At 33.2% G+C, this 72089-nt stretch overlaps 2 protein-coding genes and 1 non-coding gene across 7 annotated transcripts; 2 read left to right on the forward strand and 1 right to left on the reverse strand.

The window, feature by feature from the left end:
• Positions 1-2172: 2172 nt before the first annotated feature.
• LOC131176284 (small nucleolar RNA R71) lies at positions 2173-2279 on the forward strand. The gene has a single exon (XR_009146407.1). It is a non-coding gene; the product is annotated as a small nucleolar RNA R71 (small nucleolar RNA).
• A 21435-nt stretch (positions 2280-23714) lies between these two features.
• LOC110669921 (uncharacterized) lies at positions 23715-37700 on the forward strand. Of its 5 annotated transcripts, none has more exons than XM_058140694.1 (10): positions 23715-24029; positions 24955-25110; positions 25211-25278; positions 25419-25564; positions 25682-25796; positions 25876-25956; positions 26619-26750; positions 29942-30029; positions 36930-37070; positions 37226-37700. In XM_058140694.1, the coding sequence occupies exons 1-10, from the start codon at positions 23765-23767 to the stop codon at positions 37246-37248; spliced, it is 1215 nt and encodes a 404-aa protein (XP_057996677.1). In that variant the 5' UTR covers positions 23715-23764; the 3' UTR covers positions 37249-37700. The 5 variants fall into 5 exon arrangements, with proteins under 5 accessions (XP_057996677.1, XP_021687473.2, XP_057996678.1 ...); XM_021831781.2 differs by having other exon boundaries at positions 36957-37070; XM_058140695.1 differs by having other exon boundaries at positions 24955-25082; positions 25207-25278.
• Positions 37701-40543: 2843 nt separating this feature from the next.
• Positions 40544-44116, reverse strand: LOC131175830 (uncharacterized). Its single transcript, XM_058140503.1, has 3 exons — positions 43679-44116; positions 40670-40723; positions 40544-40561 (listed from the first exon to the last, which is right to left on the reverse strand). The coding sequence occupies exons 1-3, from the start codon at positions 44114-44116 to the stop codon at positions 40544-40546; spliced, it is 510 nt and encodes a 169-aa protein (XP_057996486.1).
• Positions 44117-72089: the final 27973 nt, after the last annotated feature.

The raw sequence follows: 72089 nt of genomic DNA on the forward strand, positions 1-72089 counted from the left end.
TTATGTTTTGGAAAATTGTGATAGAACATGTTTTGAATTGTGATGGGCAATTTGCATGGAAAAATGCAAATTTATGATTTGAATTGTGATGAGCATAAAAATTATTGGATATTGGAATTGACATTGAATCGAATTGTATTGTGATTTATGCTCACTAAAAGGATTGTGATATTGTTTTTTATCTCACTATAGATGCTTGACTAGGTTATTACCCGTCTCTCTCATTTGTTGAGAAGACAATGGAGTTAGTTGTGTTTTGATTACCATGGTACGTGCACAGGCTTAGATTCTCCTCTTATTAGATGTTAGATCTAAGTTTTTTTATGTTATGGCCCTTTCGGAAGATTCATTATTGTAATGTGTACTGTGCACGATGATTCGACCTCCCCAACCATAGGGAGTTAGAATCCGATTCGACCTCCCCGACCAAAGGGAGTTAGAATCACCCCGAAGATGGCCCTTTCGGATTAGTCTTGCATAGTTAGTGAGATACATAATGGTTTTTGAGATACAGAATGGCTTTTGAGATAAAGAATGGTTTTTGAATAGTAAAGAATTATGATTTCAATTATGATTTATGTATAATTGATTTTGTTGGAATTACCTTAAATGGTTAGTTATGATTTGATAAATTGAATTTCGTGATCAAAGTCATTTTATACAAATGATTTACGTTATTGGCAATGAATATTTTGAGTTTAGGAATTTGATGAGTGTTCAGATTTCCAAATTATTTACTGTAAATTTTGTCAATGTATATTGTACTATGTTTTAAATTATAGTTGTGCACCACTGAGTTTACCACTCAGCGATAGTTTTGTATGCTGTCGCAGGTGAAAAGAGCATAGAGCAATTGAGTAAACTTCTTTGAAGAGACATTCAGATCAGCTCCAGGTATAACACTGTACACAGGTTTTGATGTATGCATGTAATAATATGTATGTAAATTATTTGAGCAGTTGTATAAAAACTCTTGTAAAATATTTTGGCATGTAATTAAATGTAAATTATTGTAAATGTAAATTTGAGATTTCATTTACTTGAATAGTCTTGTAATATAAATTTTGAGTCTTGTAATCAATGAAATGTTTCTTTATGATGACATTAATTTGAAAATGAATGGATTGTTTATTGAGATTTGAATTGTGAATTGAAATGAAGTTATTGGAGTTGTATTTGAGAAAACATATTGGGAGCATTTTCTTTTGCAGGATTGAAGAACTATTTTCTCAAAATACAGTCGGCACCTTGCCGAAATTTTGAAAAAATTTTATAACACCAGATTTTAATCGATGATTTAAATTTCACGAAAATTGTTTTAAAATCCCTTGTAGTATATCTAATAGGTTATCGGTAGGAAAAGTACGGTAATTCATTAGGTATACTACGGGATCATGTTACATCTTACAGGGGAGTAGGGTGTGACACCTTACTTGAGGAATTTGCTTGCTGAACGATTTGATTCTCTAGCATTTTGTTATGGGTAGCAAGTTGGTCCATTCTGAAAGTCAGCTGTTTAATCAATTCAGTTTGTTGTTGTTGAGCTGCTAGGAATCCTTCCATCATGGTTTCCATGGTCATTTTTGGTTCAAGTTGTTGAGGTTGGGCAGGTAGTGATGGCTATGCAAAGTTCTAACCCCTATTCTGAAATCCAGGGGGTGCTGGAGGTTTGTACCCTTGTTGCTTGTTTATTGGCTGGTTCTGCTGATTGGACCATGAGAAATTTGGGTGGTTTCTCCATCTAGGGTTGTAAGTATTAGAATACGGATTGTTTGGTTGCCTCTGGTTGAAGTTTCCTCCATTATTCACATAGTTCATCTGTTCTGTAGGTTCATTGAAATTACTGTATTCTTAATTCATGTATCCTTTTCATAGCTGTCATCATGTTGACTATTCGTACTAACTGCGTTGGCTTGCATTCTTTTGAGTTTCTTTGTGAGCTGATCAAACTGGGCATTTATCATGCTTAGGGCATCTACTTCCAGGACCCCTGCATTTCTTCTTGCATTTCCTCTTTCATTTGACCTCTCATAATTATGGTATGCAACCCTTTCTAGAAGTTCAAGTGCTTGTGGCACTGTTTTCTCCATTAGATCACCATCTGCATCAACTGTGCTCCTTGTAGAGGCTAGTAATCCATTATAGAAATTTTACATCAATAGCCAATCTTCTATGCCATGGTGTGGACATTCCCTCTCCAGGTCTTTATATCTTTCCCATGCGTCATAGAGTGATTCTCCTTCCTTTTGTCTAAAGGTATTGACCTCAAGCCTCAGCTTTGCGGTCTTTGCAGGTGGGAAATATCTTGCTAGAAAAGCTTGAGAGAGGTTTTCCCAGGTAGTGAATGTTCCAGCCGATTGAGAAAGTAACCACTTCCTTGCTCTGTCCCGAAAGGAGAATGGAAATGCTCTGAGTCTTATTGCTTGATCAGACACTCCATTCATCTTAAATGTATCACATAGGGCAAGAAAACACTGGAGGTGATAGTGTGGTTCTTTTATTGGTGAACCTGCAAACTGGGTTTGTTGAATCATTTGGAGCCATGCTGGTTTTAATTCAAAGTTGTTGGCTTCCACCGTGGGTTTAGTGACACCGGGCTGAAATCCTTGGACAGATGGAGCTCCGTAATCTCTCAAGAGTCTTGGTCTGTCATTATTATCGGCCGTGGTTAGGATTTCGGGATCTCCTTGACCGTGCTCTTGATGTTTCCTTTCCCTTCTGATGGCTTTTAGAGTTTTATCTATTTCTGGATCACAGTTCAAGATTTCTTCTGGCTTTGTTCTGGTCATATACCAGATCATGCAGCTGAGAGAAAAGAGAAGAGATACAACCAGTAAAATAAAATTAAATAATAAATATAATTGCCTAAATCAACTAAGTCGCCTATCGCTTGATATTACTAAAACCAAAATTCCCCAGCAACGGCGCCCAAAAACTTGTTTTGCTATTTTGCAATTACCGCAAGTGCACGTATTGCTAACAAGTAATAAAGTGATAAGTAGAGTATCGTTCCTACGAGGAATTTTGTTTAGCAAGTACCAATCTACACAGAAATCTTGACTATCTAGGCTATCGAATACTTAGGGAATGAAGTTTGTTAACTTTTAAATACTTTAAATGGTAAACTTAAAACGAAATGATTTATTTGAAGTAATTCTGGAATTAAGATTTCACACTTGAATCATACTAGGGATGTTATCTCGTTTATTTACTGAATTGAGGATCGTTTTCCTTGATGGAAATTAATCCTAAGCTATCCTAGATCCTCTCTCAAGGCATCTAGGGTGTATTCTAATTAACTCGAACCCTACTTTCGTGGTGATCAAATCAATTAAAATCCTTTAAGACCTTTGACTAATTTTTAGGTTCCACAAAAGTATCAGCCTATGTCTAAGTCAGAATTCCTAGGTTTAAAATCTCGATTTTCTAATGTTAATCTTCACCTTTTAGTCCTCCAATTAACATCTATAATCATAACTAAGTGGGTACCAACACATAGTATGCATTAAGATCACAAGAAATTAAATCAAGAAACGAATCTCAAATCCAATAAATAAAACTCAATGTTCATCCATAATAATAATTACAAGAGCTACTCTCCCAAATCCAGAATAAGAAAACTACTCACTCATGGTGAGTTAAGCAAATGTCATGATAAAAAGTAAAAACAATAAAAAGAGAGTTAAACAAAAGAAATAAAGTAATAAAATTTTGTCTAAGGAGATGAAACGAAGGAACCAAAGAGAGTTTCAGCTTTGATCTTATGGAGCTTCAGCTAAAAGACTTCTTTTGGTACTGATGTAGAGCACGACAACAGCAACCTTCAGCAACATTCCCGACGATAGTGGCCGACCTCTTTTGTCACACCTTACCCCTCTGTAAGGCATAACATGATCCCGTAGTATACCTAATGAATTACCAACTCCGTCTACTGATAACCCATTAAATACACTACAAGGGATTTTAAAAACTTTTCTTACTTCTTTTACAGTGGTGAGCACTATTTACAGGTGTTAAAAACCTTTTTGAACTGAAGTGATAGAACTAACACATTTGGATTATTTGGAATTTCTGTAAAAATTTTGGCACAGTGCCATCTGTATTTTGGATAAAACAGTTCTTCAGAAAACCTGTAAAAAGCACTTCAATATATTTCCAAATCTCAACTTCAACATATTTCTCAACACAACATATTTCTCAACTCAAATCCACAGTGATTTTTCAAAGACTGAGATACAAGAAATATAATACAATTTTTTTCAAGCCAAAATAACTCATAATTATTTTACAACTTCAATGTACAATTTAAATTTACAACTGTTAAAATCAAGAACACTATGTACATACAGTGGTCATACATTACAGTACAAAATGCAAAATGTGGTATACTCATTATACCCGATAATCTCTCGCTGGATGTATTAGCAGCCTAGTCTGCTGCCCTGTCCGTCTGTCTACCTGCGACAGCAATAAAAAGCTATCGCTGAGACAATGTCTCAGTGGTGCACAACAATAACCAAATATAACTTTAAATCACAATTCATAAGTTAAATAAATAGTGGATACTTAAAATCATAGTTAAATTCAAGACAATAATGTCATAAGGAATTTAACACAATATCACAATAAATCTCAGTAATCAAAGCATAGTTAAATTCAGAAGACAGTGAATGTCAATAAGAATTTAAACTCCATTTCACAATTTCACAATACATATCAATAAATCATACACAGCTTAAAATCATGTTCCAAAGTTCAATTCATCCCACAAGCCGATGGCTAATGAGGAATAACATAGCTAGCTAGCAAAAATATGAGTACTCATTCAATTCGTCCACAACAGGCACACACCTCAACACTTCAGCCAGAGAGGGAATTCAATTCGTCTCACTAGACAAGCTAGTGAGGAATACAATCAATATACATGATAGCTGTGGTTTCAAACTATTTCCAATGCTTTTCAATCAATAAGTATCCATCAATATCATTCAAACAATTTTTCACAGTTTCAAACCATTTATAATGTTTTTCAATCAATAAGTATCCATTTAAACACATTTCCACAATTTAAAACAATAATATGCAAATAGTCATAATTTATTTCAATTGAAAAATTCAAAAGAAATAGTTGTTGTGCACAAACCTCTGATAACTGTCTCTTGGTCTTGACTCAGTATTTCCTTCCCTTTTCCTGAGTCTTTGCTAACTGAGAAACACAATTTGAAGTGTTTCAGTACTTAATTAAACTGTCTCTAACGATAATGTTTGATAAATAATTCACTGAATACCATTATTTGCTTAATCAACCTAATATATCAACCCTCGATGCGTTTTAGGTAATTTAGGTTTTAATGTTACTAATATGTCATATTCGACAGTCTTTTAGGGTTGGTACATGTTACCAATTTCAGTTCCGTGTATACTGCATTTTCTTGCAATTTGCTGGATTTCGGGATATTAGTTTGATCTAGCCGGACGACCTAGTTCCCTCGGTTTTCGGGTTTCAGTCAAAACTACAAACTTGTAGATCTATGTCTTATTGCACGCGGGGCAAAATTTCAGGTCATTCCGAGTTATGTAGACCAAGTTATGGTCATTTTACTATTGCTGGTCAAATTGCACCAAAATTGGTCATTTTATGTCACTTTAGGTCATTTTAGGTTCGGCCAGTTTTTGGACCCGAACTTCTGCAAGCTGTTTGACTTGCTTATGGTCATTTCTGGGCTTTGGTGTCTTCCTAAGACTTGTAGGTATGGGTCTTAACTATTCATGGTTAAAATTTCAGGTCAATTGGACCTGTTTTGAGTGAGTTATGGCCTAAACACTAACTGCTGCCCAAATGGTCAATTTTCAGGCCTCATTTGCACTTAATTCGGATTTGGTCATTTTTCAAGCTATCTTGCAAGCAGAATTTTGGCAAGCTTTCTTCATGAAAGTTGGCACATTTAGTGCCTAGTTTCACCTCCAATTGGTCTCATACCAATTGGAACCACACACTTAAAGTTATAGGCCTAAAACTCAAACTGCCTTATTGCAATTCTTGCATACACATTAAGGATCACTTTTAACACTCACCAAACTCAACATTCAAACCAATTCTGGTTGTACCACAACCTAAACATAATTTACAACATATTATAGGTCATTTTGGCAGCTTACAATTACATTCAATGTGCACCAACAAGTGCAGAATTTGTCCAACTCAATTTACAACAATTCAATCACCAATTCATGCTCATTTACATGCCCAACTTCACACCATCATACATGCACTCAAACTGTCATAACCCCTATCACAAATCAACATCATTATTCCATAAACCAAGCATGAATTCCAGCATTCTTCAAGAGTTAACAAACTGCCACAATGGTACATTTACATTCCATTAATTTCCAATCTTTAAATTTCATTTCACATTTACATATACTAAGTATAATCACCCAAATGATTTCCCATACACATAAATATTTAATCAACCTTTTAATCCACCATTTACAAGTAAGAGTAAACTATCTTCAAGGTGTTTCCATGGCTGCCAAAAGTACACATTCCCATTCAACATCAAACCTCAAAAATTTCTTCATAAATCAAACACCCATAACACCCTTACAAACTTTAACAAAGCAACAATCAAAAACTCAAACTTATCTATGGATGAGACTTCTTAAATCTTTACTAAACTTCTTGATTTTGGTATCTACTTCTTCCTTGTGAGGTGGGGATCAAAATTAATGAAGAAGCTTTGGTGTTTGGAGGTGAAAATGGAGGAGATGATGAGGTTCCTTCAAGTTTCGGCCATGGAGGTTTTTTGGGAGTTTATTTCGGCATGGATGAAATAAATGAAGAAGATGAAGTTTGCAGATTGTGTAGTGGGTTTACACCTGCCCTTTTTGTGTTTAATTTACTCCATAGTGGTCCACTCACATAAAATCAATTATATTATATGTTCAAAGTTTGATTATTCAAGTTATTTTCCATTTCTTTCAACATTTATATTATGTACCACTAAATTAATTTTTCATGACATTTTCCAAATATAATATCATGTATTTTCAATGGACATTTAGGTCAAAAGACAACTCGGGGTGTCAAATGACCACAATGCCCCTGTTCGGGTTGCATTCCCGATTTTTCGGTAACATCGGGTTTTGTCCATTTTTCGATTTCTCACTTTTCTTTGTACTAATTATTTAATTTTTCTTTGATATTTCTAATAATATTTATACTTCAATAGATGTCTATTTAAGTCCTAAAAATATTTTCTAGGGTTAGCCAACGATCCATGCTGTGACTTCCCGGTGCGGTCACCCATCGCTAGGGTTCTCGGCTCGCTTAACTTGGTTACATTTCTTTGCTATTATTTTTCCTTTTTTTCTTGTATTTTCTTTTCTTGTATTTCATTATTTTATGTCTCCTCACTCATATCGAAGTGTAGTTCTAGGCATCCTAGCTGTCCGGACAACACTGGTCACCGGAACAGTAGAACGCACTACCAAACATAGGGGTGTTACATCTTTCCTGGTGTTTTCTTTTCTATTTATATTGGTTGCCCTAGGGTTAGGTCATTTTGAGTCCAAAAGGCTTTAGGAGTCTCGTTTGAATCAGAAAACAGGAGGGAAATTCGAGTCAGAAAACAGGCTGTAGCATAGTACACGGCCCGTGTGTCACTACACGGGTCCCGCAGAGTAGGGCCGTGTAACTTGCTGGAGGAGAATCGCATGTTCTTGTTTTGGCACAGAAAGTTGCATGGGTTTGTGCCAACTACACGGGCCTGATCACACGAGCCGTGTACTATTGTTCCATTAGGTTCTTCAAGCTTGTGCCCGACAAAGACTTACACAGGTCCCTACAAATTACACGGGTCTACTTACACGACCCGTGTACTTGTGTTTCTCATTGATTCTTTTGACTTTCTTCTGGCGGGGAGTTACACAGGTCTAGGGCTTAGTTTACACGACCCGTGTACTTTGTATCAGCAATAATTCTTTGTCTTTTTACCTCTCCAAGCTTTCCTTTGCACTCCCATCCTTTTGGGCCTTCACCAAACACCTGAAATAATGCAGAAAACATGGAATTAAGGGTTTGGCAATAGAATTTATGAAAACTAATGAAATCAACTACTATGCATGAAAATGCTTATCTAAATGCTATGATTTAGAATATAAATGTGCTTAAAAACATCTATACAATTCAAGTGTATCATTGGACAACAACAAAGGATTCTCTCTCTTTCTTCATTTTCTTCTTTTGATTCATAAGAAAAAACTTATTTTTCTTTGAATAAAAAATCACTAGAAATTATTTCTAGCCATATACATCCATAAGAACATCACCTAAAGCAAAACCCCTATTATTCAAGTGGTTGGCAAGCAAAAGAAAGGGAGATTTGGGGCTGCCTAAGGTGATCTTGGTAGAGCTTGTGGTGGACAAGCTAGAGGAGTCTCAATTGAAGCTTTTGGAGACTACCAAAGGGAATAAGAAGTGTGATTCTGCTCCTTTGAGGTCAGTCTTCTTCAATCCCTCTTTTAGTTAGGGTTTGGAATGTTTAATTATTAAACAACAATCCTTGGTGGCAAATGAATCCCAAATGCATGTTAAAAGAGTGTTTTGACATTCTTTAGGGCATTAGAGATTGGCTAGGTTCATAAATTTTCTTGTATGCTTGTATGCAACCTTAGATAAAATTTTGAATTCCAATCTTCTAAGGCCCTAAACATGCTTCCCAACGCCATCAAATATTAGTAGCATTATCGGTCTTATGGCATGAAATAAAGTGTGCCATTTTAGAAAACCTATCTACTACTACAAATATAACATCACAACCCTTTCTTATTCTAGGCAGCCCTAATACAAAGTCCATACTCAAATCAACCCATGGATGTGTTGGAATAGGATATGGCTGTACTTTTGATTTAGCTTACCTACAAGGAATGCAACGTGCACAAACTCTTTCAACATCTTTTCTCATATTAGGCCAAAAAAAGTGTTCATGCAACATGCTTAAGGTCTTATCTATGCCAAAGTGTCCCATTAATCCCCCATTATAAGTCTCTCAAACCAATAATTCTCTAATAGAACTTGTAACATCTTCATTTTAGGTAGTTCCATACGTTCGACTATTCCGGTGACTAACGTCTGTTTGGACAGCTAAGATATATGGAACTACACTTAAACTAGAGTGAGGAGTCATAAATCTGTTGAACAAAGATCAAGTAAAATTAAAAGAAAATAAAAGAAGCAAAGTGCAAATCAGTTAAATGAGCAGGAGGTTCTAGCGATAGGTAACCTTACTGGGAAGTAACTGAAAGTTCAGTTGCCACCCCAAACTCATGAGGAACCCTATGAGACATTTATTTAGGAATTAATTGAGGGATTAATGGAAATGAAAATGTCAAGGAAATGAAAATGTCAAGGAATTGAAAGGAAAGCAATGCTAATCGGTAAAGATGAAGTATAATCCGATGAAGGGCATTTTGGTCATTTCACTTGAAGAGTTGATTTTTGACCAAAATGTTACATAAACTAAATGGATACTAATTAAAATGGGAAAGAGCATAAATACATATATGTATAAATAAAAAGAAAGTGTGTCACACCTTACCCCTCCGCAAGGCATAACATGATCCCGTAATATACCTAATGAATTACCAAACTTCGTCTACTGATAACCCATTAAATATACTACAAGGGATTTTAAACCTTTTCTTATTTCTTTTTACAGTGGTGAGCACTTTTGACAGGTGTTAAAATTTTTTTTAACTGAAGCGAAATCAAATAACAAATCTGAAGTATCAATAATTTCTGTAAAAATTTCGACAGGGTACCGTCTATATTTTGTGAAAACAGTTCTTCAAAAACCTGTAAAAAAGCACTTCTAATATATTTGTTCAATCCCAAACTCTAATATGGCTCAACTCAAATCAGTGTCGTCAACACAGTTCAAACTCAATTCAATATCATTTTCAGCAATTCCAAAGATAAAGTGCAAAATAAATGAGTATTTTAAAAGCTGAAATAAGAGAATTGTAATACAACATTTTGACAGGCCAAAATAATTTATAATATTATTTTACAACTGCTCAAGACCAAGTATAATATATACATACAGTTCACATACATTACAATAATATTTACAAGGAAGTGGTATACTCAATATACCCGACAAAATCCCAATGCGAAGTCACAAATAGCCTACTCTGCTGCTTTATCTGTCTGTCTACCTGCGACAGTAATGAAAAAGCTATCGCTGAGTAAAATTTACTCAGTGGTGCACAATAACAATTTAAAATGCGGTATATAAAACTTTTATTGACAATTTACAATTCAAATAATTCACAATTTCATGTCACAATTTTTAAAGCTAATATAACACAAATTGATCAAACAATTAAATAACATAGTGTTGCTAATTAATAACACAACTTAGGTCATGACACAAATTTTCCGAACATGCCGTGTTGTACACTACGACAAGGCATACTCACCCCACTAATCAAAATCAATGAGAGAGGTGGCTAGCTAGATAATGAGTACTTATCCATACTCACCTCAGACTGGCAAGTCAAAAAGGGAGGAATATAGTCATACTCACCCCATAAATAGAGGAGGAACATAGTGATATTGCCATGCCAAGTGTGAATCAAAAACAATTTCAAATCACAATATTTAAATATTTCATACAAATCACAAGTCACATTTTATCTCAAAATTTCTATTTATCACATAGGCAACACACAAATTTTCAAATAAAATTCCCAAGGCCAAAAAAATAAAAAATTATTTATAACTCTTATTCAATTAGCTTTTTAATAAAAACAATGAATTTAAAATGTTGAGCACAAACACAATTTAAAACTATAATGTTCAAATGTAATTCAAGCAGCAATCAAACAAACCTCATTTCAAATCTCCATTTCTAAAATGGGCAATAAACTTTTCTCAAATAAATTTTCTAAAATTATAAATTCACAACTCATTTCTCCAAATAAATTTTCTAGTAAAAGCAATGAATATAAAAAGAATTGTACACAGACCTCGGATGAGTAGCCTCTTGGCCTTGACTCAATGTTCCTTATACTTTTCAATATCCTTTTTAACTGAAACACATAATTTAAAGTGTTTCAGTACTCAGTTAAATTATTTCTAACAATAAAATCCAATATCTAAATTTTCTTGGTACTATTCCCTTCAATTCATTTTATTAGTCAACCTATAATGTTGACTATTAATACACATTAGGTGAATTAATTTTAATGTTCCCAATTTATCACATTTTATAGTTTCTAAGTGTTGGTATATGTTACCAATTTCATTTTAAAGCTTATTGCATTTTATTGCCATTTTCCAGATTTTATATGCTAGATTGCTCTAGCTAAATGTCTTGTTTTCCTTGGTTTTTAGGTTCTGGTCAAAAGAGCAAAATTGTAGATTTATGTCTTAGTGACATTTTGGCACTAATTTCATGTCATTTGGAGTTTTCTAGACCAAGTTATGGTCATTTTACTATTGCTGGTCAAATTGCTTTTTTATTGTGAACTTAGGTCATTTCCAATTCTGGCAGGTTTTATACATGAATTTGTGCAAGTATTTTGATTTGCTTATGGTCATTTTGGGTTTGGTAGTCTCTACAAAAGATGTAGCCCTATGTCTAAGCTTTCCAACGGTATAAATTTCAGGTCATTTGGACTTGTTTTGAGTGAATTATGGCCAAAAGACTGACTACTGTTCAAATAGTCAATTTCTGGGTTACCAAGTTTACAATTCCGGATTAGGTCAGTTTTAGTGTCACTTTTCGGATAGAATTTTGGTATGCTTTCAACATGAAAGTTGGAACATTTTATGCCTAGTTTCACCTCCAATTGGTCTCAAACCAATTGGGGTCACACATTTAGGGTTATAGGCTGAAATGCATACTGCCCTCTACACTTTCCTCAAACTCCAATCACACATACATTTAACTCACTAAATTTAAACTTCTCATACCTAATTCTGATTTGGTACCATACCAAATTCATTTATCACTTCACATTATAGTCACTTTGGGCAGAATACAATGACCTTTAATACACTAAATATAATCCTAAATTACAAAGTCTAATTATAACAATGTATACACGTAAAACTCCCAATTATTACATATAACTTCCATCATCAATTATACATACTGCTCCTAAATCATCACCACCAGAATTCATCAATAAGTTTCATGATATCACACATAAATTCATGAGTTTAAAGGCTGCCCAAAAATGGCAGTTTACTAAGGTATTGAATTTCCCTTTCAAACCTTTAATTTTAATTGCTCAATTCACACATACACATAAAATACATTGGCTAAAACATCTTATGACCTTAATCAACATGATTTCCCATTAATTACATGTAAAAGCAAGCTAAACACTTTGAACTTCTATGGCTATCGAAAATGGAACACCTCCCTAACTCATCAATTCTTCCAATTTCTTCCATAAATCAACTCACCACAACACTAACACAAACTTTAACAAGGAAAGGAAGAAAAATAGGACATATACCTCAAATTGAACTTGTCAAACTTCTTCAAATCTCTCCCTTTTTGCTCCCAAAATGCTGCCTAAGATGTGTTCTCCAACTTTAATGAAGGAACTTTAACAAATGGAAGCTTGGATCATGGTGAGAGGGAGCTTGGTTGTGAGGCGGCCATGGGAGAACTTTGGGAAGAATTTGGTTCGGCAATGGTGAAGGTTAATTGGAGAAGATGGATGCCGAAAATTAGTGTAGAATTTTTGTCCACTTAAGCTTTTAGGTGTCCCAAAATTATGAGTTAGCGGAGCACTAACCATAGTTTAATGATATTATAATCAAAGTTTTTCATTATCTCAAATTCTACCCCTTAATTTCTCTTAATTGTTCTACCCGTGTAATTTTATTTTTCATGGCATTTTCAAATTTTAATACTATTTTATTTTCATGGACATTTAGATCAAAAGTCAATTTTAGGTGTCAATTGACCAAAATGCCCCTATTCGGTTTGTATTCCAGATTTTTTGGTAACATCGATTTTTGTCAGTTTCTCAATTTTTCATTTTTCTTTGTGCTAACTAATTAAATTTTCTTTGACATTTTCTAAGTCAATTATACCTCAATAAATATTTATTTAAGTCTTACAAATATTTCTCAGGGTTCCCCGCGGTTCAGGGCTAGTCAACGGTTCTCGTCGTAACTTCCGGTGCAGTCACCCATCGCTATGATTTTTGGCTCGTTTAACTTAATCACATTTCATTGCTTTTATTTTTCTTTGTTTTTCTTGTATTTTTCCTCTATTGTATTTCATTATTTCATGTCTCCTCACTAATATTTAAGTGTAGTTCTAGGCATTCTAGCTGTCCGGACAGACACTGGTCATCGAAACAGTAGAACACACTACCAAATATAGGGGTGTTACAAAGTGGATGGAAAATGGAAAAGTAATTACATATTTTAAATAAAAATTAATTAGCAAATTTACCTAATAAGACAAATACATTATTTAATATTTAAATTTACATAAATATCACATAATTAATGAAAGAAAGCAGATTTTTTCTTCAATCTCATTCCCTTGCCATCCCACTTTCCTATTTCTCTCTCAAAAAAAGAAATTTCCTCCATTGAAGCTTGCTTAAGTTTCCAAATCACCCAAATTTCTTGACCAAAATTCTTCGAAATTGAAAGAAAAACTTGCATCAAGGCTTGAACTCCAAGAATAAGCAAGAAAAACTAAGAAAAAGAAGAAAGAAAAAGAAGAAAGAAATTCAATGGGCGACCTAAGGAAGAAGACCAAAGTGTTTTGAATGAATTGAAGGTTGATTGGGGTAGCTTGGAGTTGATTGAAGCTAGCACACAAAGGTTAGTGCTATAAACTTTGCTTAATTTTGAAATTTGATAAGTTTGGTTAGGGTTTGATACATATGGGAATTTTCTCATCTATTTCTTATTTATTGCAATTAAGTATTAATTATTACTATTGGGATGTATGATTATTGAAATATGTTGAGAAGATACCAAATGAGTTGATGGAGTGTGGTGTTGTGTGTTGAGGCAGAATCTAGACAGCTTGAGTCCAGTAGATTGAATTGCTTATAACTTGAGCTAGGTAAATTCAATTGAGGTGAAACCAATAACAAAATAAACCTAAGGCATAATACTATAATTTTCATGAAGGGAACTTGATCTAGAATTGGCTGGAAGAGGTTAGAATTGGGGCTGGAATCCGGAAGTGAAATTCTGGAATCCAGGAGAATGACCATTTGAACAGTACACTTAGAATAAGCATAACTTGCACTAGAAAACTTCAAATGAAGTGAATTTTGACTTGTTGGAAAGCTGAGATATAATAGAACAACTTTTATGAGGAACAAATTGCCTAGTTCTAATTGCAAATTTGTCAAATTTCTAGAACAATTTTGAATCATTGAATATGGAATTCCCTATAATTCCAGAAATTGTCTTATGACCTCTAGGTACTAATAATAGCATAACTCACATTATATAACTCTAATTGGGATGAATTAAAATGATCTGAAAACCTAAGAAATAGGGCTACAACTTTGATTCAGAGACCTTACCCAAATTATTGGTGTAAGACCCTGAAATGTGATATGCAAAATTTACCTAAAAACCTAAAAACACTGAAAGTGTAGGGTCCATGAGTCCAGTAGGTTTGAATGCTTATAACTTGAGCTACATAGCTCCAATTGGTATGAAACCAATTGGAAATGAAACTTAAGACATATTGCTAAAACTTTCATGAAGACAACTTGCCTAGAAAATGATCATAAATTGCACCAATTAGGGCTTGAATTCGGGTTATCAATTCTGGACCTAGGCCAAATGACCATAGGAATAGTACTTAGTAATTTATTTATAACTCACTCTAGGAAACTCTAATTTGCCTGATTCTTGAACCTATAGAATTATGAGACATAGGAGAATATTTCCTGTAAAGAACTTAAAGCCAAATTATGAACCTAACTCAACTAAATTACTAGGCAAAGTTGGTCCAGCAAATTTACCCTAATCCTGGACAAAACCTGAAAATCCTGAACATTTAGGTAACCAACCAGTTTTGGCAAAAATGCCATTACTTAAGCTATAAAACTGCAAATGCAGTAATTCCAAAACCAAAATCCTCTTAAGACATAGAACGACAACTCTTATGTTTTGACCAGAACCCAGATCTTAAGGCAACTTAGGGAAATTGTTAGAACAAGTTAGAAATGACAATGCTGGAATTCTTGCAATTCAACACAATTGCCTTATGACCTTCGAATGGTTATTAGGTCATAATTTCCTCTAGAAAACTCCAATTGAAGTGATTCAAAAAGATTTGGAAACCTAAGACAAAGGCCTAAAACTTTGTTTTCGGGACCTGAAGCCAATTCTGAACTTAAGATGCTCGAATATTAGTTGTAAAATTGGGTGAAATTCTAGAAAATAAGGAAAGAGCAGGGATGAGTATCCTGGAATAGTACTTAGTAATTTAACTATAACTAGAGTTTCAAAACTTCAAATTGGATGATTCAAAAAAAGAAATTAAAGCTAAGACATAAAGGAATATCTTTCATGAAAAGAGTATGGCCTAATGCTTGTTGGAACTAAATCAAATTTCTAATTGAAGTTTAAGCACGAAATCTAAAAATTTGGAGGATAGACCAAATGACTTAAGTTATGAATTGTGATAGTCACCGAAGACATAATAAATATGATTTGCATATGGAATGGTGTAATTGCCAACATAATGGTTCACAATGTGAATAGTGCTTAATGACAATGGTAGGACAAATATTAATGCCATATGAATATATGATTGGGACTTATGTTCCTATTATGATTGAAATGATAATATCATGATAAATGAATGATACATAATGATGAAAAGTGAGAATGTTGAAATACCATCATGGATGGAATGATGACACTATGAGAAAAGAATATTACATGTGATGAATTAATGAGAATAATGAATACATAAGAATACTAATTGCCCATGTATGCCTAAACATGTGTGTATGGATTAGACAGATTGACATGCCAAGAAGGGTTGTGTTTAGCAGTACTGCCTATGGCTTTATGCCATTCTGTTATCATGGCTTTAATGCCATTCTGTTGATTATGGCTTCTAGCCATTCTGTTGCATTACGATGCATATGGCTTTATGCCTGATTTACTATTATGGTTTTTTAGCCATTCTGTTGCATACTTGGTTAACATTATGTGTCTCATGGTATGACAGCCCAAGGCACAGATGTGTCCAGTGCTAGTAATACCCGCTTATCCAGTCCAGTCAGTCTGTTATAAATTACTAGGACATTAAAATGAGTTAAGAAAATTTGATGATAAATAAATGAAGCAACTATTCCTAAAGATCGACAAAATAAGCATGATTCAAATATTTATTGAAAATGCACCTCTTATGATATTACAAACTTAAATTAATTATTTTTAATTGTTCAGTTTATTTTTATTTTATTGTTGCACCACTAAGCAATATGCTTTGTGTGATGGATTTATCCCTTGCGTAGGTACTGAAAATAAAGCCCAGTAAACATCGGACTGGGATGTGGAGACCGAATCTGGAGTAGTGTAGTGTTGTGTCACCTCCTCTCAGCAGTACATTTTGGTAGGGCCCTAGTATATCTTTTGTACATTGTAATTAATTATTAAGTTATAATGTAAATTATGAATTTGTGTAATTAATTTATACATGATGTAAATAAATAAATTTATAAATTTCATGTATGATATGGGTTTGAAATTTGATATGGAATAAGAAGAATATGGTATGAATGATGAAGGTGATTGATTTGAAATTATTGGAAATTGAGATTGATATGAAAATTATTTGAACATGTGACTGTTTTTAACAGGTCAATTGCTAATAAAATAGGAGAAACTCCGCCCGTTTTCCCACTTAAAAATATTGAGTTTTAAATTATAATGGCATTAAAATTAATAATGAATAAAGTAAGAAAAGACAAGGTACTCCGATACAGAATGTAGCATTCCTTTCTTAGCTACACTGTCGAACGAGTAAGGGGTATATATATATGTGTGTGTGTGTGTGTGTAAACTTTGTTAGGGAGGAAAGAAAATAAAAAAGGAAAAATAACAAAGGAAAATAAAAGTGATGGAAATTTTATTTTCCTCTCTTTCTTTGGATATTAGGCAGGAAAATAAGAGGAAAAGAAGCTTTTTAAATGGTGAGATATCCATTTTGCCCTTTTTATTTGAAATTAAAATAAGAAAAATTTACAATTTGGTCTCTGAGTTGTGTCTTATATTTTATTTTAGTCCCTGAATGTTAGAAAATTATTTATTCAGTCTTTTAAATTTAATATATAGGATAATTTAGTTTCTGTAATTTTAATATTTACAACTATTTCATCCCTTGACAGAATGATTAAATTTTTCTATATGATAAAATTACATGGACTAAAATGTGATATTATGCAAAACTCAGGGACTAAATAATTAATTTCTTAAAATGTTAGGACTGAAGTATATAATTCAAAACCCAAAGACTAAATAATTAATTTTCTAAAATGTAGAGACTAAAGTATACTATAGGATAAAATTGATGGACGAAATTATAAAATTCCCTTAAAATAAATAATTATAGGATTTAAAAAGTATTTTTATTTAGTGAGGGACTAAAGTATGATATAATGTAAAAATCAAGAACTAAAAAATTAATTTCTTAAAATTTAGAGACTAAAGTATAATATAATGTAAAACTCAAAGAATAAATAATTAGTTTTTTAAAATTTAGAAAATAAAATGTAATATAGGATAAAATTCGGGAACCAAATTATAAATTTTTCTTAAAATAAATAATTATAAGATTTAAAAAGTAATTTTATGAACAATTTTGCTGATTTCTAATTTAGGTTGGAAAAAAAAAACATAAGCAAAGATAACTTAATAAAAGAAATTAAATTAATTTAATAATATTTTTCGGAAAAGTTATTCATCAAAATCTATTACAAAATAAATTTGTATTATATGGAAAATATGTATTATATATATATATTAAAAATAATTTATAAAAATAAGCCATTTAACTTAATAATGCTATTCAATTAAAAGACTAAAATTAATATAATTTAAAAAATAATAAATATAATCAATTATTTAATTTATTTTAAAAATTAAAACTAAATGGTATACTTTTTTTTATATCTATATTATATATAAATGTGGAAAGGAGAAATATTAGCTTTCTCAAAAATGCCCTTCATTCTTTAAATTAATTTTAATTATATTTGTATTATTTAAATTAATTTTGATGTTTGTATAAATTTAAAATCTTAATCTACTTATGGTTAATTTTAATTAAATATAAAATTTTATAAGAAGTAATTAACTAAAATAAGAAATTAATAAGTAAAATATGCATAAATATATGACGGTGGGATATTGGTATTGCCTAGAATACTCATGATAATTTTATATTATGACAATAAAAGATTATATTTAATTGGCTAAAAAAACTAATTAATTTACATTTTTTTTATGTAAATTAATTTTAGTGTTTATGTAAATTTAAAATTTTTAATCCTACTTATGTTTAAATTTTATTAATTATTTTTAACAATAGTTACATGAGAATTCTATCGTGATTGAAATTTTAATATAAATTCCATAACAAAATTACGTTAATATAATTAAAAAGAATTAAAAATAATAATATAATATATTAGTGAAATTTGGAATATATGTAAGACTAGGATTTCTAAATAGGAATAAAAATTTTGATAAATATATAGAAGCCTAAATTATTTAGGCATATATAAAAGATATTATACATGTATTTTCAGTAATTTTATGTCTCCTCCATATTCATATTTATATATTTATAATAACCTATAATTAATATATTTATAATCTATCTATAATATTTATAAAATTGGAAAGAACAAACAATGAGATTGCTAAAAATACCTTGATTTATATTATTTACCCAAATACCAACAAAAAGTATCTATAATGGCAGAAACATAAATTTAACACTATTGATATGAATTTGCAATAGATATATTGTCGCAAATTCATAAAAATTTGATGCTAGTAACATTTAGCAACAATAAATTCGTTATTAATACATTAAGCGATACTTTATATATTGCTAAATTTGTAATTAAATAATTTTAATTTTTAAATATTATCATAATTAACATAAATTAAAATTTTAATATTATTTTAATTGTAATTCTACTTATTTAATCTTGTGATCTATAATCTTAATCTTATAGGTATTATTAAAAAAATATTTAATTTAATAGATTAAATTGGTTTACTATTTAAAATTAATTTCTTATTTAATTTGAAATTCTATTTTATTAAGAAATATAATTTAATTATAAAATTTTTGAGTTGAATTAAAAATTAAATTAATTAATGTAAATAATAACTAATATTAATTATAATGCTACAATTTCTTAGTTATATTGAAAGCAGAAGCTGTTTTTATGTAAGCACATGTGTAATTTTCTAAAACATAAGATCAACAGTCTAGTAAAAAATATTTTATATAATTAATTATCAATAACAATTAAAGTTTAAAGACAATTAGAATTTGAGAATCCTATTATTATAACTAATTTTATTGCATTAGTTTTAAAAATCATTCAAATTTACAGTTAATTAAATTTTATATGTTCTAACTTTTTATTAATTTTAATATTTATAATTCATTAACCATATATAAACTACAATTTATTTAAAATATGCAAATACTTATATGGAAAAAGATTTTTAGGAAAAAAGAATAACATTTTTTTTTAAATATTTGAATTATGAGATAAAAACAACTACGTTTATATATATAGACTTTAAACATGATTAGAATTTGGAAATCTGGTTATTATAATTAATTTTATTGCATTAATTTTTAAAAATATTTAAATTTATAGTTAATTACTTTTATATGTCCTAACTTTTTCTTAATTTTAATATTTATAATCCATTAACCATGTATAAACTACAATTTATTTACAATATGTGAATAAATATATGTAAAAGACTTTTAGAAAAGGAGGGTATTTTTAAAATGCTTGAATTTTGACAAAAAATAATTAAGTTATATATATATATATATATATATATATATATATATATATATATATATATATATTATTGGTTTTACTACGCTATAATTATATCATAATTGGATAAACAAATAAAATATATTTTAAAAGAAAATTTATTAATATAAAATAAAACACATATCATAAAAAAGAAAAAAAAAATCTAATACCGGATAACATAATAAAAAAAATAAAGATGTCAATAATATATTAGCATATATTTATAAATCAATTATATGAAAAAAGACAAATAAAATATTCATTTTAAAATAAAAAAATTAAAATTATATCATTGGCTAATAAAATAATTAATGAATTTACCCAAATTTATAATAATATCATTGGTACATGATATGTTACATTTAATTAATAAGAAATTATACTATTTATAATAAATTATATTAAAAATTGAAATATAATAATATGAATGATTGAGGAGTTTGTGAATGAAAAAAATAGCATGAAATATTTATATTAAATTATTTATGATATTAATATTAAGAAATTCAATTTTTTAATATAATAATAAATAAAACAAAATCTAATTCTAATTTTGAAATACTAAAAATTCTAAATTTTTAATACAACAAATATTAAAATTTAGATAAAAATTTTTGACACGAATTTAGATTGTTAATAAGAAAAAAATAATTTACCATCCCTATATTTATAAATTCTTTGAAAACCATAATTTTATAAGTCAATTAATTAAAATAATATAAAATTTATTCGATAATATGAATCAATTAATACGAGATAGTAAACTTATGTTTTAGTAATTTTATTTTAAATTTTTGTAATATTTAAAATCATAATTTTATCTACAATTGTTTTTGAAATTATTTTGTAATTAAATTTTATAATTATTTTCTATAATTTTTAATACTCTTTTAAGTAATTTTATGTAAAAAAAATAATAAAAGATTTTTTTTAATTTTTAATAATTTTATTTTAATATTAGTTCAAACACTCACTACAAGAAATTAAAAAAATAGCTACGAAAATTATCGACCAAATATATTGAAATTTCGTAGGTAATCAGTGATTACCAACGAATTACTGACGAAATTTTTTCGTTCACAAATACTAGCGGTAATTTTTACCGACGAAAAAAATGTTGTCGCTAAATTTACCGACGAATTATTTCGTAGGTAAATTTAAATTTTTTCTTAGGTAATTTCGTAAGAGATTTTACTCTTATAAATTATCGACTATTTACCGACAAAATTTTTTGTTTGTAATTATCGACGAAACAAATTTTCATAGTTAATTTTTATTTAATATTTTTTAATTTAGTTATTACTTTTAATTTAATTTAATTTTTAATTTTTTTTAATTTAAACTAACTTTTAAATTTATATTAATTCAAAATTTAATTTAAAATTTAATTTAATTTAATTTAATTTAAAATTTTCAAATTAATTTTTTAATTTTTAATTTTTAAATTAAATATTAATTATTAATTATTTTAATTTATAATTTTTTAAGATTTAATTGACTTAAAAAAAATTACTAGTGAGGCCTAATATAGGCCCCATATATGTGACTATGCCACAATTGCTCTTTGTTGGAGAGTAGTTCTCCTTTTATAGACAAACTCACTACTCTCTGATCTATTCTCAAACAATGTGGAAATTTCACATTTTTTGTGATTTACCGACGAATTACCAACTAAATATATTTCGTAGGTATTTTTTTAAAATTTTATTTTCAATTTTTCCTTAATATTACCTACGAAAATCGTTTCGTTGATAATTACCGACGAAAACAATTCGTAGCTAAAATTTTTTAAGTTTTTTTAAATTTTTTTTCCTATTTTCTTTTTAATATTACCTACAAAAAGTATTTCGTTGATAATTACCGATGAAATACTTTTCGTAGGTAAATTTTTTAAATTTTTTAGAATTTTTTCTCTATTTTCTCCAAAATATTACCTACGAAAAGCTTTTCGTTGATAATTACCGATGACAAATTTTTCATAGGTATTTTTTTTTAATTTTATTTTCTATTTTCTCCTTAATATTACCTACGAAAACCATTTTGTTGGTAATTACCAACGAAAATAATTCGTGGCAAAAATTTTTTGAGCTTTTTAAAAAATTTTTTTCTTAATATTACCTACGAAAAGTATTTCGTTGGTAATTACCAACGAAATACTTTTCGTAGGTAAAAATTTTTTAGTTTTTTAGAATTTTTTTCTCTATTTTCTCCTAAATATTACCTACGAAAAGCTTTTTGTTGGTAATTACCGACGAAATACTTTTCGTAGGTAAAATTTTTTTAGTTTTTTAGAATTTTTTTCCCTATTTTCTCCTTAATATTACCTACGAAAAATTTTTCGTTGGTAATTACCGATGACAAATTTTTGTAGGTATTTTTTTAAAAAAATTTATTTTCTATTTTCTCCTTAATATTACCTACGAAAAGTATTTCGTTGGTAATTACCGACGAAAAAAATTCGTAGTTAAAATTTTTTCGAGCTTTCTAGATTTTTTCTTCTCTATTTTCTCCTTAATATTACTTACGAAAAGCATTTCGTTGGTAATTACCGACGAAAAAAATTCGTAGGTAAAATTTTTTAGCTTTTTAGAAATTTTCTTCTCTATTTTTTTCTTAATATTACCTACGAAAAACTTTTCGCTTAATTACCGACGAAAAATTTTTCTTAGGTATTTTTTTAAAAATTTTGTTTTCTATTTTTTTCTTACTATTACCTATGAAATTACCTACGAAAAGCGTTTCGTTGGTAATTACCGACGAAACATTTGGTCGTTATTTTTATTATTTGGTTGTTAATTTTACCTCTAATGTTAGGCACCACTTTTACCTATGAAATTACATAGTCGGTAAAGTTTTGGTCGGTAATTAGTCGGTAATTTCGTCGATAAAAATTAATTTCAATTTTATTTCTCTTTTTTATCGGTAAAGCGTTGGTAATTCGTCGGTAAAGTACCAACGAAATTCTATGGTCGGTAATTTTCGTAGTTATTTTTAACATTTCTTGTAGTGACTATTTAAAATATCATAAAATTGTAAATTTATTATAAAAATATTAAATTTATTGATTATTAAAAATTAATATAATAATATTATATTATATAGAAAAATTAATAAAAAGTTATATATATAAAAAATAAATCATGAGTACAAAAATGAGTATAAACAACATGCAATATATGATAAAAAATAACTAATCTTCTATTAAATATAATTTTATAAATTTGCTATTAAAATGTTTATTTATTAAAAATTAAGTCAAATTATATTTTTTATGATTTTTAATTATTATTTCTTAAATGTTAATATAATATTTAAGATAATATTTTTAAATATATTTATAATTATATTTGTTATTATTGACATATTATTTTTAATTATATACGCTCTCTTTTCATTACAAACATGCTGTATAAATATTATATCATTATATTTTTATAGAGAAAATTTTAAAAAATAATTAGTGATGAATTAAAAAATAAAAATTTTGTTTATTTTTATAATTATATAATTATTTAAAATTTTTACATAAATTTACAATTAAGTAAAAATATATTAAATTAAATTATATTATTAAATTAAAATAATAAAACGCAGCCTGTTACCATCTATTCCCACAGGCATCAAATTTTCTCCAAAAGCCAAAACCCTCTCTGTGTTGATGTCTTCTATCACGAAGAAGCGCCCAAAATCAGGTTCCAAGAGCCCCAAACCTGATCTTGAGCCCACTTTATCTTCTTCACATTCTTCATTGATGGAACCACCCCAGAGCTTGTTTCCTTCGAAGGAAGAGTTCTTGAGACTGATAGCAGTTTTGGCAATCGCTTCTTCGGTGGCTTTGACATGTAATTTCATAATAAGATACATTAATCCCACCACGAAGCCGTTCTGCGATAGCAATATAGACTCTTCTGATTCTTTCTCGGGTGGGTAATGTGCTAATGTGCAATTCTGGATTATGTGTCCCCGTCTTATTAAATCTACAGATTCATTTGTTTCCTTGCTGGATGTCTTTTGTTTTGGGAAAATGTTATTGGCACATCCAACTATGTTGGTGGCTCTATTCTCATCCGGTTTGTGCGCACATTTTGAAATTGATGTGAAATATGCGATATCATTAGTTGAATTTATCCTAGCCAAGTTGAATTAGGGGCAGTTTGAGCTGGAATTCAAATAACAAATCGCACAAGTGTTTAAAAGGTGCTAGGGGAGCTAGTATTCTAGTTGGGTTTCTTTTAGAAAATGAATGAACTTCAAATTTAGATTGAATATGCCTCGTTACTATGTCTCATTTGTGTCTTTTCGAAATACCAAACTTGACTGATCTGGTTTCTTAGACATAGATTCACTTATTGTTTATGCTTTTGATGCTTTATTGTGAATATTTTTTTGTGGTAGATTATAATATGTATCCTGTCTATTGAAAACTGCTTGGGAGGATGTTGAGAATTTTGGGGTTTATTGGAATCTCTATTAGAGTTCTTTTCACAATGATAGCAAGACTCTAAGGTCGAATTTCATTGTATATATATGTATATATACACACCAAAGTATCGATGGAGCTTCCTTAATTTACATTTTCTCTACTGTTGGGTTACCTTCCTTTTTTTACTTCATATGAGTAGGTCATCATGCGGTTTTTGTATAATCCCATGAAATGCTTTGCCTGTTATTGACATCTGGTATTTTTAACATATTTTGTGCATTTTATTTTGTGCTCATTTCTTCTTTTTATTGTATGAATTGTATTTCATTACAATCACGTCATATCCTAGCCCATAGCAGTCATTCTTAGTAGTTAGTATGCGTTTTATTGCCTTATATCACTCCATCAGCTCTAATTTTTTGCAGATTTTTGTGAGCCTTGTCCAAAAAATGGAGAATGTACTCAGGGCAAGTTGGAATGTGCTCGTGGCTATAGAAAGCATAGAAACATATGTGTAGAAGATGGAGAGATTAATGAAAGAGCTAAGAAACTTGTCTGTTCTATGAATCTTATTCATTATGGTACACTAATTTTCTGAGCATAGAAGAAAAATTTTTTACTTTGAATTTTTGCTATGCCTTTCTAAAATTCTTCTATTTTGTGCAATGAAAATGAAGTCAGAATGGGTGGAAAATCGACATTGTGAAGCTTATGCTCAATTTTTGTGCTATGGAACTGGGAAAATTTGGGTCTGTATCTGTTGCAACTATCCACATTTTGAAAGCTGTTTTCTTTGTACTATAATTTTCGTATGCTGGTGAAGGTGGTTATTGTTGAGTTAGAATGTAGCTGACACCTGTGATTCTGATAAATAAGTATTCATTTTTAGGTACAAGAAGATGATATTTGGAATGATATAGATCGACACAAACTGATGGAAAATTTAATGCCAGACAATGCTGTTAATATATATACCAAAAAGAGGGCAATGGATATCATTGATGGTTTATTTGAGACGAGGACAAATACTTATAGGTATGCTACACCACCTGCAGTTTATGCATGAAGTTTGGTGAATGCTTTGGGTTCTGGATCTCTGGTTGCACAAGCCATGAGGATTCTAATTGTATAAACTATAAATATATTTTGCAGGAGCAAAGAGTTGAAGTGTCCTGACTCAGTTGCGGAACATTACAAACCATTTACCTGTCGCCTTCGCCAATTGGTCTCCAAGCATGCTTTTGTTATTTCAACACTTTGTGTACTGGTAATTGACTTTGTAAAGTTTTCAGTGTATAATTAGGCATCAAATCTTGAAGTTTGTTCATAGTGTTGGGAATTTACAGGTGGTGGCATCTGCATTATTACTTCGGAAAGTCCAACGTAAATTATATTTATCAACCCGAGGTGAAGAGCTTTACCACCAGGTATTCAGTGGGTGTGTCTTATTTCATTTTATAGAATTGTGTTGTATGATTCTTGGCTTCTGATCTGCTATCTCTTGTAAATTGGACTGCTGTAGAGGCCATTGTGCATCATTCTAGAGGTTGTTGGTTCAAGACCTGATTCTCGATTTAAGAAAAAAGTTTTATTTCACTTGTGGTTTTGAATAATGGTTTTGGTTTAAGCTAAACAAGGAACTTTATGTAGAACCAAGGAAATTGAAAAAAGGTAACAAATGTAATAAATGGAAAAAGTTTTATATGCATTGAGTAATGATACTATTGGAGGATGATTGTGAACCATCTGCATTTTTTAGCTTTGGTATAAAGCTATCAAGTTCTGTAAGCTTTAATTTTTATTACCCAGCATCTTTAAAATGTCAATTTGTTACTCCTTTGCTCATTCTGTGGGGCCTTGGAGTTGGATTTTCCTAAGGCATTGAGTTTGAATTTGAGTTTGTTGATTTTGCTGGTGCTAATGTCAACATAAGCATGCTATATTGTAAGTGATCTATGTACACAAAATGGGGGAAAAAGGTGCTCAGCAATGTCATTGTCTTAATGAGATTGAATGCTAACACCCTATTGTTGCTTTGATCTGTTATATAATGAAAAAGCCACCAATGGATATGCTGCCTATTTTTCAGGTTTGCGAGATCCTTGAAGAGAATGCCTTGATGTCAAAGACATCAAATGGTGAACCTTGGTTGGTTGCCTCTCAGTTACGAGATCATCTACTTTTGCCCAAAGAAAGGAAGGATCCTATGTTATGGAAAATGGTATTACTGAATTTCTTTGAATTTGGTTATACCTCGTTTAATTATAAATCTACTAATTTGATGTTTCATTTGAGATGGTACTGCCCTACTTGAGTGGGATGAGAAAGTTTACAGGGTTAATTTCATCTTCCCTCCCCAAACTATGACTCCTGTAATAGCTTCATTCTTGAACTTCAATTTGTATCTTTAAACTCCCCCAAGCCCCAACTTCAATTTGATTAACTGTAAAACTACTCCTTTGTGCTATTGAAGTTTTCTGGGTTAAAGTGGTGATATGATAGGCATAAGAGGGGCAAAAAAAGAATTGACATTTGAAAATATTCTCTCCTTATTTTCTCTCTCACCTAGTCACCCACCCCCCTCTCTACTTCCTCTATCTGTCTAACCTCTCTCTCTCTCTGTCTATGTTTCTATTTATTCTCTCTCTCTCCTCAAATTCTAATCATCTTCATCAATAAACAATGTCCAAAATCCACAAACATTAACAAGATCAACAAATTCAAGGTCAACAAAGCCTTCAGAAACGGAGATCAACAAACTTATTAAGAGAATAAGAGTTTATCCTGTTGCATCATTTTGAGATATTTCTTTTCAACCAAAATAAAATCTACCATTGCTTTTTCCTCAAAAGAAATGGTTGCAGTGTTCGACAAAGAGCTCCAAAATTGGCATCTTATCACACTAGAACTTCTGGAAATAGTGGACTCTGCAGTCCCAAATTTTCCTATTCATACCAATTGTTGAATTTTGATGAGAAGATGGGCCAGGGTCCAAATCAGAGTTGCGGGTGGAAGACTTGAAAGGTTTATTCTAGGAGTAAGAAGGGAGTTGTAGCTGATTTGGCAGGGAATTCCGTTGGAGAGAACCAAGGGAAGTCTGAAGGAGAAAGGTCATAAAAGGGCATCAATTATGGGGGAGAAGGTGTGCCTGATAATCTTCTTTGAATCAGTTTCCAGCTGTATGCTTGAGCCGAAATAATTAGCAGCAGAGCTGTTTGGCAGTGATCCGTCCTTGTTTTTCTTCTAGTAATCTTCTTCTTGTTCTTAGAGTTGATTTGTATTGAAAATTGCCTTTGTGGCTCTTTTGAATTAGTGAAATCCTTCCATTTTCATTCCTGTTTGTTTGTGTATGGTATTTGGGAAATTCTTTTCATTCCCAGATTCTTTTACTCTTCCAAATTTTCAGAACAACTTCATGAGGAACTGCAAAAGCAATGATTGGCATTGTTTCAAGTATGTGGTAAGAAGAAGATGACAAAGCCAATGGTTGTTTTGGTCGGGGACAGGTGTGGCTGGAAGCATGATCTTGAAAGGAGTCCAGCACCATCGGCCACTTGCTCAATAGCTTCGTGGTTTAGCCATTTTGAAAGTTTTTCTTTAACGAGTCTCTTTTCTCAATTCTCCCTCCCTTAATTGTCATTGATGTCACCACTAGTCGATAAATGGAGCTTGAGGGTTACTGGTCATGGTGGAAGTCATGGTGGAACTGAGTTCCAGTTCGATTGTAGCTTGTATCGTTGAAAATGACACTGAATAGCTCTCTCTTCCAAAGTCACAATCAATAAGGGTGAAGGTAATAGAGCTCACGATCGGTAAGGGTGGGGAGCGGTAGTGAGGCATCAATGAGAGCAGGGGCAGGGGTGAGAATCTTTGGCCTTGTGGTAAGAAAAATGGGAGGAGAGAGAGAAAGAGAGAGAGAGAGAGAGAGAGAGAGAAGGAGGGGGAGGGGGGGGGGGGGGGGTGGTGAGAGACTTTGGTCTTCTGATGAGAAAAATGAGAGGAGGGAGAAATGTCTTATGTGGAGGAAAGAGTCTAATTTATTCAACTGGTGTAGTGGTGGATCTGCAAAGTTAACTTGTTAACTTTGAAACTTTTAATAGTAGGTAGTGGTTTTACTGTTAATCAAATCAAAGTGGGGGTATAAATTGAAGTTCAAGAGTGGCGTTATTATAAGGGCTGAAGCTTATGGACGGTAAGTGAAATTAACTCAAGTTTACGCTATTCTCATGTTCAAAGTTGTCTTTTTGTTGAATAGGAGAACTTTAGGATTAGGACCCAAACCTACACCAAGGTTTTGAATTCATTTGATCTTTGTTAAATATATATAATTTATTTATTGAAACCTTGAATTTTGAAAGTCATATGCTAACCTTGCATTTCATGGTGCTATTTGACCACTATCTTGTAATGACAGCAACGAGTTGTATGCCTAGATAATATATCCTTTTTCCTGAACAGGATTCAGCAAAGCCTTAATAATTAATATATACTTAGGGTTGATTTCATGAATCAATTTCTGTCGCTCTTGAAGTGTAAGGCTATGTTCTTTGAATTGGCACGTTATACCCAAGTTGCTTCTGAGGCTTCGCTAATCTCTCTCAGTAATTCTTCAAGATGATTTCCTTTCCCTTTTGCTTATCTTAATAAATTATTTTTCCTGAAAAATTTTAAAAGCTTTGTGGTACATTTGTTTTTGTCAGTCACCATACTTTTCTATCAGTATTCATTGCATTTTAGAACACATATTTGTTCTTTATATTGAATCTCATAGCTGAGGGTGTAACTGAGCAGAGTCAGAGTTATATCGTTAAAAGCTTTATATTGTGCTTTATAGTTGGTTAGTTACAGTGCACTATCACTTGAGACTTGAAACTCAACTTGAATTTGATCAAGCTTTATTTTTCATGCTTGAACTTAGTTCAAAATACCACTTGAGATGCTCGAGCTCAACTTGACTGTTAAAAATTCAAGTTGTTAGTTGATCTTGGATTAAAGCTCAAATAAATTCAAGAAATCTTGAATTGACAAAATTTAGTTTTATATATTTAGGTAGGGTAAATGGCATAAGTTCTTACTTAAATTTGATAAATAATTTAAATATATTTAAAATTTAAAAACTATATAAAAAATTTAAATATTCTATTAGGTTTGTTGAGCTACTTGAGTCCACTACCATTTTACTCCAATGGAGATGACTGTTATGCAAACTACTCGACTCCCCTACTCATAGCATTCATCATATGCTTTGAAGTTGTAGATTCAATGCATTTATACCGGATAAAGTTCAACAAGTAAGCTGTATAAAGTTCAACAAGAAAGCTGTATGGCTAAATGCTTTTATATTTGATAAAGTTCAACAAGTAACTAACTAATATTTATGTCAATGATTAAATTCTTTTTGACACATTGCAGATTGAGAAGTTGGTACAGGAAGATTCTCGAATAGATCAGTATCCTAAGTTGGTGAAGGGTGAATCAAAAGTTGTGTGGGAATGGCAAGGTATAAAAACCTTCTTTTTCCCTTGTTAGTTGTTAATTCAATCTATTGAGATTAGAGAGAATTGAAGAATTTCTTGATGTATTTTACAGTGCTACAATGATTCAAATTTATACACAAAGACTATAGCCTTAATAGCAAAGAAAATAAAAGCTAATAAATACAAATATCCCTAATATCACTAATTTACATTCGAATTTACAGCTAATGCACTAATTAAGGGATTTCAATACTCCCTCTCAAGTTGGTTCATGTATGTTGCACATGCCCAACTTGCAAACTAGGGTATGAAACACCTTACAACTTAACCCTTTACTGAACAAATCAGCTAACTGATCTTTCGAACCTACGTAAGAGACACTTAAGGAACCATTCACAATTTTTTCGTTTATGAAGTGTCTATCAATCTCTATATGCTTAGTCCGATCATGCTGAATTGGATTATGAACTATATTGATTGCAGCTTTTTTATCACAAAACAAAAAAAAACCATTAGCTTCAAGCAATTTTAATTCTTCCATCAACTTCCGTAACCACAATAACTCACAGATATCTTGAGCTATTGCCCTGAATTCGGCTTCTGCACTGGATCTAGCTGTCACATTTTGCTTCTTACTTCTCCAGGTGACTAGATTACCACCAACAAAGGTACAGCATCATGATGTTGATCTCCTATCATCAAGAGACCCAGCCCAATCTGCATCTGTAAAGGCTTTAATATGAAGGTGACCATGCTTTGAGAAAAGAAGTCCTTTCCCAGGTGTAGATTTTAGGTATCGCAAGATACGAAAAACAACCTCTAAATGAGATTCACGAGGATCATGCATATACTGGCTCACTAGACCAATTGCATATACTATGTCCGGTCTAGTGTGCGAAAGATAAATTAGTTTGCCAACCAACCTCTGATATCTCCCTAAATCCATTGATTTTTCAACTCCAGCTTGCAATTTATGATTGGCCTCAATAGGAGACTCTGCCAGTTTACAGCCCAGCATTCTTGTTTCTTCCAACAGATCCAAGATATATTTTCTTTGAGAAATAAAGATTCCTTTATCTGATTTGGCAACCTCAATTCCAAGAAAGTACTTGAGTCTTCCCAAATCTTGGATTTCAAACTCCTGTGCTAGGCGCTCCTTTAAAAAAGCTATTTCTTCCTTATCGTCACCAGTTACCACAATATCATCCACATAGACAATAAGTAGTGTGATTTTGCCTCTATGATGCCTCATAAACAAGGTATGATTAGTATTGCTTTGGCAGTATCCAAAGGAGATCATCGCTTTACTGAACCTATTAAACCATACTCTAGGTGACTGTTTTAGACCATACAAAACCTTTTTCAATCTACAAACTTTTCCCTGGTCTTCTCATCCTCAAACACTGGAGGAATTTCCATATACACTTCTTTTTCTAAGTCACCATGTAAAAAGACATTTTTAACATCAAACTGCTGCAAGTCCCACTCAAGATTCGCTACACATGACAACAGAATTCTGACGGTATTCATTTTAGCAACAGGAGCAAAGGTCTCTTGGTAATCTACTCCGTACGTCTGTGTGAAGCTTTTTGCTATCAGTCTGGCCTTATATCTTTCAATTGAACCATCTGCTCTATGCTTCACAGTGAACACCCACTTGCATCCAACTGACTTCTTTTCCGGTGGGAGAGTAACCAGTTCCCATGTCTCATTCTTTGCCAAAGCTTTCATCTCCTCTACCATAGCTACCCTCTATTTTGGATCGAGGCAAGCTTTCTTCCAATCCTGTGGGATAGGGACAGAGAAAACAGACACTAGAAAGGCTCTGTAGGATGGAGACAAAGAATTATAGGAGATGAAATTAGAAATGGGATGTTTGGTACAGGTCTTAACACCTTTCCGGAGAGCAATAGGAATATCAAGATCATTATCAGAAGAAAGAAGAACAGACTGAGAATCAAAATTAGACTCATCAGGAGCCAAATGAGACTCATCACATACCTCAAGATGTCTAGAAATTGAATCTAGGGATTCGGGTTGATCAGCAGTCTCCTGCTCGATGGCTATATCTGTCTTGTTTCGTCGAGTATATATTCTCAAATCTGGCCTTTTCAGTCTTTTTCGAGATTTAGGTGACTCTCTCTGAATTTCATTGTTAGGTATAGGATCTAAACCTAGATTCTCCCCCTGAGATTGAAGGTTGGGAGAGGATGAGGATGAAGGAAAATACACCTCTTCCTTCCTATGCTCCCCCTAAAGAGGTGGATGGAAATAAGATTCAGATTCCTTGAAGGTAACGTCCATCCTCACAAAATATTTTCGTGAAGAAGGATGATAACACCTATATCCCTTCTGAGTGCTAGAATAAACAACAAAAACACATTTCAGGGCTCAGGGTTCTAATTTACCACTATTAAGTTTATGAACAAAGCAAACACAATCAAATACCTTTGGAGGAACGATATATGAATTTTTGCCCTGCAAAACCTCTAAAGGACTCTTAAACTTCAATGTCCGAAGAGGCATCCTGTTAATAAGATATGCAGCAGAAAGAATAGCATCCCCCTCAGTAAGGTTTAGGAACATTCATGGTAAATATAAGAGACCTAGCAACCTCAAGTAAGTGCTATTTTTTCTCTCAGATACCCCATTTTGTGAACTAGTATTAATACAACAAGTCTGATGTAAAATCTCATGTGCCTTCAAATACTCTTGAAAGACTCCATTCATATATTCTGTACCATTATCAGTTCTCAATATTTTAACATGAGCATCAAACTGTGTACTAATCATTTTATGGAACTGCTGGAAACAAGAAAAATTTTATTTTTCCCTTTCATCAAATATGCCCAAGTTAACCTACTGCAACAATTAATAAAGGTTACAAACTATCTGTAACCCGATAAAGACACAGTTTGAGTAGGCCCCCATACATCAGAATGGATAGTCATAAAAGGAACTGAAGCCTTATTATTTATTGCAGGATAAGATTGTCTAGTATGTTTATCAAACTCACAAGCATCATATACTAACAATTCATTTTTGTATTGTTTAAACAGAAAATGATAAAATTTTTCTAACACAGTAAATGAAGGATGTCTTAGTTTCCTATGCCACATGATAATTTGTTCCTCAACACCCATAGATTGCCCCAACATCGCCTGGCTAACATAATCATTCAAGAAATATAGCCTATTTTGCAGTCTACCACTGCCAATCGTTCTCCTTGTCGTCAATTCCTGAAATACACAATGAGTTGGGAAAAATTCAATTTTGCAGTTTAGAGTTTTTGTGATTGAACTGACAGACAAGAGGTTAATAGGAAAGCTAGGCATATGTAAAACAGAACTAAGACTTATATTAGGGGTGCATTTAATAGAACCTGTTCCAGAAACACTAGATAAGGATCCATCCGCAATGCGGACTTTTTCTTTTCCATAACATGGAAAATAGGATATGAATTTATTTGAAGAGCCTGTCATATGCTTGTTTGCTCCAGATCTATAACCCAAAAAGAATTATTAAGATTGGTAAGAAAAGCATTACCTGAGTTGATGAAGTTAGAAGAGGCAACTGTGGTGGATTGCGATTCAAGTTGTGATAGCAAACGCCTTAGAGTTTGTACCTCTTCATTGCAAAACATCTCAGTGGTGGTAGTATCTTCAGATAGATTCATAGTCTCAGATACATTAGCTTGTGGTCTAGTAAGGCTCATCCTTTTTCCTCCACGCCCTTTAGTGGGGCGTCCATACAATTTCCAACAGTGTTCCTTAGTATGCCGGTTTTTTCCACAATAGTCACAATGTAGTTGATTATTATCTGATGAACCATGTGACTGTTCACGTGAGGAATTAGCAACTAGTTCTGCCTTATCAACAGACATAGAATGAATCATGGCATTCCTCCTGCTCTCTTCCTACTGAACATAAGAGTATGTCTGTCTTAAGGTAGGTAAAGGATCCTTCCCAAGCACTTGGATCCTAATTTGATCATATTCTATATCCAACCTAGCAAGAAAATCATAGATCCACTCTTTCTCAACCAACTTCTGAAATTTAACAGCATCTTCAGGACATGAGGCCTGAAAGTCCTAGTAAAAGTCCAGTTCCTGCCATAGACCACTCAATTCTGCATAATATTGAGCAATAGTTAGCTCACCCTGTTTCATACCATGAACCTTGTTTCGAAACTTATATACTTGTATATCGTTCTCAACTTGAGAATAGGTCTGAGAAACTGCACTCCAAATGCAGCTGCACTATTCAACAGTAAATACCCACGAGCTATATGTGGTTGCATGGAATTGATAAGCCATGACATTATAAGAGAATTTTCAGACTCCCATTGTCTGTAGATAGTAGTAGACTTTTTTGATTTTTGCTTATCTCCAGTAAGATAACCCTGCAACCCTCTAGCTTGAATAAAAAGGAGACACGATCTAGACCATGCAAGGTAATTGGTCCCATCAAGCTTTACGGGGCTAATAATTAATGAGGGATTTTCAGTTGTAGTAGTCATTTTCCCTTCAACTACTGAATTGTTTGCATCAGACATGATTCAGAGAACTGATTAAAAGAAACAGTAGAAAAAAGACAAATACTCAAAAACAAAATTGCAAACCAAGAGATAGGAATAGACTGGGCAGAGGTGCGGTACACTAGGGATGTCGTAAAAAAAAAAGTGCGTTCAGAAAAACTGACTGGAACAGGCTCATTCCCTGGCGCGTGTACATGAGGCGGAAACCTTCTGTCGGCGCTTGGGATCATACACCTCACTGGATGGTGGTGAGAATCCAGGCGAGGACCGGCGATGAGGTTCTCTTCCTTCCTGAAAGGGCGGTGACAACTACCTCCCTCCCTCAACAGATCCGCTTTCAAGGCTTACCCACACAAATCCTAACTATTTCTTACTGTTTTCTCTCTGCAAAAAAAAAAAAAAAAAAAAAAAATGCCAGATAAAATGGCTAAGGCTCTGATACCATGTTGAGATTAGAGAGAATTGAAGAATTTCTTGATGTATTTCATAGTGTTACAATGATTCAAATTTATACACAAAGGCTATAGCCTAGGAAAGAAAATAAAAGCTAATAAATATAAATATCCCTAATATCACTAATTTACATTCTAATTTACAGCTAATGCACTAATTAAGGGATTCCAATACAATCTGTGTTCTTATTTTAATATATTGATTTCCACTTGGATCTCTTTTCCTATATGCATGAACTCTTGTAGAACTTGGTAAATGTTTGATACAAATAATCGCAACTTAGGTTTATTAGATTATTATTTTAGCATTGTGAATACAATAGTATGATCACTTCAGCTACAGTTTGGGAATGTCCAAAGCATGTTCATTAATTTTTTAGTTGATGCCTTTTTTATGTAGAGGAGCAATTTGTTTGAAATTGCCAAAATAGTGTTATGTATCAGACCTGCACTTAATCCAGAAACAGAAAAAGGAAGCTAGAAGGAGACTTGGTTGAGAAGAGAAGTAGAAAGGGGGGGAATTTAGAGAGAATATAGAGAAGAAGAGAGATAACTCTTTGTATTTGATTATTGAATGAGAAATACCAGTGCTTTTCCTACATTTTATAATCAGTCCCCTATTATAACTGTCACACACCACTCAACTAATTACAACAAATTCTCTAATAGTCCTATAACTACTTCTTCCCTCTCTATTAATTCTTATATTTCTCATCACAACTTGCTAACTACTCTATTTCTTTAATCATAACAGTCCTCACTTCTTGAAATCATTCTTGTCCTCAAGAATGATGAAAGAAACAACAATCAGCAAAAGCATATTGCAATTATAGACCACAAGCAACAACTAGGACTTGTATTGAATCTTAATGTACAAATCTAACATCCTGCATACTGGAACTGGTTTTTCATATTTGCATTTATTTTCTGCCTTCTCCATCTTTCAAATTCATCTTCTTCAAGAATTATTGATGTAGCTCCCTTCAAGATTAATTTCTTCTTCAGCCTTATTGATTTCTCGCATTTATCCTCTATGGAAATTAGGAAAACACAAGAATAGAACTCAAAATCGTGGTCCTCTTGAATTAGTAAGCTTAATCCATCCTCGTCGCTCCAGGGAATTGTAGGTTTATGGATTGTGGGTTTTGCAGCTTTAATCTTCAATGTTATTTTCTGATTCAACATTTCCTTGGGTTGTGCAGCTTGAATCTCTAATATTGCAATTTTCTGGTCCAACACTTCTTCCATTTCTAACTGAGGCAAAATCATCCTTTGTGTCATTGAGCAAAGGACTTTCATTTCACATTCGACTATTGTTTTTCCCATTGCATAATCTAGTTGCCCCTCATCACCCTCTTCAACATTTTCCTCCTTAGAATGCTCACTCACGCTAAATGTATTAGCAATGAAATCCTGTTCCATCTCAGTGCCCTTGCCATTCTTATTGGAGACTTAACTTGGGGCATCTTGGTCTTCATTTCGCTCTTGATCCTTTGGATGGGAATTAAAGAAGTCTTTGAATGAGAACAGTCCTCTATTCTCAAAAACCTTGTTCTCAGATCTGGCCAATTCATTGGAGGGGCGGCGGGATTTTAGAGAGAATATAGAGAATAAGAGAGATTAACTCTTTGTATTGATTATTGAATGAGAAATACCAGTGCTTTTCCTACATTTTATACTCAGTCCCCTCTTATAACTGTCACAGACCACTCAGCAAATTACTACATATTTTCTAATAGTTCTATAACTACTTCTTCCTTCTCCATTAATTCTTATATTTCCCATCACCTTGCTAACTACTCTACTTCTTTAATCATAACAAATAGCATTATGGTTGACTCCACATTTAATAGGATCCAAAAATTTTGCAAGTCGCATCATTCTATACCATGTTCTTGCCAATATTTGAATGCATGTACAATATTTGGGTACTAGGTAAGATGTTCTTGCTCAATTTCACAGTTGAAGGATCTTGGAGTTCTGCGAGGATGAAGAAAAAAGGAGAGGCAAGAAAACTGAATTTCAATGAAGACATCAAACCAAATTCTGATAGACAAATCCATGCTTTGAAGTCTGGTGAGCTTTTAGCTGAATGGTATTTATTTCGCAGTTAAACCTCTGTAGGTCATTGAAAATGCACCACTCCCTCCTCCCCAATTTGCATTGTTCTTGGATTTGTCTGCTTTGATGGTCTTAAAATTAATACTTATAGACCAAAAATGTCTGTACAGAACCCAATACACTGATGTTTTGACATGGGGCTGCTGCTTCAAAAGGTACTATAGTTCTCCCTCTTCATTGAGCTGAAACAACCTTAGTTCCTGGCAAAGGGAATTCTGGAGGTTTAGTCTAGGCCACATTTTAAATCAAATTTGTATAAGATTTCTGATGGGTGTGAAGCTTGTAAATGGACGAGTTGAATGTTTTCCTTGAGGGGAGATTACACGATCAACTATTATGGAGCTTTTGTTGATAAGTTGACTGGCTGGAAGAGATCCGTTAACATCTTGTCTGTCTTGGTTTCTTATTAATAGTTGGAATAGGTAGTTTTTCCTGAGGTTTTGAGTGCCCTGGAATCCTTGTACATGAAATTTATTGTATTGATCTGAAATGTAATTGATATTGTTTGCCTTTTGCAGTTTAGTACTTAAAAGCCATTTTGCATATCACAAGGATCAGCAATACAAAGAATCAACTCTTTTTTCTTTTTTTGTCTCAATATATATATTGATGCCTATTTCTTGATGTGATTTTATGGAAAGTCGAAGCATGTTGTGCTGATTTATCTTCAGATAAAAAAAAAAAAAAAAAAAGCTTCGCAGATAAAACTAATTGGGAATAATTTATTATATTTTATTAACTTGTCACGCCCGGGGAATAAAAGCTCCTCTCAGCCGTTCTCTATAGTTTATCCTCCTGAGCCTTTCTTCTTCCTAATTGTGTTTAGGTCCAAGTCAATCACTTTAATCATTTTATCTTGTCCTTCAGTCTGCGTTTTTGTCCGTCTTTGATGTCCTTTTATGTTGTGTTTGGATTAATGAATTTGAATACATGGAGTTTGATTTGGATTGGAAACCTTTCTTGGAGGCTTAAAAATATGAAGTAAATATAAAAACTTAAGAAATAAGGATTTAAAATAACAAAATTAATTATGTTATTTGAAATTTATATTTAACCTAATAATTTTTTTTTGAATATTTATCTCTTTTTAAATTTATTTTTATAATCAAATAAAATATTTTTTAAATTTGAAATTCTCAAATCTTAAATTTTAAATCTAATATTTAAAATTCAAATTTCAAATGTGTTTGCTTTGTGTTTTTCTTTTCTCAATGGTAGTACCTTGTAAATTTAACCTGTTTGCCTCTCCTTTTCAACACCTCCCCGTTTTTACCTACCGTGGATAATTTAAACACCTCCATTAAACACATAGTAAGGTTTCTTAAGAATGAGGTTCTTGGTGCATATTAAAAATCTCTTCCATGTGGTTTCTCAAATCTTTATGGATTCCTAATGTGGGTGAGTTCCAAATACAATAGCATAGTTGATTTCTAGGTTAAAAATTTCACCCAATTTTATAGTGACGATGTCATTGAATTTCCATTTGTAATGCAAATTTTCTTCAACATCGATTTGGTGCACATTAAAGTTTTTGTAATCTTGTTTACCAGGCCAACGTGGCAGGCATTAGATAAAAAAAAAAATGTTTCTTTCCTCCCAGTCTCTCTCCTAATCTTATTCTCTTGTCTCCACTGGGCATATCACAAAATGCAATTCCCTTCACTTTTTTTTTTCTTAAATTTTTTTTTTGTTGTTTCTTCATCATCCTACAATTTGTTGTACAAATGGACAAAATGAGAGATTAAAGTGAGGTTAGAGCTTTGGAATAGGGAGGACAGATTGAGTGAAGAGAGGAAAGAGTTTTTACAGAGTTGTTGAGCCCACATCGTTAAATGGAGATACTAAACAAACAACCAGCTCGCCCCCGCCTTCTTCTTATTTTTGGTGATCTAGCAAGTCACGAGTCGATTTCATAAGTACTGGCACTAAGACTTTGATTGACATAAAGCCTTAAAGTTCGTAATAAGCTTTATTATTCTTAAATTTATAATCAAATCCAAACTCAAAATCCAATACAATAATAAAATGTTATTAAACATTATAAAATATTAAAAAACAAATTGGGGAGTCAAACTCAACCCAGCATAAAACTCAATAATTTGGAAAGTCCAGTTGAACTCTGATAGCCAATATCTATTTAATATCAATTTTCATTATTAATTAATACAAATATTTATTAATGCCATTGTGGAGTTCTAAAAATGAACTAAAATAAATAACTAAATACTATAAAAACAACTAACTGTATAACACTACAACATGTGAAGAAAAGTGCAAGTTGGATTCTAAAAGACAAATGCTCCTCCTGCAACCTGGGAAAAATATTAAACAAAATGAGTGTTTAACTTAGGGAGTTTATGATATTGATTATAGTTATAATTTCTATAATTATCCATTTCTAATGCAGTCCTATTAATGAAAAGGCACTCAAAAAACAAATCACCCAATCCTGGCACGAAAATAAATTAGAGTTACATACGCACACCTAAATACATACTGGGAGCCAACCCCATTACCTTGGCTCTCAAAAATCTAACACGTTCTCTTATTTCATTCTACTGGAGTCAACGATAATATAATGCACATACCTATCTCGCGGGTGGTAAGAGTCAGTGAATACTCAAGTCTTACTTACCCCAGGATTCCACATCTATAATACATATATATATGGCTCAACTTATTCCCAAGGGGGGGGGGGGGGGGGGGTGGGGGCAAAACATAGATAATTATAATGCAATAGATAGATGACACTCCTCATATAACTACTTACATAATACATAAGTGAATGCATGAGTATGTAAAAAAAGCTACAGTATAAAAATATGAAAAATACTGAAATTATACTAAATGATCAACATTACTGTAACTAGAGCTATCACTATTACTCCAACTATAGGTGTTTTTATCTGTATCATTTAAAATATCCAACTCTTTGAGCTGACGATTTGACTATAGTTAGTATGGCTAGAAGGAAGAAGACGACCATCGCCGATCACTTATATAAAGACACTGATTTCTATCAGTTGATTGACAAAAATAACTAATTAATTTAAATTATAGAAGCAAGAATTAATTCTAGAGCCTTACTGAAATTTCGGCAGAGTTTCTCTTATAACTGGACCTAACTCTCCTATAAGAAAATTCACCAAATTGCGATAACAATAACACATAGGGCCTTAGACCCATAACATAAAATCACATTGCCCATTTGGAGTCTACAAGAAACCTAAAATACATCCAATTGTCCAATCTTTAGCTCGAATTCTTAACTCCTCTATAGTCCAAATAATTATTTTCAGTAATTCAATAATTACAAAAATATTCCTCGAGGTTCTTTACATTGTCTTTGTATTAATTAAATTCATTTTACTTAATTTCATTAAGCGATGAATATTTTATAACATAATTTGGATTTTCCTTTGCAAATTCTACTTCTTGGAATGCGTCTGAAATGTCAAAAAATGTTGGAATCAACTATAAACAAGACCACATTCTGAGATGGCCTATCGGGGGCCCAGACCAAGCTGAAAACTCTATATCAAGTGTAACAGCACCTGATCAGGTAGCATAACAGCTAAACTAGAAGCGTTACCTGTAATTTTTACAACCTGTAATAAGAAGTATATCTTTATTTCATTATTCATATAACCTGTAATAAGGACTATCTCTTGATTTCATATGATCATTCCACGTTTACTAAGTAAAAGAAAAATTCTCACAAGTGGTTTAAGCAAAATACAAATTTTACATAATATGTTATTCACTTAGATAAAACTTTTCATTTAATTAATTACTTATACAACTTATACAAAAAAAATCATTAAAAGTAAAGAGAGCCAACCCTAATTAGACTCTTGACAAAATACCACTCCTCTGATGCAGACTCTAGTGATCTATTCTCTGTGGGCCCTCAGCTTCAGTACCTACACGAGGTAAAAACTCATCATGCTAAGCGAATAGCTTAGTGGTGCATGTCTAGCTTTAGATAGCTAATTAATAGTAGTATGTAACTACATATACTATAAACATTTAATCAAGCAATTTAGATAATTTCAAGTATGTAGCAATTCACAACAAATTTTTACAAAGATAAATAAAACATTTCATTATTAACTTTTTAATTGAATTTCACTAATCTTGCTCACGAAATGTGCATATGGTAACAAGTTATCTATTATCAAAAGTAGAAATCTAATCATTTGACTTGAAAGCTTGTCTTTTTATTATTTCTGTTTAATGCCCCAATTCCTCTCTTTGGATACTAGGATTTTAATGTGACACCTTCTTTTAGATATCGTCTTACATTTTCTCTTTTCCACTGCAACATCTTTTGTCGGATGCTATCTTACATGCCCTTTTCACCACAGCAACACTTTCTTTTAAGTGTAGTCTTATGTGCCTTTTTAGAATCAATACGTGTAATGTGACACTGTCTTTCAGATGCCGTCTTTACATGCTCATAGATATAGATTCATTTCAGTTTGCAGATTTGCTAGCTTATCCCCCTATTTGGCATGCTAAACTATCTGGTTTCTATCTTCAATCTAGGTAGAATCTTAGGCCTCAATATTCTTATAACATGATATTAGGTAATTCAAACATTCTTACATCCATAAAAGATTGATACTCATTATGTTCACATCATTTGTCAATATCATATAATTGTTTACATATTCATAATAAAGAAGGATTGACATCCATCATTTTAACACCACTTGGCATCATCATGTAATCAATTTCATATTCAAAATAAGGACATAACCATTTTCACATAGCATTTAGAATCAATCATGTTAATTCCCTATAAGGCAGATTCTCAAACTCATATTGCAATCATAATTAGACCTAGAAAAAGATATTTTCAAGACCAGTTCCCATCATAAAACATGTCCATTTATGTCTTAACTTTCATTAGAAATTCATTTGATCTAATTTAGATGTGTAGAAATTCATTTATAACCCTTTATGTGCAAACTATTCAAGAAGGAAGATTACCATTTTAGGAAAACACCTATATGATACCTTATTGTCTATCAACTCCTTGGGTACTCTAAAGACCGAATTAGCTCTTATAGTCTTCATACAATTTGTAGCCTGGTGTCTTACCTTTCATTTAAATCAAGAATATCCTCATTCCAAGGTCTAGATCTCAAGTTATGCTCCAATTTCTACATATTGTCCAGTTTTTGCATAACCAGTTCTGTTTACAAACAGAATTCATAGTTCCTATTCATAAGCTAATTTGACCATTCTAAAGACAGATTCAATTAAAGTAGTCCCCAAAAAATATATTCCTATATGTTTTAAGTTTTCAACAGTTCAAGAATCACCTAATTTGGAGGCCTATATTGTGAGTTATAGCTAAATTACCAACTACTATTCACGGATGCATTGTCTTGAGAATTCCAGGTTTCCAGATTTCCAATTCAAATTTGCACTCAACATTCAAGCAATTTACACCTAGAATTTGTACAGGCTCTCCAAAGCAAAATTTTAGGCCTATGTTATAAGTTTCCAAAGCATATTGTAACACCTCAATTGGAGATGTACATAGGGTGATATGCTCTGTTTACTACACAAAAGTCATAGGGCTGAATTTCTGAATTCTAAGAAATTCCAGTTTTACAATACCAACTTACTCTAAAATTTCAACCACTTTACCCTAATAATTAGGTTCAAGTCAAAACATAAAAATTGTAGGTCTATGTGAAAATTTTGGCATAAATTTCATCTCAATTGGAGCTCTATAACTCAACTTATAGCCAAATTAGTACAGACTGCTCATTGAATTCACTAATCTTGGCAGTCACCATTCAAGGATGCATAAAGTAACAATTTTGCTAATAAGCTTAGACAAGCACTTATCTTAACTTAGTTTTAGCAATTTACTCCCAATTGCAAGTACTTTTCATCAAAAATCCCAAGCCAAATCAGTGCTTGATTTTGGTTTTTCATACCAACAAATTCTGCCTCTTGAAATCAGCTCATCAACTCTTGATTCTTCCTTCCCTTTCGCTTTGATTTCAAGTGTTGATCATCAATTCCTTCAATTCCAACACAAAACATCATCTTAGATTGTTGAATTAAGGTTTGTATTTAAGTTTGGGTGAAAGAAAATGGAGGAGAAGAGAGAGAGAGATGGTCGGCTAAAGTATGACGAAGAAGAAGATAATTTTGTTTTTATGTGCTCTAGATATTTATCCTTTATTAACATGTGTTCTTTACCATTGGTCCCCTTTAATTAGTGATTAGTTAACTTAATTAATCACACTTATTGATCTTAATTAAACTCAATTAGATGTTAAGTTGGAAAATTTTAATTTTTCCCACCAAACTTCATTAATTTTACAACAAAGTCCATAGGTATCTTTTTCAAATTTTTAATATAACCCCTCATTTAATCCAATTTTCATACCATGTTTAGTATTTGGTTTCTCACTAAAATATACTGAATACGATTTGTAAATTTAGGCATTACAATTCTTCCCCTCTTAGGATATTTCATCATCGAAATTAGAGATTGTACCTTAATTGAATAGTTGGGGATACTGTTGTTTCATTACTTCCTCGCTTTCCCAAGTAACTTTTTCAATTGCATGATTCCTCCATAGCACTTTAACTAGTGAAACTTGCTTATTCCTTAATTCTTTCACTTCACGAGCTAGAATTGCCACCAGTTCCTCTTCATAAGTCAAATATGGTTGTACTTCAGTTGTCTCTCTGGGAATGACATGAGTTGGGTCAGATCTGTATCTCATTAACATCAAGACGTGGAAAACATTATGTATCTTTGATAGTTCTGGTGGTAAGGCTAGTTTATAGGCTACCGAACCCGCACGTTCAATTATTTCATATGGACCAATAAACCTAGGACTTAACTTGCCTTTCTTGCCAAATCTCAAAATCTTCTTCCATGGTAAGACTTTTAAGAAGACTTTATCACCCACTTCACAATCTATGTCTTTTCTCTTTAAATCAGCATAAGATTTCTGCCTGTCCATTACTGCTTTTAGTCTATCCTTTATCAGTTCCACTTTATCCTCTGCCTGTTTCACAAGTTCTAGTCCCACTAACTTCTTTTCACCCAATTCTATCTAGCATAAAGGAGTTCTACTCTTCCTACCATATAAGGCTTTAAAAGGTGCCATATGGATGCTAGATTGATAACTACTGTTGTAAGCAAATTCTATCAGTGGGAGATGTTTATCCCAACTTCCTTCAAATTTAATATTAAAACTTCTCAACATATCCTCTAACATCTGTATAACTCTTTTAGATTGTCAATTTGTCTGAGGATGGCAGGCTATACTGAAGTAGAGTCGAGTGCCCAAGGCCTTATGCAAACTTTCCCAAAATCTTTGTCACACCCTACTCCCCCGTAAGACGCAACATGATCCTGTAGTACACCTAATAAATTAACGTACTTCGCCTACCGATAACCCATTAGATATACTACAAGGGATTTTAAAACAATTTTCGTGAAATTTAAATCAACGATTAAAATCTGGTGTTATAAAATTTTTTCAAAATTTCGGCAAAGTGCCAGCTGTGTTTTGAGAAAACAGTTCTTCAAACCTGAAAAGGAAAACACTCCCAATATGTTTTCTCAAATACAACTCCAATAACTTCATTTTAACTCACAATTCAAATCTCAATAATCAAATCAATTCATTTTCAAACCAATCTCATCATAAAGAACATTTCATTGATTATAAGACTCAACATTTATATCACAATAATTTACATTTAATTACATACCAAAATATTTTATAAGAGTTTTTATACAACTGCTCAAATAATTTACATACATATTATTACATGCATATATCAAAACCTGTGTACGTGGATATACCTGGAGCTGATCTGAATGTCTCTTCAAAGAAGCTTACTCAATTACTCTATGCTCTTTTCACCTGCGACAACATACAAAGCTATCGCTGAGTGGTGAACTCAGTGGTGCACAACTATAACTTAAAACATAGTTTAATATACCTTAACAAAATTACAGCAAATAATTTGGAAATCAAGATACTCATCAAATTCCAAAAATCAAATTATTCATTGCTAATAACATAATCATTTGTATGAAATGACTTTGATCATGAAATTCAATTTATCAAATCACAACCAAACATTTAAGGTAATTCCAACAAAATCAACTATACATAAATCATAATTGAAATCACAATTCTTTACTATTCAAAACCATTCTTTATCTCACTAACCGTTCTTTATCTCAAAAGCCATTCTTTATCTCAAAAGCCATTCTTTATCTCACTAACTATGCGAGACTAATCCGAAAGGGCCATTTTCGGGGTGATTCTAACTCCCTATGGTCGGGGAGGTCAAATCGGATTCTAACTCCCTATGGTCGGGGAGGTCGAATCTTCGTGCACAGTACACACTACAATAATGAATCTTCCGAAAGGGCCATAACATAAAAAACTTAGATCTAACCTCTAATAAGAGGAGAATCTAAGCCTGTGCACGTGCCATGGTAATCAAAACAAAACTAACTCCATTGTCTCCTCAACAAATGAGAGAGACGGGTAATAACCTAGTCAAGCATCTATAGTGAGATATAAAATAATATCATAAATCTCTTTGTCCTTTTTGTGAGCATAAATCACAATACAATTTGATTCAAAGTCAATTCCAATATCCAATAATTTTTATGCTCATCACAATTCAAAACATAAATTTGTGTTTTCCATGCAATTTGCCCATCACAATTTAAAACATTTTCTATCACAATTTTTCAAAAAATAATTTATTCAATCCACAACAATGCTTAATACTTATTGAAATACCATATCATAAAGCTAAATTCATACATACTATAATAATTTCAATAATCATTGAATTAAATCCAATACTTGATAAACATAATACATAAAGAAAATAACTTCATTTAATCATATGAAATATTCAGAACAAAATCAGTTAAAAACTAGTTGTGCACAAACCTGATTTGAGTCACTCCTAGGCCTTGACTCAATGTTCTTTATGCTTCTCAATATCCTTATCAACTGAAACATACAATTTAAAGTGTTTCAGTACTCAATGAATTTGTTTCCAACCATAAAATCCAACATCTAAATTTTCTTGGTACTATTCCCTTCAATTTATTTCATTAGTCAACTTATAATGTTGACCTTTAATGCACTATAAGTGAGTCAATTCCAATGTTACCAATATGTCACATTTTATAGCCCTTTAGTGTTAGTATATGTTACCAAATTCATTTTCAAATGTATTGCATTTTATTGCAATTTACTGGATTTCGGTGTACTATTTTGACCTAGCCGAACGACCTAGTTCCCTCGATTTTTGGGTTCTGGTCCAAACTACAAACTTGTAGGTCTATGCCTTATCGCACACGGGGAAAAATTTTAGGTCATTCTGAGTTGTGTAGACCAAGATATAGTCAATTTACCAATGCTGGACAGAATGCACTAAAATGGTTGACTTAGGTCATTTTTAGGTCATTTTCACTTCAGCCAGTTTTGGTACCTGAACTTGTGCAAGCTATTTGGCTAGGTTCTGGCCATTTCTGGGCTTTGGTGTCTTCATAAGAATTGTAGATCTATGTCTAAAATATTAATGGTAAAAATTTCAGGTCATTTGGACATATTTTGAGTAAGTTATGGTTAAAACACTAACTACTGCCCAATTAGTCAATTTTCAGGCTTTCAAGTCACTAATCCGGATTTGGTCATTTTTCAAATCACCTTCTAGGCAGAATTTAGGTAAGCTTCCTTCATGAAAGTTGGCACATTTTGTGCCTAGTTTCACCTCCAATTGGTCTCATACCAATTGGAGTCACACACTTAAGGTTCTAAGCTAAAATGTACACTGCCCTATTACACATTGTTCATCACTTACCAATTATACATTCTATACTTACCAAGTTAACCTTTCATGCCAATTCTGATTTGGTACCATACCATTAGCACACATTACATCACATTTTGGTCATTTTGGACAGCTTGTAACCATTCTCAACATACACATTATAACTCAGAATTTTCCAAAGTCCATTTACACAATTTAACCACATGAACATACCCCATTTACATATCCAATTCCAATCTATTATACACATATACATGCTGCCACCATAAACAACATAATTCAATAAACCAAACCATGAAACAACACATTTCTAACCATACTTTAAAGTTGCCAATTCACCTCATGGAAAATATCTCCTTCAAATTGCTTTCAAGCTTCCAAAACTAAGTGCACCATTACACCTACTCTTAATATACATTGTCTAAATCATTTCTATATACATAAACACTTATATCAACATCTTAAACAACTATTTACAAGTGAAAACAAGCTACACATGGTGAGTTCCCATGGCTGCCTAAATGGTGTACCACCATTAAAACATCAAACTTCAACTTTCCTTCCATAAATCCATTCACCACAACACCCACACAAGCTTTAATGGAGAAAGGATGAAGAAATGAACATGTACCTCAAGTGGAGCTTGTCAAAACTCCTTCAAATCTCTCCCTTCTTGCTCCCAAACTGCTGCCCAAGGTGTGTAGGCAAAGATTAATGAAGGAAACTAGTAGAAAGGAGGGCTTAAATGGAGGTGCATGAAGCTTGGAAAATGGTGCGGCAATGGAGTTTTCATGGTGGATCAATTTGGCTGGATGAGAGGAGGTTGAAGATGATGGCATTTTCTATCCCAAATGGCTGATAAAGGTGTCCCAATTTATGAGTTAGTGGAGCACTAACTTGGATTAAAGTATTAAATTAGTCCAAGTTTCCAATTTTCCCCATTTTCCTCATATCTTTTATTATTTAGATTATGTACCACCATTTTAATTTTCATGATATTTTCAAGGTTTAATATTATTTATTTTTAATGGATATTTAGGCCAAAAGGCAACTCGAGATGTCAATTAACCACAATGCCCCTATTCGGGTTGCATTCTCGATTTTTCGGTAACACCGAGTTTTGTCATTTTCTCGATTTCTCGTTTTTCTTTGTACTAATTAATTAATTTTTCTTTGATATTTCTAATGAAATTTATACTTCAATAGATGTTTATTTAAGTCTTAAAAATATTTTTCAGGGTTTCCCGCGGTCCAGGGCTAGTTAACGCTCCACGCCGCAACTTCCCGGTACGGTCACCCATCGGTACGGTTTTGTCCGTTTAGCTTAGTTCCATTTTCTCTCTTTTATTTTTCTTGTATTTTCCTCTATTGTATTTCAATACCTTATATCTCCACACTAATATTTAAATATAATTCCTGGCATCCTAGCTGTCCGAACAGACAATGGTCACCGGAATAGTAGAACGCACTACCGAACATAGGGGTGTTACAATTCTCCCCCCCCCCCCCCTTAAAATAAATTTTGTCCGCGAAATTTTACCCAATAGCCGTCTTACAATATTCACACGTTTATTTTCTCCTTTCTATATGATCATATAATCTTCTTTCCTCTGAATTTGTTTAAGACTTTTAACAATCTAATATAACATTTACTTTGTTTATACAACACTAATCTTTTCTTACTATCGTTCTGTCTAATATTTTGATTCATGTTCCCTTCTTGAATGACCATTATAGTCGTATTAGAATTACTTATCTAATCATGGGTCCTTTGACCATTCTAGTCAATAATCTTACTCACATTCGTAACATTTTTGTTATATCTGAACCAACTGTTCAAATTTTTTTTTACTTCCACAACTCTTTTTATCTATTAATATTCTATAGCTTACTTCCTTTTGTACTAAACTATAACCTTTCAATATTCTAACTTTTGAGTTATAACTCCCTAAGTAGGATTTCCAAACTCATTTCCAATAATAAAATTCTTTCCTGGCATAACTATACCAATACAGATGCCATTGGCAACTATTCTCATCTTGGTGTACTATCGGGTAGTACGTAGCTCTACACAATAATATCAAGTCAGTACTGTAATTTGTAGCTTACAGTATAAACATCAAGAACATTGCATAGTTACTACGATACATCCCAATAGATCAAACTTTCCTATATTTTATCCTTTTTGAATTTACTGATATTCGAATCTTATTCTGTTTACAATATCCATTAACAATTACTAATAGTAACATCTTTGCCCTCATCCAAAGCAGTTCTATCACTGTAACTTACTTTTAGGTCCTCTTGCCTTACATTAAGTAGGCTTGCTGTTTAACTTTATAATTTATGGTGTGTTAGAAAATACTTTTCGCTGATAAACTCTTCCAAAACTAATTTCACTTATTATCACATTCTTTATCTTAAAGGACTAATAACTACTGCATCAAAATTTATTCCCATGTAAAGGAATAACAACAGAACATATAGTTCTAACACTAACATACAAATAAGTAGTGCTGGGATTAAATAATAACTCATTATTTCTTTCAAAAATTAAGAACTTACCAGTAGCTACATCCGAAGTTTCTGTTCTTTCCCCTTGTCGCATAGTGAACGCTCTAACTGATGCGCTACTATGTTCGGGTTGATTCACTGTGTTATGGTTGTGAGGAGTACCAACTCCATTTCTATCTCGACCTCTACTGACTGTCTGTGAACTTTCGAGAGCAGATCAAGGTGCTATAGTACAATCTCTAATAAAATGTCAAAGGTTTCCACAATTTTAGCAGGCTTCAGTGGCCTTACGATAAATACCTCCATGTAGCTTACCACAAACATGGCAGAAACGAGGAGAATAGGAACTTCTAGCTGTTCGACGACTAGATCTTGGTGTTCTCTACCCTGATGATCTGCCTCTGTCATATCCCTGAGCTCGGGGTTCCTCAAATTCTTTTCTCTTCCCTAAATTACTGTTCGAGCTCTGACCCATTGCTTTCTCCCTCTTCTCTATTTCACACTGCCCTTGTGGGGGTTGGGTTTGTGCTTGAGCTTGAGCTGATAGAGTATCAGCCATTTGTTGAAAGAAAGTGGCCATTTGCTGGGCCATTTGTGCAGTAATTTGTACCGGTAAAACTAGTACAATCGGGCCTTTGACACTCTGAGGAGCTGGGGCCTCAACTTGTACTTCTGCCATCATAGACTGTTCTATTGTCTCATTATTCTCTTCCATATCTTTTCACAGGATTTTCTATTCCTGTACAACCAACACAAGGAGATTTCTCTCCATTAGTTCATATTTATGATGTAAATGTACTATATGTATCAAACATTTGAGCAGCTGTAGTTACCGACAAAAAGATTTCAAATTCACAGTTCAAAATTTACTTTAAAACCATTGCTCTGATACCACAAAACATGTCACACCCTACTCCCCTGTAAGATGTAACATGATCCTGTGGTACACCTAATGAATTACCGTACTTCGCATACCGATAACCCATTAGATATATTACAAGAGATTTTAAAATAATTTTCGTGAAATTTAAATCATCGATTATAATCTGGTATTATAAAATTTTTTCAAAATTTCGGCAAAGTACCGGCTGTGTTTTGAGAAAACAGTTCTTCAAACCTGAAAAGGAAAACACTCCTAATATGTTTTCTTAAATACAACTCCAATAACTTCATTTCAACTCACAATTCAAATTTCACTAATCAAATCAATTCATTTTCAAACCAATCTCATCATAAAGAACATTTCATTGATTACAAGACTTAACATTTATATCACAATAATTTACATTTAATTACATACCAAAATATTTTACAAGAGTTTTTATACAACTGCTCAAATAATTTACATACATATTATTACATGCATACATCAAAACCTGTGTACATGGGTATACCTGGAGCTAATATGAATGTCTCTTCAAAGAAGCTTACTCAATTACTCTATACTCTTTTCACCTGCGACAGCATATAAAGCTATCGCTGAGTGGTGAACTCAGTGGTGCACAACTATAACTTAAAACATAGTTCAATATACCTTAGCAAAATTATAGCAAATAATTTGGAAATCAGGATACTCATCAAATTTCAAAAATCAAATTATTCATTGCTAATAACATAATCATTTGTATGAAATGACTTTGATCACGAAATTCAATTTATCAAATCACAACCAAACATTTAAGGTAATTCCAACAAAATCAATTATACATAAATCATAATTGAAATCACAATTGTTTACTATTCAAAACCATTCTTTATCTCACTAACCATTCTTTATCTCAAAAGCCATTCTTTATCTCAAAAACTATTCTTTATCTCACTAACTATGCGAGACTAATCCGAAAGGGCCATCTTCGGGGTGATTCTAACTCCCTATGGTCGGGGAGGTCTAATCGGATTCTAACTCCCTATGGTCAAGGAGGTCGAATCATCGTCCATAGTACACACCACAATAATGAATCTTCTGAAAGGGCCATAACATAAAAAACTTAGATATAACCTCTAATAAGAGGAGAATCTAAGCCTGTGCACGTACCATGGTAATCAAAACAAAACTAACTCCATTGTCTCCTCAACAAATGAGAGAGACGGGCAATAACCTAGTCAAGCATCTATAATGAGATATAAAACAATATCATGAATCTCTTTGTCCTTTTTGTGAGCATAAATCACAATACATTTGATTCAAAGTCAATTCCAATATCCAATAATTTTTATGCTCATCACAATTCAAAACATAAATTTGTGTTTTCCATGCAATTTGCCCATCACAATTCAAAACATTTTCTATCACAATTTTTCAAAAAATAATTTATTTAATCCACAACAATGCTTAATACTTGTTGAAATACCATATCACAAAGCTAAATTCATACAGACTATAATAATTTCAATAATCATTGAATTAAATCCAATACTTGATAAACATAATACATAAGGAAAATAACTTCATTTAATCATATGAAATATTCAGAACAAAATCAATTAAAAACTAGTTGTGCACAAACCTGATTTGAGTCGCTCCTAGGCCTTGACTCAATGTTCTTTATGCTTCTCAATATCCTTATCAACTGAAATACACAATTTAAAGTGTTTCAGTACTCAATGGATTTGTTTCCAACCATAAAATCCAATATCTAAATTTTCTTGGTACTATTCCCTTCAATTCATTTCATTAGTCAACTTATAATGTTGACCTTTAATGCACTCTAAGTGAGTCAATTCCAATGTTACCAATATGTCACATTTTATAGCCCTTTAGTGTTGGTATATGTTACTAAATTCATTTTCAAGTTGTATTGCATTTTATTGCAATTTAGCGAATTTCGGTGTACTATTTTGACCTAGCTGGACGACCTAGTTTCCTCGGCTAACGGGTTCCTGTCCAAACTACAAACTTGTAGGTCTATGTCTTATTGCATGCAGGGCAAAATTTCAGGTCATTTTGAGTTGTGTAGACCAAGATATGGTCAATTTACTAATGCTGGACAAAATGCACTAAAATAGTAGGCTTAGGTCATTTTTAGGTCATTTTCACTTCGGCCAGTTTTGGTACCTGAACTTGTGCAAGCTATTTGGCTTGGTTCTGGGCATTTATGGACTTTGGTGTCTTCATAAGAATTGTAGATATATGTCTAAACTATTCATGGTAAAAATTTCAGGTCATTTGGACCTATTTTGAGTAAGTTATGGTTAAAACACTAACTACTGCCCAATTGGTCAATTTTCAAGCTTTCAAGTCACTAATCCGGATTTGGTCATTTTTCAAGTCACCTTCTAGGCAGAATTTAGGTAAGCTTCCTTCATGAAAGTTGGCACATTTTGTGCCTTGTTTCACCTCCAATTGGTCTCATACCAATTGGAGTCACACACTTAAGGTTCTAAGCTAAAATGTACACTGCTCTATTACACATTGTTCATCACTTACCAATTACACATTCTATACTTACCAAGTTAACCTTTCATGCCAATTCTGATTTGGTACCATACCATTAGCACACATTACATCACATTTTGATCATTTTAGATAGCTTGTAACCATTCTCAACATACACATTATAACTCAGAATTTTTCAAAGTCCATTTACACAATTTAACCACATGAACATACCCCATTTACATATGCAATTCCAATCTATTATACACATATACATGCTGCCACCATAAACAACATAATTCAATAAACCAAACCATGAAACAACACATTTCTAACCACACTTTAAAGTTGCTGATTCACCTCATGGAAAATATCTCCTTCAAATTGCTTTCAAGCTTCCAAAACCAAGTGCACCATTACACATACTCTTAATATACATTGTCTAAATCATTTCTATACACATAAACACTTACATCAACATCTAAAACAACCATTTACAAGTGAAAACAGGCTACACATAGTGAGTTCCCATGGCTGTCGAAATGGTGTACCACCATTAAAACATTAAACTTCAACTTTCCTTCCATAAATCCATTCACCACAACACCCACACAAGCTTTAATGGAGAAAGGATGAAGAAATGAACATGTACCTCAAGTGGAGCTTGTTAAAACTCCTTCAAATCTCTCCCTTCTTGCTTCCAAACTGCTGCCCAAGGTGTGTAGGCAAAGATTAATGAAGGAAACTAGTGGAAAAGAGGGCTTAAATGGAGGTGCATGAAGCTTGGAAAATGGTGCGGCAATGGAGTTTTCATGGTGGATCAATTCGGCTGGATGAGAGGAGGTTGAAGATGATGGCATTTTCTATCCCAAATGGCTGATAAAGGTGTCCCAATTTATGAGTTAGTGGAGCACTAGCTTGGATTAAAGTATTAAATTAGTCCAAGTTTCCAATTTCCCACATTTTCCTCATATCTTTTACTATTTAGATTATGCACCACCATTTTAATTTTCATGATATTTTCAAGGTTTAATATCATTTATTTTTAATGGACATTTAGGTTAAAAGGCAACTCGGGATGTCAATTGATCACAATGCCCCTATTCGGGTTGCATTCCTGATTTTTTCGGTAACACCGAGTTTTATCGTTTTCTCGATTTCTCGTTTTTCTTTGTACTAATTAATTAATTTTTCTTTGATATTTCTAGTGACATTTATACTTCAATAGATGTTTATTTAAGTCTTAAAAATATTTTCTAGGGTTTCCCACAGTCCAGGGCTAGTCAACAGTCCACGCCGTAACTTCCCGATATGGTTACCCATCGGTACGGTTTGTCCATTTAGCTTAGTTCCATTTTTTCTCTTTTATTTTTCTTGTATTTTCCTCTATTGTATTTCAATACCTTATATCTCCACACTAATATTTAAATATAATTCCTAGCATCCTAGCTGCCCGGACATATACTGGTCACGAAACAGTAGAACGCACTACCGAACATAGGGGTGTTACAATCTTGATGTAAACCATGGGTTTCGATATGATATGATAGACACGGGCACTCCATGCAATCTAACTATCTCACTGATTTATAATTCAACAAGCTGATCTAGTGAATAGTCTTGTCTAACTGGAAGAAAATAGGCTGACTTGGTTAATCTATCCATAATGACCATATATTGAATCATGCTTTCTCTGTTTATGAGGGAGGCCTGTAACAAAGTCCATAGTAATCCTTTCCCATTTCCACTCCAGTATAGAGATTGGTTGTAGTAAACCAGATGGTACTTGATGTTCAGCCTTCACTTGCTGACATGTTAAGCATTTAGACACATACTCTGCTATGTCTTTCTTCATACCAGGCCACCAGTAATGTAGCTTCAGTTCTTGATACATCTTATTATCGCCTGGATGCATAGCATAAGCAGTAGTGTGTGCTTCTCTAAGGATGCTCTGCTTCAAATCACTTACATTCGGCACACAGAGTCTGTCTTTATAATACAAATAACCATATCTTTTTATCACATATTCACCTTTCTTCTCATATGATAATTTACTAATTATTGCCATTAACTTCTCATTTGTTTTTTGTGCATCTTGCACCTGTTGAATCAGACTGGATTTAATCCTCAGTTCAGCTACAATCACACCATTAGTTGTTAACCTCAGATGAGCATTCATTGCCTTTAAAATTGCCAATGACTTCCAGCTGAGGCCATCAGCTACTATATTGGCTTTTCCTGGATGGTAATCAACGATGCAATCATAGTCTTTAAGTAGTTCCATCTATCTCCTCTGCCTCAGGTTTAGTTTTTTTTGTGAAGGCAAGTATTTTAGACTTTTATGATCTGTATAAATGTAGCATTTTTCTACGTATAAGTAATGCCTCCATATTTTTAAAGCGAAGACGATGGCTGCTAGCTCTAGATCATGAGTGGGATAATTTCTTTCATGTGGCTTCAATTGTCTGGAAGCATAAGCTATCACCTTTCTTTCTTGCATCAACACACAACTGAGTCCATTTAATGATTCTTTAATGATTCATCACTATAGATCACAAAATCCTTTCCCGATGTAGGCTGCATCAGCACAGGAGGTTCTGTAAGCATAGCCTTTAATTTATCAAAGCTAGCATGACACTCATTTATCCATTCAAACTAAATAGCTTTATGTAGCAATTTGGTCATTGGAGAAGCTATCATGGAAAACCCCTTCACAAATCTTCTGTAGTATCCAGCCAATCCCAGAAAACTTCTGATTTCTGTCACATTCTTAAGTGGCTTCCATTCCAAAATAGCTTTTATCTTTTTAGGATCTACCCTTATGCCCTCTGAATGTGGCTTAAGAAGGAAACTTTATTCAGCTAAAAATTGTTAGTAGTATGCCCTAGAGTATATCATTTAGTATGTATCTTGTACATATTTTATTAATAAAAGGCAATTTCACTTTTCTGTTTACATAATGTATTTATGTGTAATAGAAAAGGTCCATTAATATTTTGTTAGAAATTCTATTCTTAAGTTGTTAAGAATATGAGTGATAGTATTTCTAGCACAAAGTATCATAAATTGGTTCATAATCGAGGATACTTCACAATAAGGACATGACTTATCTAGAAAGATTATAATCATGTTTGTTCCCAAGGTATTTATATAAGATATAAATAAGATGGAATGGTGAGTCTCATGCCATATAACAAACATGATAGGCACTTACACAGGATAAGTAAGCCGAACCAGTGACGCATATGACAAGCACATGGAGTTTACTCTTATCATTGCATTATCATATATCATATCAGTGTATATAATCTTTAGACCTAAGATAACATAGTTATCTTGTATATAGGTGGTTTGAGTTTGATACTACTTTCATACTTGTACTGTGTATGGGTATATGGGCATGTGTTGGCTCCTACTAGTTATTTATGAAGATAGGTGTTGATCAATATGGACTCTGTTACCCTAAGTAAATAGGGATAAAATCCTATGTTCATTTAATTGTTCTTGATGTTTCAAGTTCCTGGCCTACTACTTTCTCCTCACCCATTTCTATCCAGCATAAGGGAGTCCTACATCTCCTCCCATACAATGCTTCATATGGAGCCATTTTTATGCTACCTTGATAGTTGTTGTTGTAAGCAAACTCTACCAAGGGAAGATACTTCTCCCAACTTCCTTCAAAGTCTATAATGTAGCTCCGGAGCATATCTTCCAGCACCTATCACGTCATTCATGTCATATCATTTTTATAAATCTTTTAACATTTATATAATTCACTAGGTTCTAAGGGTTACCTGAATCAACCTTTCAGACTGTCCATCCGTCTGAGGATGAAAAGCCGTACTGAAGTGTAGTTGAGTGCCCAATGACTCCTGTAGCTTCTTCCAAAACCTCAAAGTAAATCTCAGGTCTCAGTCAGATATGATCGATGTTGGCACTCCATGTAACTGTACTATCTCAGCTATGTAGATTTCTGCTAATTTCTCCAGTAAGTAGTCGATTCTAATAGGTAGGAAGTGTGCTAACTTTGTTAATCTGCCCACAATCACCCATATGGTATCATGCTTCTTCTGTGTCAATGGCAGCCTAGTAACAAAATCCATGGTGATGTGGTCCCATTTCCATTCTCGTATAGATATAGGTTGTAATAACCCTGATGGAACCTAATGCTCAGCCTTAACCTATTGGCATGTCAAACATCTAGTCACAAAATCACCAATCTCTTTCTTCATTCTAGGCCACCAGTACTGTGTCTTCAGGTCATGATACATCTTAGTACTTCCTGGGTGCATAGCATGGAAGCTACTGTGTGCCTCTTTCAGGATATTTTTCTTCAGTTCCTTATCTCCTGGTACACATATTCTGCCTTTATAATACAGGCACCCATTTCCTTTCAGCTCATAATCAGTCTCCTTTCCCTCTTTAACTTTGCCCATAACAGTTAGCAACTTTTCATCCCTTAGCTGTGCTTCTTGTATTTGCTGTAACAAATTTGTCTTTACATGCAACTCAGCCAAAAGTGCTCCATCCTGTGCTAAAGACAACCAAGCATTTAATGCTCTTAAAGCCATCATGAACTTCTTGCTCAGTGCGTCAGCCACTACATTTGCCTTCCCAGGATGGTAGTCGATCACACAGTCATAATCTTTAACAAATTCAATCCATCTCCTCTCTCTCAGATTGAGTTCCTTCTGGGTTGGCAAGTACTTTAGACTCTTGTAATCCGTGTAGATATAGCACTTCTCACCATACAGATAGTGCCTCCATATCTTCAGTGCAAATATTATTGCAGCTAATTCCAGATCATGTGTTGGGTAGTTCTTTTCATGTGGCCTTAGCTGTCTGGAAGCATAGGCAACTACTTTCCTTTCTTGCATCAGAACACACCCAAGCTTGTTATGAGAGGTATCACTGTAGATCACATAGTCTTTCCCTGACTCTGGCTGTGTCAACAATGGAGCTTCTGTGAGCATAGCCTTTAGCTTTTCAAAGCTAGCTTGGCATTTGTCATTCCAGTCAAACTTAACATTCTTATGTAGTAACTTAGTCAGTGGGGCTGCTATAAGGGAAAATCCCTTAACAAATCTCCTGTAGTAACCAGCTAACCTCAAGAAGCTTCTGAACTCTGTTATATTTCTGGGAGGCTTCCATTCCACTATTGCTTCAATCTTCTTTAGATCTACCTGATCCCATCTGTTGATACAATGTGTCCAAGGAAGGATATCTCATCCAATCAAAAGTCACACCTAGACAGCTTAGCATATAACTGCTTTTCCTGCTGTGTCTATAGTACTACTCTCAGGTGTTCATCATGCTCCTCCCGATTCTTAGAATACACCAGAATATCATCTATAAAGACCACTACAAACTGATCCAAGTAAAGATGAAAGATGTGGTTCATGAGGTCCATGAAAGCTGCTGGTGCATTTGTCAGCCCAAATGGCATTACTAGGAACTTATAGTGTCCATACCGGGACCTGAAAGTAGTTTTAGGTACATCTGTCTTTTTTAATCTTAGCTAGTGATAACCTGATCTGAGATCTATCTTGGAGAATACACCGGCTCCCTTCATTTGATCAAATAGATAAACTATCCATGGTAAAGGATATTTGTTTTTCACAGTCACCTTATTCAACTGCTGATAGTCTATACAAAGCTGTAATGTACCGTCTTTCTTGTTCATAAACAACACCGGCACTCCTCATGGTGACACACTTGGGCGTATAAAGCCCTTATCAGTAGCTCCTGTAACTAAACTTTCAACTCTCTCAGTTCAGTGGGTGCTATTCTAGATGGAGCAATGGAGATTGGTGCAGTACCCAACATAACCTCTATAGCAAACTCCACCTCTCTATCTGGTGCCAAACCAGGTAACTCTTCCGAAAATACATCCGGAAAATCACATACAGTGGGGATGTCTTGTGAACTCGGGCTAATCTTACTAGTGTCAACCATATGTGCTAAGAAAGCCTCACAGCCCTTCCTTATCATTCTTCTGGCTGCTGTGGCTGATATAATAGTAGAAAGACAACCCGTTCCTTCACCCACAACTATAATCTCTTCCCCATCTGCTATCTGTAATGAAATCCTCTACAGTTGATGGATGTGATAACCAATCCATTCCCAGTATCACATTGAACTTATGGCTTGGTAGTTTAATTAGGTCAGCTGGAAACTCATACCCTCGTATTTTCAGAGGACAACCCTTGTAGACCTTTTTCACCATGACACTATGGCCTAAAGGTTTAGTAACTTGTATGTCCTCCTCTAATTCCTCTATTTGTACCCCTCTATCAACTGGCGGTGTGATACACACATATGAATGTGTGGAACTAGGGTCAATTAATGCACAAATAGATATATCATGGAAAAAGAAAGTACCCCTTATGACATCAGCTGGCTCTGGCTCATTCTGAGCTCTCATAGCATAAGCACGGGGTGCTACTCTGGTTTCTTGCCTCTGAATTGTCTCTGCAGTAAGCCGCTATCATTTACCAGTTGTATTAAGCCTCACAGGTCTTCTACCCCTCTATGCTACTGGGGTAGGTCTCTCTGTCTGGGGTGGAGCAGTGGGAGCACTAGCACTCCTCTATTGACAATCCTTCAAGAAGTGGTCTGTAGACCCACATCTGAAATACCCACCAGTCAACAATCTGCACTCACATTGGTGGTTCCTCCCACAGTGTGTACAGGCTGCCATTGGGGTTGATCCCCGTGTAGCTGGACGTGGAGAACTACCCACTAATATACCAGATTGTCCTCCTCTCCTCGGAGCAAATCGAGATCTCTGCATCTTACCTCGACCCTGAGTCTGACCCTGAGACTCCTTGGGCTTCTTACTACTGGTGGCTGCTGAACCAAACTGACCAGATCCAGAACCTCTCTTACGTTGCCTATCCCTCCTGGACTGCTCCTTATTTCTAACTCTCTCCACATCCAGAACTGATACTACTAACAGGGAGAAATCTGTGAAGTGGTGAGATGTGACTATCAGTCTGATATTGTCATTCAATCCATTCTTAAACCTCCTGCATTTATCAACCTCTGTGGGCATTAGCTCCAACGCATATCCACTGAGTCTCATGAATTCCCGCTCATATTTAGAGACTATAAGCTGCCTCTGTCTCAATGCCAGGAATTCTCTCCTTCTGGCCTCCAAGTATACATGACTGATGTATTTCTTTCTGAATTCAGCCAGAAAGAAATCCCAGGTGATTTATGCAGGCTGTACCACTCTCGATACTATCACCCACCACCTATATGCATCCTCCTGAAGTAGTGACATAGCACACTCTAATTGCTGCTCTGGGGTGCAATGGAGCTGCTGTAAAACCTTCTCTGTCCTCTCTAGCAAATACTCTACTGTGGCTGGATCATCCTCCTTCTTACCCTTAAAGTCAACTGCCCCATATTTTCGCAGTCTCTCTAATGGGGATCTGTGTATAGGTTGTCACACCCTACCCCTCCGTAAGGCATAACATGATCCCGTAGTATACCTAATGAATTACCAAACTTCGTCTACTGATAACCCATTAAATACACTACAAGGAATTTTAAACCTTTTCTTATTTCTTTTTACAATGGTGAGCACTTTTGACAGGTGTTAATTTTTTTTTTTTTTTAACTGAAGTGAAGCCAAAAAACACATTTGAAGTATCATAATTTCTGTAAAAATTTTGGTAGAGTGCCATCTGTATTTTGAATAAAACAATTCTTCAAAAGCCTGTAAAAAAACACTTCCAATATATTTGTTCAATCCCAAACTCCAATATGGTTCAACACAAATAAATTTCTCAACATTTATCAAACTCAATTCAACATCAATTTCCAATATTTCCAAAGATAGACTACAAAATGACTGAGTAGTTCAAAAGCTGAGATAAGAGAAATATATTACAACTTTAGTTTACAACTGCTCAAGACAAGTACAATATATACATACAGTGCACATACATTACAACAAAAATTACAAAAAGATGGTATACTCAATAAACCCGACAGAATCCCAAAATATAGCACAAGCAGCCTACTCTGCTGCTCTGTCTGTCTGTCTACTTGTGACAGCAATGAAAAAGCTATCACTGAGCCAATGTCTCAGTGGTGCACAACATTAAGAAAATGCAATTTTAAACCATAAACCATAAATCATATAAACTGTGGATACATAAAATCATAGTTAAATTCAAAAGATAGAGAATGTCATAAAGAATTAAACTCCATTTCACAATGTCTCGATGAATATCAATAAATCACACACACAGCTTAATCATGAATCCAAAGTCCAATTCGTCCCAAAAGCCAATGGCTAATGAGGAATAATATAGCTAGCTAGCAATTATATGAGTACTCATCCTATTTGTCCTCAACTGGCACACACCTCAACACTTCAGCCAGAGAGGGAATTCAAAGCAAATTCATCCCACTAGACAAGCTAATGAGGAATTCAATCAATATACATGATAGCTGTGGTTTCAAACCATTTGCAATATTTTTCAAGCAATAAGTATCCATCAAATATCATTCAAACAAATTTTCCACAATTTAAGCAATAACATACAAATTGTCATAATTTATTTCAGTTGAAATTTCAAAAGAAATAATTGTTTTGTACAAACCTCTGATGAGTAGCCTCTTGGCCTTCACTCAGTGTTTCATTTCCCTTCCCTGAGTCTTTGCTAATTGAAACACACAATTTAAAGTGTTTAAGTACTCAGTTAAATTGTCTCTAACAATAAGGTTCAATAATTAAATTTATCTAATACTATTGCTTTCATTAGTCAACCTATAATGTTGACCTTTGATGCACTCTAGGGGAATAAATTTTAATGTTACCAATATGTCACATTTTATAGTCCTTTAGTGTCGGTACATGTTACCAATTTCATTTTCAAGTGTATTGCATTTTATTGCAATTTATCGGATTTTGGTATACTATTTTGGCCTAGCCGGATGACCTAGTTCCCATGGTTTTTGGGTTCTGGTCCAAATTACAAACTTGTAGGTCTATGTCTTAGTGAACTTCTGCCACAAATTTTAGGTCATTTGGAGTTTGCTAGACCAAGTTATGGTCATTTTACCAATGCTGGACAGATTGCATTAAAGTGGCAAACTTAGGTCATTTTTAGGTCATTCCGATTCTGGCAGTTTTTATACCCAAATATGTGCAAGCATTTTGACTTACTTATGGTCATTTCTGGGTTTTGTGATCTCTACAAAAGATGTAGCCCTATGTCTAAGCTTTCCAACCATATAAATTTCAGGTCATTTGGACCTATTTTGAGTGAGTTATGGCCAAAATACTGACTGTTGTTCAAATGGTCAGTTTTCAGGTTTGCAATGTCACTAATCCGGATTTGGTCAATTTTCATGTCACTTTCTGTACAGAATTTAGGTAGGCTTCCAACATGAAAGTTGGCATATTTTGTGCTTAGTTTCACCTTCAATTGGCCTCATACCAATTAGAGTCACACACTTAGGGTTATAGGCTCATTTGCATACTGCCCTTTACAAGTCTCTCAAACACCAATCCAAATACACATTAACCTTGTTATAAGTTCACTTCTCTACCAAATTCTGAATTGGTACTAACCATAATCACTCAACATATCACGTTTAGGTCAACTTGGGCAGAATATAACAACTCATAATACACCAAATGCAATCCTAATTCACAAAGTCCAGACCCAACAATATATACACATAAACACTCTTAATTATTACATAAAATTTCCACTACCAAATTACATACATTTTCACTACTATATCATATACATATGCTGCCACTTTTAGTACCATAATTCAACAGCTTTTCATGAATTTAAACACTTCCAATCTTCACCATGAGGCTGCCCAAGTAACACATATACATCAAGCTTCCATTTTAACTTTTCAAACTTACAATTCAAACTATATACATGGTAAATCATTCCTATACATTTAAACACTTAATTCAATACCTCAAAATACCATTTACATGAAGAAATAATTCATAAACCTTGATATTCCATGGCTACCAAAAATAGTACCTTCCAATAACTCATTAAAACCTAAAAGTTTCTTCATAAATCAACTCACCACAACACCCACACAAACTTTAATGAAGCAAAAATGGAAAACAAACACTTACTTAATTTGAAGCTTATTAAAATCTCATCAAAACCTTTCTTTCTTGCTCCCTAAATGCTACCCAAGGTGTGGTGATCAACTTTAATGAAGAGAACTAGTGGAAACAATGGCTAAATGAGGAGTGCATAGAGGTTTGTGTGAGGTTTGGCTATGGAGGATTTTCTTTTGGGAGGTTTTCAGCTGGTTGTTGAGTGAGGTTGAAGATGACAGATTTTCTGTCCCAAATGCTGTATTTCAATGTCCCTTAATTCCTCCTAGTGGAGCACTAACTTAGTTTTAAGATTTAATAATCCAAAGTTTCACAATTCACACATTCTACCTCAATTCTTTTGCTATTCCTATAATGTACCACAATTTTAATTTTCATGACATTTTCAAAGTTTAATATCATTTATTTTTAATGGAAATTTAAGTCAAAAGGCAACTCGGGGTGTCAATTGACCAAAATACCCCTATTCGGTTTGCATTTCAAATTTTTCAGTAACACCAATTTTTGTCGGTTTCTCGATTTTTCGTTTTTCTTTGCAATAATTTATTAATTTTTCTTTGACATTTTCTAAGTCAATTATACCTCAATAAATGTTTATTTAAGTCTTAAAAATATTTTTCAGGGTTTCCCGCAGTCCAGGGCTAGTCAACGGTCCACGCCGCAATTTCCCAGTGCGGTCACCCATCGCTACGGTTTTTAGCTCATTTAACTTAGTTACATTTCATTGCTATTATTTTTTCTTTGTTTTTGTTGTATTTTCCTCTATTGTATTTCATTATTTTATGTCTCCTCACTAACATTTAAGCATAGTTTCAGGCATTCTAGATATCCAGATAGACACTGGTCGTCAGAACAGTAGAATGCACTATCAAACATAGGGGTGTTACACAGGTTGCGACTGTAGGGGTAATGGTGGCTATACAGGTGGTGGTGGCAATGGCTGTGGCTATGGAGGTGGAGGTGGCTATGGCTGAGGTATGGCTCTAGTGACCTGACAGAGCAGCTAAGTCATCTGTTCTAAGAAGGCCTGCTGTGCTCTACCTGTAGAACCACGTGATGACTCTGCTTTACTACTGCTTCGCCCCCGACTAGGACCAAGTGCGGGTGCGTGACTCTCTACCTCCTCCTCGATCGGTTTAGGAGGCCCGTGCTCTGAAGGATCAGATGCCATCGATCCTATAAAATATACAAAGAACATATCTATATTAGTGTCACCTCGACTCTATTTTAAAGGTCCATGCATGTGATGCACTCTATCTATTTCTATCTAGCTAGGTTTAGGACCGCCTAAATCTCTGCTCTGATACCACTAAATGTGATGTCCCTCACCCGTTTACAGTGTAGCCGAGTAAAGCATGCTACATTCGGTACTGGAGCACCTTATCTTATCCTGTTCTGTCCATTGTTCATTTTAAACTTCATAGAAAACATGTGGTAAATTTTTTTTTTCACAATTTATTTCTGTGGATACCCGGACAGAACCTCCTCTGTTTTATTAGCATCTGGCGGGTTCCACTATACCTAATAAAAGAATTTCATATTTATATGATCATGTCATATCATATCATTTCTACTTAAATAATTTTAAGAAAATATATTTTTCATTCATTCATTCATATGGAAATTCATATACAAAAATTTTCAACTTTATTTATAGCCCAAAATATATAAATTACAACTTATTTACATCACAACTATAATTACATAATGTTCCTATACAATGAACCAAAAGACTAGTCTATGCATAGGCCCTACCAAAATACAAAAGGTTGAGGTGACTCTGGACTGTGGCAGATCTGGTCAGAGCTCTGTCAATGCACTACTGCTGCGGCTGCTGCTGTGACTGTGTCTGGTCTCCAGTACCTACGTGATAGAAAAACCAACGTGCTAAGCAAATTACTTAGTGATGCATAATTTAAAAGAAATGTAATTAAATAGTTAAAATAATTATTCTATGCTAAATTCCACATATTCTAAGTTATTTATGAGTTTTCTGCACTTTGAGAACAATTGGATTTAACAGTAACTTTTCTAGTCATTTCATATATTTTCAGTCTTCATTGATTTGTAACAGTGCCCAAGTAACCTATAACAGACTATAAGTGCTAGATACATGGGAGTATATTGGTTAGACAGCCATATGTCTACCCTATATACAACTGTCATGTTAGGCACAAGGCCAGCGGGTAGGCTTCCAAAGCCAGAAATAAAATTTGGCACTATGGCCAATGGGCAGGCATATAGCCTGTAGAACAATCATTTCATACATATTTTGTCGATTAATGATTACTCATGTAGGCAGTACTGCTATCTGTAGTCCCTAATTAGTGTACCAATCAATCCAAACAATATACATAAACCTAGGTTTACTTTGGTTAATTAAGCATTATTAATTCCTTATTAGAATTTTTCATGTCATTTTGTAGTGAGAAAGTGGGTCTTACATACCTGTTTCATGTAAGTTAATGTTTAGCAACATATTGGGGTTTCAACCCTTACCATAAAATAATTTGGTTATGAACCTTTCTTTAGGTTCAATTTTAATATCTTAATTTTGCCTTTTAATTTGGGCAATTTGTGGTTGCTGTTTGGACACACTTCCTTCATGGAAGTTGTTCCTCTAACTCTTGTCTTTATTTTCCTTTTTGAATCATATTAATTGGATTTATACAACTAAAGTTATGGTTAAATAACCATAACCGATTTAGTTGCAAATTCTGGTTCCTTAGCTAGGCAGTTTGATATCATACTTTACCAATTTGTTTGAATAAGTTATAATAACATTTAGGCCTAGTATTCTTCATATGGTTTGTTGTCCTATGTCTTGTGGTCACTTAGAATTTTTATTTGTAATTTTTCATGTTTTGTAGCACCATTTATAACCTAATAACTGGCTTGAACTATTCTGGTCACTTATGCAATTTCCAGATTTTGTACACTAAGTTGACCTAGCCAATTGACCTATTTCTCTTGATTTTTGGGTTTTGGTCAAAATACCAATCTTGTAGGTCTATGTCTTATTGAAAGTTTGATAGTGGTTTCAGGGCATTTGGAGTTCCATGGACCAAGTTATGGCCTCTTTGCCAAAACTGGTCAACTTGCCTTTGTCTAACAATTATGGGCAATTTTGATTCTGGACAGTTTTAGTAACCCAATTTGGGCAAGTAATTTGACTTAGTTAATGGCATTTCTGGGCTCTAGTTCTTCACAAAAGTTGTAGCCTTATGTCTAAGCTTTCCAATGGTATAAATTTCAGGTCATTTGGACTTGTCTAGAGTGAGTTATGCCCTAATGAATGGACACTGTTCATTTGGTAAATTTCTGGGTTTGCAATTTGGTCATCCGGATTGGGGCAACTTTTAGGTCACTTTCTGGATAGAATCTGGACATGGTTTCTCCATGGAAAATGGTACATTTTAGGTTTAGTTTTGCCTTCAATTGGCTTCATACCAATTGGGACCACAGAGATTCTGTTAGGGCTAAAAACACACACTGATTTTTCAACAATTCTCAACCTTCAAGGAAATTACACTCCCAAATTCATTTCTCCAACTCCTTTACTTCAAATAGGATACATGACACTTCTAAATATCAGCAATCATCTCAATACAATCAATTTCCAGCAGTTTAGATAAGTCTTTAATAGTCAATTTAAAACCCTAATTAAAATGGTCAAAATCAACAACATACACATAAGAACAATTGCTAGTATATATAACTTTAACTACTCACATATAATTCACTTCCACTTATCCATCAACACCATTAATCACCATTTAAATTCATGAAATTATCAATCTTCTAAGTTCCTCAAGGCTGCCGAAATGAGGCAATTTCACAAGTCCCTCATAATTTGTTCAAAGCCCTAATTCAAATTGTCAACCTCACATATATACATGTAATTAAATTCTAATACTTAAACTCACCTTAATTAACATCATTAATCACCAATTATATGCATGAAATTTATAATGTCCCATGCTTCCCAAGGCTGACGAAATGAGGAGATTGCACAAACCTCTAATAATCAACTTAAAACCCTAATTCCATATTCAACCCTAAACATACATATGCAATTAAATTCTAGTACATGTAATTACCTTAATCAACATCTTTAATCACCAATTATATGTAAGAATTAATCACACTCTCATACCTCTCAAGGCTGTCGAATTGGGGGACTCACAATTACCCATCATTTTCTTCAAAATTTGCATCATACTTACTCAATTAAACCTCAATTCAAGATATAAATAAGAAAGGGGGGAAAAATTATGCACTAACCTTTAATCAAGAAATTTCTAGGCTTGTAAAACCTCAAAATTTCTCCTCCCTTTTGCTACCTATAGTCTTCCCAAGGTGTGAGGTCTAACTTTAATGAAGGAAATATGTGATTTTAGGTGGAAAAATGGAGGGATTTAGCTTGCATGCAAAGAAAATTTATGGAGGGAAAGAATTGGGGTTTCGGCATGGGAGAGAGAGTGAGGAAGAAGAAAGTTTTCTTTAGACAATTTCTGCCATCTTTTAGCCTTTTATACCCCCCCACTAACTTTAGTTTATTATTATAATAATCAAGGTTTAATATTTTTAATTAGCCCCACTTACCTTTCTTTAATTGCATTACATACATTTTCATATTTTCATGGGGTTTCAAAATTTTTATTATCACTCATTTTAATGAATATTTAGGTCAAAAGTCAACTTTAGTTGCTAAATGACCAAAATACCCCTCTTTGGGTTATAGTCTAACTTGTTGGGTAATACCGACTAAATTCCCGATCTGACAGTTCCTTAAATTTTTATACTATCTATTTTATTTTTTTTATTTTAGTCTTTACTAATTAATTAAATTTTTCTTGACATTTTTAATGTCATTTGTACCTCAGTACACCTTTAATTAAGTCTCGAAAATTATTTCCTAGGGTTCCTCGTGGGTCTGGGGTCGGCAACTATCTACACCGTTACTTTTCGGTATAGTCACTCATTGTCGTGGTCCCAGCTCCTTTAACCTAGTTACATTTCATTTCTTTTATTTCTCCTTAATTTTTCTTGGTCTTTATTTTATCAATTTATGTCTCCTTACCTTAGTTTAAGTGCAGTTCCGGACATTCCAACTGTCTGAATAAACATTAGTCGTCGAAATAGTAAAACGTACAGACTACCTACGGTGAGGGTGTTACATTTTCAAAATTTAAATATCACTCATTTTGATGGACATTTAGGTCAAAAATCGACTCTAGGTGCCAAATGACCAAAATGCCCCTCTTCGGGTTACAGTCAAACTTTTTTCGATAATACTGAGTAAATCCCCGATCCAATAGTTCCTTTAATTTTATACTGTCTATTTCATTTTTATTTTCACCTGTACTAATTAACTAAATTTTCTTTGAAATTTTTAATGTCATTTATACCTCAGTAAACCTTTAATTACGTCCCGAAAATTATTTCTTAGGGTTCCTCACGGGTCTGGGGTCATCAATTGTCTACGTAGTGACTTCCCGGTACGGCCACCCATTGTCTTGGTTTCGGCTCCTTTAACCTTGTTACATTTCATTTCTTTTATTTTCCCTTAATTTTTCTTAGTCTTTATTTCATCAATTTATGTCTCCTCACCTTAGTTTTAGTGTAGTTCCAGACATTCTGGCTGTCCGAACATATATTAGTCATCGGAACAGTAGGATGTGCGGACTACCTACGGTGAGGTGTTGCATATTATTAATAGGAAATGATGTCAGTATGCTAATGACTGTAAAAATATGGTTTACTCTTCATAAAAGACTTAAGGGAAGCAATTATATTCTTGGTATTCATATCTATAGAAATAAATTAAAAAGAATGATAGGTTTATCCCAAAGTTTATACTTGGAAAAAGTGTTGAAAAGGTTCTTAATTTGAAGAAAGGATTGCTGCCTGTGTGGCGCAGTATCCATCTTTCCAAAGAAAAGTCTCCAAAGACACCTGAGGAAAGAGAGAAAATAGTAAGAATTCCATATGCTTTGGCAAATAATGTATGCCAAGTTGTGTACAAGATCGGATATTGCATATGCTGTTAATTTGACTAACATATTTTAATCTAATCCAAGTTTGAAATACTGGACTGCAGTCAAGAGCATCCTTAAGTACTTAAGAAAAACTAAGGATTTAATCTTGATTTATGGAGGAGGTAATTTACAATTAGATGGATTTACAGACTCTGACTTTCAGTTAGATGTTAATAATAGAAAAGCCATCTCAAGTTTTGTGTTCATTTATAATGGAGGAGCAGTCAATTGGAAGGGTTCTAAGCTGACAATGGCTATAGATTCCACTACAAAAGCCGAGTATATTGTTGCATCTGATACCACAAAAGAAGCTTTTTGTATAAAGAAGTTCATCACAAAACTTAGAGTGGTTCCTTCGATTGTGTCATAAGTTCCTCTCTACTATGATAACAATTGTGCTATTGCTCAAGCAAAGGAACCCAGGTCTCACAAAAAATCCAAACATACAAAAAGGCGCTATCATATTATCAGAAAGGTAGTTGGAAGAGGCGATGTAATTACGCAAGAGATAACTTCAGTTGAGAACCCAGCTGATCCACTCACCAAGGCCATGACACAAAACCAGTTAGATCAACATCTTGAGAAGATGGGTCTTAGATTTTATAGTGATTGGCTCGAGTGAAAGTGGGAGATTGTTAGTAATATGCCCTAGAGCATAATTTGTAATTTGTATCTTGTAAACATTTGTTAGTAGTATGCCCTAGAACATATCATTTAGTATGTATCTTGTATATGTTTTTATTAATAAAAGGCATTTTCACTTTCCGTTTACATAATATATTTATGTGTAATAAAAAAGGTCCATTGATATTTTATCATAAATTCTATTCTTAAGTTGTTAAGAATATGAGTGACAGTATTTCTAGTACAAAGTATCATAAATAGGTTCACAATCGAGGATAATTCACAATAAGGACATGACTTATCCAAAAAGATTGTATTCATTTTTGTTCCTAAGTTATTTATATGAGATATAAATAAGATGGAATGGTGAGTCTCATGCCATATAACAAACATGATAGGCACTTATACATGATAAGTAGGTCGAACCAGTGACATTTATGACAAGCACATAGAGTTTACTCTTGTCAATGTATTGTCATAAATCATATCAGTGCATATAATCTTTAGACCTGAGATAGCACATTTATCTGTATATAGGTGGTTTGAGTTTGATACTGCTTTCATACTTGTACTATGTATGGGTATATGGGCATGTGTTGGCTCCTACTAGTTATATATATGGAGGTAGGTGTTGATCAAGATGGAATCTGTTCCTCTAAGTAAATAGGGATAAAATCCTATGTTCATTTAATTGTTCTTGATGTTTCAAGTTCCTGGCCAAGACAGATAGATTTAATCATAAAAGAGTTTCTGATGAGAAAATCTTTTTAATCAAGAACTGGAATTAAAAGAGAATATATATTCATAGCAAATGGGGTTTGACATAAACCATGACTCCAGCTCGAATTGGGATTTTGTAACAGAGAGATTCTAGTTCATGATAACATATGATCATAGGTTCATTTAAGGTAAACCTTATTACTGATTGGGTATCCATGGCATGCTATGCTAGGTGTTAACCATGGTCTATGAGCTGTATAAAATGATTTAGAGAAATCATTTATGACAAGAAAGAGTTCTGATGATATTAAGAGTTGATATCATGTCTCATTGCCAATTAGTGATGAGTCTAGTAAGTCGCACACATACACAAGTAATCACCAAATTAAATATGATTTAATTAATTAATTAAAGAGTTTAATTGATTAATTAAATAGGTTTGGTTTGTAATTAGATTGCAAAGTCCCTAGTATGACTTGAAACCAAATCTAGGTTATTAGATGTATAGTATAGGTTAAATTTATATTTAAAGTGTTTAAATATGAATTTAATTAATGAAAAATTAATTAATAGAGATTGAATCCCTTAGAAAGTCCGTGATTCAATTCTTGGTGGCTTAGAATTGAATCCCTTAGAAAGTTCATGATCATACCATATTTACTGTTTATCCATGAATGCATGAGATGTATGGGAATGTATGCAAGTATATGATATATGCATGCTAAATGGATAATGTGCAAAGTGAGATCATAATAGTAATTAGGACAACCACAAAATCTTCCAAATAAATGATTAAGTTGGATATGCTATAATTAAAGTAATTATAACATGGGCCCTCCATTGGGGTAATTATTTTAAGAAATTTTAAATAGTTGCATATGATGCAATTAATTTAAGAGATTTTCTTAAGAATAATTGTTAAGCATGAGATGTTGTAAATATGTAAATGATTTGGTGGCCAATAATGGATGTGCCTGAGGACATTAAAATTATTTGCATGTTTACTCGCTCAATGGGATCAACTTAACTAATGCAAGATAAGTCAATAATGGATGTGCCTGAGATTTTGAGCATTAGGGGCTAGGTAAAGGATTGAACCTCACATGAGATGTGATGGGCAAGGAGTTGCTTACTTATAATTTATTGTTATTCCAATAATGGATGTGCTTGAGGATAATCAATAGGATTATAAGAATTCAATCACCCACTAGAAATCCATCCAACTAGGATTTTCATTTTCTACTTTGGAAGTGTAGGATTCACTAAGTTAGTTGGAGGACCAATTTGATTAAAAGATCATAATTATTTTAGTTAATTACATGATACATTTACTAATTAATCTGGTTATTTTCTGCAGTTAAATTTTTGATAATAATGAGCACAGAACAACCACCATCATCCAATATCCTTGCAAGCAAACTTGATCACAATAGGTGGACAGGACCTAATCTATCTGATTGGCTAAGAAATTTGAAACTTGTCCTAAACCTTGAACATATTGGATATGTTCTAGACTCACAGGTTCCTGGTCCCTTACCTCCAGAGGCCACACAAGAGGAACATGAATGTAACACCCCTCACCCGTCTACAGTGTAGCTGAGCAAGGCGTGCTACACGGCGTGCCGGAGCACCTAGTCTGTGATTATCTCATTGTTTGAACTCAATTTGATTTAAGAAGTCTTTTATGTAAAGTTCATATCATACTAGTTCTATTTTCATACTTTAATAAA

This window comes from Hevea brasiliensis, chromosome 18, assembly GCF_030052815.1.
Source record: "Hevea brasiliensis isolate MT/VB/25A 57/8 chromosome 18, ASM3005281v1, whole genome shotgun sequence".
Classification (NCBI taxonomy): Eukaryota; Viridiplantae; Streptophyta; class Magnoliopsida; order Malpighiales; family Euphorbiaceae; genus Hevea; species Hevea brasiliensis.

What these genes read in the sequence shown, in the direction of transcription:
- LOC131175830 (XM_058140503.1), bottom strand. Translation starts at nt 44,116, where the DNA reads ATGGACAGGCAGAAATCTTATGCTGATTTAAAGAGAAAAGACATAGAT. An exon ending in TTACTTGGGAAAGCGAGGAA is followed by an intron (nt 40,724 to 43,678) that starts GTAATGAAACAA and finishes TTCTTATTACAG; the next exon opens with GTTGTAAAAATTACAGGTAA.
- LOC110669921 (XM_058140694.1), top strand. Translation starts at nt 23,765, where the DNA reads ATGTCTTCTATCACGAAGAAGCGCCCAAAATCAGGTTCCAAGAGCCCC. An exon ending in TATGAATCTTATTCATTATG is followed by an intron (nt 25,111 to 25,210) that starts GTACACTAATTT and finishes AAATGAAGTCAG; the next exon opens with AATGGGTGGAAAATCGACAT. An exon ending in ACGAGGACAAATACTTATAG is followed by an intron (nt 25,565 to 25,681) that starts GTATGCTACACC and finishes TATATTTTGCAG; the next exon opens with GAGCAAAGAGTTGAAGTGTC.